Source organism: Anguilla rostrata, chromosome 19 (genome assembly GCF_018555375.3).
Source record: "Anguilla rostrata isolate EN2019 chromosome 19, ASM1855537v3, whole genome shotgun sequence".
In the NCBI taxonomy this organism is placed as follows: Eukaryota; Metazoa; Chordata; class Actinopteri; order Anguilliformes; family Anguillidae; genus Anguilla; species Anguilla rostrata.
In genome coordinates this window covers 2,996,355-3,057,302 of record NC_057951.1, presented here as the reverse complement: position 1 = coordinate 3,057,302, position 60,948 = coordinate 2,996,355, and the positions used below count along the sequence as shown (strand labels likewise).

The window sequence follows — 60,948 nt, the reverse complement described above, 5'->3', positions numbered from 1 at the left end:
GATGTTCAGGTTTTTAATGCCTTCAGGTTCTTGTAGGCCTATCATTAAATTACTCATTAAATGTCATTAAAAGCAAAAAAACTTAAGAGAAAAGGTTAATTGAGTACAAACAGCTGAATCTTTGTACTCAACAGACAATCAATTGAGTTTCCAACTTGATAAATCAATTTAGACTATTATCAACAATGTAGAATCCTGCAACATTTCTGGATGCCAACCGCAGTAAAACAAAACAGAAACAAAAACACTCTGGTACAATAGGTGGCGGCAAGCACCTTTAACGTTGGTAGTCCGCCAGTAAAATCAAAGAACTGCGTCACCAAGCGAATATTAAGGAATGGCACTCGAATCGAGATTACAGAAAGTTTCAGTTTCATTTCTTCAGTAATCAGAAAATTACAGGGAAGCGAGCAAGTGGAAGGGTAGCCAGCAGATCTCTGATGAAAATGTCTACTGCCAACCGTATCACCAGGACTATCTGTCAAAATGAAGGCTCTATGGAGTATGGACTGCTTGAACAAACTATCCGGCGAACTGTCACCACTTCTGACATTTCGTGTTTCTTGAGAGACACCTGCAAGTTTGTTATTATTGAAGGAAAAGAAAAATGCTCCGCGACCAGTGCCGTGAGCGCAAACAGCTTGATCATAGCAAAGACATCACTAAGGATTTGCAAAAAACAGCCCGGCGACTGTGTCAGCTGTGAAGATTTACATCTGTGCAAATATCTTGTGTGCGGCAGCTGCAAGTACGGGTATGTAGATGGCATGGGTATCGGTAGGCATATACGTGGTACACTCATAAACGTTTATCTGATGTGTATTCTAGAATATATATTGCCATTAAACTTTTTGTATTTTGTGTAACCAAAATCCCTGACAGGTCTTGCTGACAATGTCTGTTATTTTACTGTTGTATAATTGGTGAACCGGGTAATGTGTTAACAGACCCTAACACCAAACTGTCATCGCGATTAAACCTATCACAAAACAAACAATGGCCACGGGTGTGCCTACATTTTAGTCATGGGCTAGCTGTGGAATCCTCCCATGTATTTTTCACCTGGCTAAATTCACTTTTGCTGAAAAATGTTTGTAATTGATCGGGTCTAGGGGTGACGCTTAGTCCGGCTACCTTGACATTATTCTGTTTTAGATCTCAATCGATCATTTTTATGCTGCAAAATAAACAGATACTCTGTAGGTTATCCTGTTGAATGTTTCGCAACATAATAACATAGATGTATGAGTCACTTAGAACACTTGTGTAATGCAGGGTTGTCTTTAGTGTCAGAGTTCGCAGTTTAACCGTTTTCAGCAGGTGTCATTAACCAATTTTTCTTAAGTAGTTTCTTAATCATGGCATCATAATCTTGTAACTCACTCGATAAGGGTGTCTGCCAAATTTTGTCTTGCTCATATTTTTGTGTAGCAATTAAATGACAGATTTGTTGATGTGTTGCGACATTATTTCTTGTTTTTGGTCAGTAATATTTTTCCCCCCACAACCAAAGACGATGGAATATACGGCTCTGGTTTATATTCATTTACGGTCGTATTTACCTAGTTTACGTTAACCCTTTCAGGAACAAGTGCAAAAAATCCCACGACTTGGACTCGGCCAACAACAGAGCGGCCTGCGCCAGACACGGCCTGCAGGACCTGGGGGCTGCAGAGCTGTTCGCCCTGCTGCTGCAGAATGACCCGTCTCTACTGCCGGAGGTGAGAACCCCGGCCTGCCGCCCAAGCGGAGTCACAGCACACGCCCGGATACGTGCCTGTGTTCAGTCGTTTCTCTTGTTTGTTTTTGTTGTCGTCAATGAACACACCTCCGGGTAGGCTGACAAGAACATACTTATCGAGTGTAAGAACGCTTGAAATCCGTTCAGTTTGAAAGGTACTGTACGTTGATGTCACAGCTAGTGACCTCTTACCTTGGCAAGAAATACTTTGACACTACTAAATCCAGAAATAAAATATACGTACACTTGTACAGTAAAGCGTCCTGCCTTCTGTCATCCATTTTCTCGTAAAAAATATTTTTCACCCTCAAATACAGAACCATTGCTACTGGGAAGAGAAAACCTCGGAAACAACGTACATCAAAGTGCACTTAGTTTTTTAGTCCTCCCAAGAACATAAAAAGAACTTCTGATAAAATCTTGCGTTCTTGCCTCGTTGCGTTCTTAGGTTTGGAATGCTCTTGATCACGTGACCGCTTTACTTCGGCACCTGCTACACACTCCAGTTCCTGGAGATCTGCCATCCTGTAGGTTTTCATTTCAACACACCTGGCTCCCCTAATTGAAGTGAAAACCTACAGGATGATAGATCTCTAGCTGTTGAATGAGGTGTGCTTTGTTATGTTTGGAGTGAAAACCTACAGGACAGTAGACCTCCAGGAACAGGGCTGGTCACCGCCGCTCTAGATCGAACGCGATACGTATACAGTTTGGAGCATGGCTTGCTGCGCATGGCAGGTGCATTGTGGGAAGCGTTGACCTCCTTTTAATCGCCTTTTCAGGTGTGCTCGCATTACAACAAGGGCAACGGTGAGCATGGCTCCTGCAAGTTCGAGGAGAGCTGCAAGGGCCTGCACGTGTGCCAGCACTTCCTGCAGGGCGACTGCACGTTCGGGGACCAGTGCAAGCGGGCGCACGCCTTCGACGCCGCTGCCAGCGAGATCCTGAAGCGCCGGGGCGCCAGCCCGGAGAACGCCGGCGGCCTGTACAAGGCATACCGGAACATGTTCGCCATCGCCGGGCACGCGCACAGCCCTGCGGGTAGGGAACGCGCTCGCGGGACGGGATGGTCACCGTTTCGGATTAGGGTGTTGTTCGCCCTTATGAAAATATACGATATGTACAGAAAATATATCAAAATATATTATCAAGTTATTTCAAAGCTTTGCAATATCTGGGAAAATATACAAGCTTTCGTAAATGTATGTCAATTTACATATATATGAAATATATATGAATACACACACATATATATATATATATATACATTAATAAAAATATATTGCTAATTTAACGTGTATGTCCATTGAGCTGTAATGCATGGCAGTCGCGCTGGTTTAGCTTGTGTGTGTTCACGCTCCGCAGCAGGCCGCCCCAAGGCCGCCGCGGCTCCTGCGCCCGCCGCCGCCGCCGCCGCCGCCGCCGCTGCCGCCCCGCCGCCGCCGACAAGGGAGCGCTCCCGCCAGCCCTCCGTCCCCTCCGCCAGCGAGGCCGACAGCAGCGAGATCTGCCTGTTCTTCCTCCGCCGCCACTGCAGTTTCAAAGGTTCGTCTTTTCCCCTCCTTCCCTTCTTCGTCTCCTCTTCTTCCTCTTCCTCCTCTGCCCTCCCTGTTTCCTTCCGGACGGTTCCGCAGGGCGTGCCCTGCTCTCCTCTCAAGCCTTGCTCTCCTTTTTTAAGCTCTTAAACTCTCTGTATTGGATTATATGTTGACACCTTGCACAAAGGGAAATTTCTTGTACATCGTACTTGGCGAATAAATAATTCTGATTCTGATTTGTCCTGCAGAGAAGTGTATTCGGGTTCACTACCACCTGCCCTACAGATGGCAGATCTATCAGTGGGCTGGAACCACCTGGAAGGATCTGGTGGACATGGAGGATGTTGAGCAAGCCTACTGTAACCCTGCGAACAATGCAAGGTTTGCACCGAACGATTCACAAGCAGCTCTCCACCCAGTGGATCACACTGGCTGGCAGTGCGGTGATAGAAATGAGGGGGCGGGTGCCGTGTTTGAAGGTGGGTGCGGGGGACAGGCCGAGCGAATGCAGCCCTCTCTCACTCCCCATGTGGGCCTGTTCCCAGTAAGGGGATTTCTCAGGTGGATTTCCTCGCCATGACGAGCAGATCCTCCAAAGTGCGCCGCCTCTCCACCGTCTCCTCCGTCACCAAGCCCCCCAACTTCATCCTCACCACCGACTGGCTGTGGTACTGGAAGAGTGACAAGGGGAAGTGGTTCAAGTTTGGCTCTGAGGTCAGTTATCCCCTTTAAAAAAAAAAAAAAAAAAACGCCAGTGTTCCCATCGCTTTCAATTACCCGCAGTGATTGTGACATCAGCATTAGAAAGTTCAGTTATGAACATTATAATCACATATATGTGATTATACACCTTAAAGGGTTAATTGTCAAGGACAAATAAGGCAGTGCGTTTCCAGGAAGTTGTTGTCGACGCCTTATCTTTTTCCAAGGACGGGGGAGCTGCCGGTAAGCACGTCTGCAGCGCGTCTAAGCGCCTGCTCTCCGCGCTGCTCCCAAAAGCAGCCCGGCAGAACTATTTACTCGCGCCGCGTCGCGGGGGAATCGAGACCGGACGGCGGTAAACCTTTGGCCCCGTTTCCTGTAGGGCGATTCGAAAGCGAGGTCCTCCATCACATCCCTGACTCTAGAGAACGCTTACCTGGCCGACACCAAGGGGGAGATCTCCTTCACCGCTGGCAGTCAGCAGTACTTGCTCAGCTTCAAAGGTACAGTGCGGAACCCCCCCCCCCCCCCCGTGTCGGAATGGTTTATTCCTACGCTTTATTTCATTGGTGTCTTTTATTTATTTGTTTATTTTTTGCTTCCCCGTCTTTGCCCTGGGGTCCGTTTTACCCTGCGGCCCGTGCCGGTTCCAAGAACTCACCGCTCGGTTCTGTGCCCCTCGCAGACATGACTCAGCGAAACCTAAAATATAACACCAAGAGAGAGGTTCGAAGGCGGCCGTGGTTCCTTTCCATTGAAGACGTGGAGAAAAAGCTGAAGAGGTAAGTGTGTTACGAGATGACGATGATGATGAGGGTCATTTTAATCACTACCCGCTGTACTCTGCCAAGTTTGTGGACGGAGTGTAGCACAGTGGGTAAGGAACTAGACTTGTAACCGAAAGGTAGTTGGTTTGAATCCTGGGTAGGACACTGCCGTTGTACCATTGAGCAAGGTACTTAACTGAAATTGCTTCAGTATATATCCAGCTGTACAAATGGATACAATGTAAAATGCTATGTAAAAAAGTTGTGTAAGTCGCTTTGGATAAGAGCGTCTGCTAAATGCCTGTAATGTAATGTTTGCTACACTGTGCTGTATAATCCTGTGTGTATAAAGCCTACCTATGATTTTAACCAAAACCCAGATAGGCAGCCATCTTCTAGCACAGTGGTAACCAACCCTGTTCCTGGAAATGTACCTTCCTGTAAGGGATCCTTGTCATTCCAAACCCTAACAAAGCCACACCTCACTCAACAGCTAGAGATCTCAGTGACCTGCTAATTCGTAGAATTAGGTGTGTCGAATTATGTTTGGAATGAAAACCGACAGGATGGTTGATCTCCAGCAACAGGGTTGGGCAGCCCTGCTCTAGCAAAATAACCTGTGTAGGTACATGACAGATGTTTTGGGCAGATAGCCCTTTATTTGAGACACAGTGGATTGCATTGTTCTGTTCTTTAGGACCACTCTGTCATAACCAAAATGATAAGGGTTTCAACCAAGCAGGAGAGTAGAGGGAATGCAGCTCAATGCCGTACCGAGCTCTTCAGTTAAAATCACAATTGGTTGTTTCATCAGTAGTGTGAAAGCATGTCCCTGACTTCCTCCAATGAAGGCATGTCTTATTAAATAGGAAGCAAAGAACTCTGTGATCCAACCAATCAGAGGTGCTTCTGGGTTCCTGCCTGAAATAGCTAGGCTGTCCAACAGTCTATTAAATGTGTTGAAATGCAGTTGGCCTTACCATTTGCTCCATATGTTACTATTTGTCTATGCTGTATTTAATGATCTATTCTTTCTCTGGTAATGAAATTTGAATAGATTGTATTTCCACTTTGGTGGATTCATAGCAGTCTAGCACATTGAAGTATATAGCATTAGAGTATAAGAGCATATGAATAAATAAATAAAGATGAGAACAGGTTATTCTGCCCATCGGGGCTTTCCTTTTTCAAATAGACAATGCACGCGCGAACGAACGCACAAAAACATCCCCTAGGTTTCCCTGCATCACACGGAAAAGTTAAAGTAAAACTGAGGAGTTAGGAAAATACACTCACTGGTAAGTGACCCGATAAACGTGTGCTGAGAGTGGGCGCGGTTTTCTTTGAAGGAGAGTGGGCGTGGCCTGCCGAGATTGACTGCGTGTGTCCTGTCTGTCTGTCTATCTGTCTGTCTGTCTCAGCGGGACTCCAGAAGCTTCCGGCTCCTCTGCTGCCAGCGTTCCAAAGCACTGGGACCAGGAAGCCCTGCCTGAATTTCACTACAAGGTCATCCCAGCACCGCGCACGCTACGACAACACTCTCCTCTCCCCTGCTACCGTGGCGAGAGGGAGCGGCTGTTTGGTTTGCCAGGGATTTAGCCCAGTAAATCTGAATTAGGCATTGCATTCTACTGCTAATTATTAAGTATTAAGCTAAGAAAGGTTGGTACAAGCACAGCGACTGTACAATAATCAGCTGTAATTATTACCAATTGCTTAGCAGACAGCTTTGCGAATTGCAATTTACCATCCATCCAGAATGATAAATGTACAGGACAAAATGATCTTGTGTATAATGTGCTGTATAATGTAGGTGCTGAATGTGTTAGAGGACATTCTGATTGAGTAGCTTTCTACGTATCTACGCAGCGTTACCTGCAACATTATTCCAAAAAGGAAATCCAAATTCAAACCAGCAGGACAGCTAAAGTGGGTCAGGGGGACCATGGTGTAGTCCGGTGGTTCTTAAACTCTGTCCTGGTGGACCACTGTGTTTGCTGGTTTTCATTCCAACCTCAACTGCAATCCCAGAATTTGAACAAGCTGTTCATTTTTCTTAATGAGGTGCTTTTCGTGTTTTAGAGCTGGGGTCCCCAGTCTTATCCAGAAAGGGCCAGTACATAAAGGGTGCACACACCTGATTCTGCTAATCAATCACTAGAGTGGTTGCTAGGCACCTCAATTAGTAGAGTCAGGTGTGCGCGCCCACTGTTACTCTGCTCAGCGCCTTTGTGGTATTTCTCTGAGCGCTGTACAAACAACATCGATTTGATTTGATGATTACTCTGCCCAGGTCATGTAACCCATGGTAACCCTTTGGTGAATCCCCCTGCCCGCTGTGCCACAGTGCCGCCAGCGTCTGCGCCCGCAGAGCCTCGGTGCCCGCGATGCCACGCCGGGCGTGACTCCTGCCCTCTGTCCCTCTCCACAGCTCATTCTCCTGTTGGCCACATCCATGGAGTTCCAGGAGGTGGACCAGCAGTTCAAGCAGACCATGCCCAAGAGCACTGTGCACAGCATCCAGAGGATCCAGAACCCCTGCCTGTACAAGTTCTTCCAGTGGTGAGCACAGCGAGACATGCACACACACACTCACATGCACACAACACACTCAGCATTGTACTGCAAAACTTGTGAGGACTTCCGACTAATTTCCATTGACTACATTCATTCTGTAACCTCTAACTCTAACCCTAACCCCAACCACTACATGCCTAACCCTAACCCTAACCCTAGTCTTATCCTAATTCTAAGCCTAAAACAGCCTCTTGAAAAAGAGAGGACCAGCAAAATGTCCTCACTTTCCGTAATTTTCCTCATCTTTCTATCCTTGTGAGGACATTTGGTTCTCACGAAGATAGTAGTACAAGTCCACACACACACACACACACACACAGGCTCACACACGCACACACACACACACTCACTCACACACACACTCACTCACTCACACACACTCACACACACAGGCTCACACACACACACACTCACACACACACAGGCTCACACACACACTCACACTCACACTCACACATTCGCACACACACACACTCACACACACACACAGGCTCACACACTCACATACACTAACACACACACACACACTCACACACACACACAGGCTCACACACTCACACTCACACAGGTTCACAGACTCACACTCACTCACTCACACACACACACACACACTCCCTCCTTACCTCACGCTGGCTCCCTGTACGTGCGTGCTGGCAGGCAGGAGGAGAAGATGCGAAACAAGAATGGAGGCCGGCCTGTAGACCAGCGGCTCCTGTTCCACGGCACTAAGCAGTCCCTCATCGAGACCATCTGCGAGCAGAACTTTGACTGGAGGATCTGCGGCACCCACGGGACCGCCTATGGCAAAGGTAAACCAACCCCCCCCCCCCCCACCACCATGCTCACCATGGTAACCAGCACCGGGAGTTTTCAATAACGGGAAAGAAGGTTGGGTAGGTAGGAAGAGAATAAGCTGCTAGCAAACAACTTACGATACAAAAACAATGGAACATACTAGATTGAATAGCCATATGTGTTCCATTTCGTTGTTTTGTTTATAAGCGTTTTCAGTATGGTCTAGCTTAGACTTCAGTTAGCATGCCTGCACTCTGTAGACTATAACCTGTTTTTTGCTAGCCGATAGCATATTGCGTGCTAGCATGGAGGGGCCGGTCCTGTACCAGCCCCTAACTGCTCGAAAGACTCAGCGAATGCGAAGAATATGACCTGGCACATCCTGCTTCTGAGTACAAATATTCCAGCAGGTATTCAATGGAGCGCACCCCACCTAGCGCTAGAACACGCTCACGCGGCTAAGTGGCACACGATGGACGTGCGCTAACGTACGACGGCTAACGTGCCGTATGCATTTTAAACCTTTGTCCGCTGTGACCGTGCCAACCACTCGCCAGCATCCAGAACCATTCAGTGTGACCCACTGAAGATTTGGGGGGGGGGGGGGGTTGGGTTTCTGCTGTGAGGAATACTCTGATTGTGAATGTAACTAGATACTGGCTACATGGGCTAGCAGCCATGTTGTGGCATAAATCAGCTGTCAAAATGTCTTACTCAAATTATCGACATCATCCACCCCATCCGTGCTGCAAGATCACATTGAAGATGACATTCTTTTTGTAAGAGGATAATCGCCACTTGCTGCTCGCAATCTGAAAGTCTCTCTGCATGTACACCTGGCTGTGAAGGCCTGTAGGATCCTACGTTGTACCCGTCCGCCCAAGTTCCGCGAGTTTGGTGTTTTTTTTATTTTAATTTTTTTTAATTTCCCCCACCCTAGGAGGACCAAAAACTTTACAGACTTTACACAATATATATATATACATTCAACAAATTTGCACCCATGCATATATTCATATTCTCTCACATGCTTTAGAGTTACAAATGAAAATAAAAAGTAAAGAAAACGTAAAACATAAACAACTAAGACCAACCCTCCTGTGTTACAATTTTTTTCCCACGCGGCTGTATGCTGTGCAAGTTTGCCTACATTCGTGGCAATCTTCCCCTCCATCCCACAATGATGTTTGACCTGGTTCTTAAATCTGTGCAATCTCAAATCCTCTACATTTGATGCTTGAATTATAAATCTTTTGGCGAGTAATATAATTATCTTTTTTATTGTAGGACATTTGTCATCCAAATCGCCAATCAGATTATATTGTAAAGTTCCAAATCACGCATATCCTGAATATAGGAATGGCCAGTGCTGTATCTCCATCCAAAAGGATGCTATGACAGGACAGTACCAAAACAAATCCACCGATGATTCAACCTCCTCTTTGCAGAATCTACATAGGTCAGAGTGCTCCAGTCCCCATATCCTTAACATTTTTCTAGTAGGTAGAAATTTATTTAGTAATTTGTACTGAAACAATCTTGTGAATGTATCTAGTGTTGTTTTATATATTAAATTAAAAACACGCTTCCATGGGATAGGTGTATCCATATAATCTTCCCAGCTTTTGTGAAAGCTATATGAAAGAGCTGTTAAATTGCTAGAAGCCATGTTAAAATCATATAATTTTTTATTAATACTGTAATTTTTTTGGACCCACCTAAAATTTCTAATGTCTGGTCTACAGACAAGAATCCAGCCAGATCCCTTTTTAACAATTTTCTTCCATTTACAGGGAATGGAACTGATTAAAATTTTGCAGGGGACACACATTTCCATAAACCATAAACCAATCTATTGTAGGACATGATTCCTCCATCTACATCTAAAATATCTTTGAACAAAACTATACCTCTATTAACCATTGGCAGCCACACGAAAGGCCTCCCCTCCACCAAAACACTTGAATTCAGCCAAATTGCCTGCTGAAAAATTCCATCAACGTGTTCTGGTGTGTAAAATTGAAAATGTAACCATGATTGCATAGCTTCTTTTAGAAAAGTTGATGCATTAGGCAGTATTTCCTCTGTAATTAAAGGAAAGTGCAGGGGTTTTAACTGTAAAAATGGAAAAGGCTTGTTTTAAAAAATTGGATGAAAAGTACATAATAATCTATATGAGAACCATCTTCATGTTTATTATATATGTACTCCGCTTCACTTTTTCTGGTTTGTTATTACAAATGAATTTAAATATTTTTTGCTCATATAATTGAAAAAATGAATTATAAGGTGATGGAAGAGACATAAATAGATACTTGAATTGAAATACAATTAGTGAGTTTATCAGGGCAAATTTTCCATAAAGAGAAAGGAGTACGCCTTTCCACGGCTGTAATATTTTATCTATTTTACCGATTTTAGAGTTGAAATTTGCAGCTACTAGTTCTTTCATATCACTTGGAATATGAATACCAAGGATGTCCACCGGTCCATTTTATTGGAAGACTGCATTGTAGTTCAAATTTTGTACCTTTTAGGGAGGCAATTCTAAGTAAGTTGCATTTTTCATAATTTGGCTTTAAACCAGAGTAAATAGCGAAGTTATCCAAATCTTCTGTAAGAGCTTGAAGAGATGCTAACTGAGGAGATATTGGGACATTTGTATCATCTGCATACATTGAAATTTTTGATGTTAACCCTTTAATTTCTAAACCATCAATATTATTATTTCCTCTAATTTTTACGGCCAGCATTTCTATGGCCGTTGTAATTAAGTATGGGGCCAGTGGACCTCCTTGTTTCACACCTCCAGACAGTTTTATACCTTCAGAAAAATAACCATTGTTAATTATTTTACATACAGGATTATTATATAATACTTTGAGTCAGTTTCTTAAGGATTCACCAAAGTTTAAAAAATTGAGACATTTGTGTATAAAATCCAGTCTAACCTTATCAAAGGCCTTTTCAAAGTCAGCGATAAATATCAAACACGGTTTTTCATGTTTATCAAAGCATTCTATAATTTCGAGTAGTTGGGGAATGTTATCTCCGATGTATCTTCCCTGAAGGAAGCCAGTCTGATCATCAGTGAATGATGTCTGGTAAAACCTTTTTTTATACAATGCGCTGTACATTTAGCAAGAATCTTTGCATTACAACACTGAAGTGTCAATGGTCTCCAATTTTTTAGGTGTACGGGGTCTTTATATTGACCATTAGGGTCCTGTTTTAATAAAAGGGAGATTACACCTTCTCGTTGTGTATCTGAGAAGGAACCTTTTTCATATGGTTAATAATAACATGTAAGCAGTGGACCTCTAAGAGTGTCATCGAAGGTCTGATGTAGTTCAATTGGAATTCCATCTAGCCCCGGAGTTTTCCCAGGTTTAAACAAATTAATTGCCTTGAAAAGATCATCCTCTGAGATAATCCCTTCACAAGAAATTCTTTGTGATTGTGAAATTTTTTTAGAATACTTGTCAGGAAAGAATAAGGTACATTTTTCATCTGTAAGAGGCGTTGGGGCAGTGTCAAAGGAATATATTTTCGGGAAGTATTTATTTTCTTCCCTTAATATTAATCTTTAGGTGTTATCACTGGTACATTGTTATTAATAATTAATTTAGATTTTTTTTTAAGTATTCCAACGTTGAAGTTTTAGAAAGAAAGCTGTAGCTCTCTCGCCTTTTTCTAAGTAATAAGTAATTATTATTAGTTCTTTCTTGGTAGAGGCATTCCAATTCTTTTTGGTTTTCATCCAATTTATCGAGCGTCTCATTGGGTATATTGTTAGAACTATCTACAATCCTATTTAATACATCAATGTCTTTTCTCTGTTTAAAAATGATTATTTTTATTTTTTTTTGCAAAGAAAATTTAATTACATGGCTTTTAAAGGTACACTTAAAAGCATCCCATACTATATGAGGATTTGTTGAGTTAATATTGTAAGAAAAAAATTCTGTGATAAATTCATTTGTTTTGGTTATAAAATTAGAGTCATTTAACAGGTGTTGATTAAATTTCCAGTACCCAGGGCTACGTGGTATTTCAGTGAGCATTAAATGAATTGCAATTCATGGAGTCTGGTGTTGCTGAAGTCAGCAACAGTGTTTGTGTCAAAGTAAAAGTTCTTGTCTTTAACTATAGTGCAGATCTGTGTAAATATTTGTCTTGACGCAGTTAATATAGTTTAACTGGATTATGAATGATCCATGTTACACTTTCTCCTGGTCGTGTCTCAGCGGGATTTAAACGCGAAGACGGGCGCCGGTAACGAACGCTCGGTGTCTGTGTCTCGCAGGAAGTTACTTTGCCAGGGACGCCAAGTACTCGGACCGGTTCTCCAAGTCCAGCGGCCAGACGAAGACCATGTTCGCCGTGCAGGTCCTGGTCGGGGAGTACGCACAAGGGAAAAGCAGCTACCTCCGCCCACCCGAGAAAGCCAGCGGCCAGGACTTCGACAGCTGCGTCAACTCAATGAAAGACCCTACTATTTTCGTCGTCTTTGAGAAATACCAGATCTACCCGGAGTACATTATCGAGTACAGTACTTGATCCTGAAGTAAAGAGTCGCACCGTAGACCCGAAATTCAACTATGTAGAAAAGATAAGACGCGCTAATGTGCGCTAAATCAAAAATGGCTTTCGCAGTTTTACTGATATTTTGTGAGCTTGTATACAAGACTGTGTGTAACAATTCTTTAAAAAATGTTTTTGCTGCGAGTAATACAATATCTGGAAACTAATATTTGCGATTTAAACATATCTTTGTAGTGGGATAAACTGGTGTCAGGTCACTTTTGTATAATTTAAAACTTTGCTGTCTTCTGTGGTCTTTAACGGGCTTATGTTTTTAAATTTCAGACCTCACTGTTAATTTCATCCTCGCTGTAAGGGGATCTAAACCAATGTAGAATACCAGACAAACTGGGGTGTCTCGTGGCATAGCCCGTAGAGCGCTTTCCACATGCTCATTGGGAGCCGCGACGTCGGCAGTTCGAGTCCAACTGCCAACCTTTGTCGCACGTCTCTCCCTCTCAATTCAATTCAATTCAAAATGCTTTATTGGTATGACAAGATACTACTTATGTTGCCAAAGAACATACGCCATTGAACACATGAACATATACATGGACATACAGTTTACAGACATATAGGCTTACACAAATAGGCTCACTGGTTGTCCCTTTGTTTATGGCAAGCTGTGATGTAATTTGCCGCTAGTCTGATGCATTTTTGTGTTCTCCTAATAAATAGGGGAGCTTTTGGTGGCCATTTAGAGTTTCAAATTCAGGGCATATTTTTGCAAAATTCTGGTAGAAATTTTCCCTTATGTCCAGGTATTTTCCCCGTGAGAAAGTGTAGCTCTGTCTCCACCACTCCCTGACTGCCAAGGTTTTTCTCTGTTTGCTATCTGTCACTGTGGTCAGGTAGTCAACCATGGTGTACAGTCTGTTTAGGGCCAAATAGCAATCAAGTTTATTTTGGGTTTTTGTTATTTTTTTCCAATAGGTCAAATATTTTTATTTTTGTTTCATTATAATTGTGTTTGGTCGAATTCTGTGAGCTAGGAGGATGTCACTGTCCTGAGACTGACTATTATTAGTGGTGTTAGGATTTTCTTCAGTGAGTCCCAGGACCAGTTGATTGAGGGGACTCTTCTTTATATTCATCTATTGGCATTTCAGGGCTTTGTAATGATAACAGTGGGGGTCACTCATATTTTAAGGGTTTTCAAAATTTGATGGGTCTTTTCTGAATATTAATTAGTAGTGGATACTAATTAATACCCTCTCTCTCCTCCTAGTTCTTCCTGTCTCTCTACACTCTACTGTCTAATAAAGCTGGGAAAAAAAGAATACCAGACAAACTATTACTGTAAAATCCGTTCCGTGTTCCTTTTTACAATGGTGAGTTTAAAATAACAATTCAAAGTTAAAAAAAACAAAACAAAATGATGCTTTTTCATAAATTACGGTTCAGTGTACACAGACATCCCAGAGTAGAATATTACTACTGTACTGTAAATCAAAAATCTGTCTCAACTGACTTACCTGATCTGACTGTCATTGACACTGCTGTAGAGAGAGCACTTCTGGTGTTTTTTTGGATTGAATGCCTCAGATGTGAAATAAATGATTCTACTCCCCAATTTTTGTTGTGAAATTTTGGTGACTTTGGTGTTAATGTTCTGAAATGTTCAGATTGCAAAATCCAGAACCAGGTACTATAAATCCAAAGAACAAATTGTTTATGACCAACACAGTAAACAATTTTTTTATGGTCTGATACCAGTATCTTAGCTTCAGTGCAGGAATATGTTTGACTTTGTGAGCTGTTTATAAACCAATATAATGGAACTAGAATCAAGATGGCAACTGAATCAAAGTAAAGAGACCTTTCTGAGAACTGCATAGTAAAAATGAGTAATGAGTGGTGACTGTACCACTGTGAGCGCCCTCGTGTGGGCGACAGGGAGAATACACAATTTAAGCTCATGGCTGAGCTTTGATCAACCTGTTGGCATTCCAGCACCATCTGGTGAAAACACTGTTTTTATCCACTAGGGGGTGCAATTGCTTTGACTAATGAATGAGTCCATTCCTTTCAGTAAGTTTATCAGTCATTTTCTTTAATCAGAGGGTTCGGATAAAAAAAGACCCCAGTACACATTTACTAATGCACAAGGAGTTTTATATATATATATATATCACATATTTAATATAAGCTGTGTTTATTTTTTGACTATTACACATTTACATGCAGAGGACATTAAGGTCTTTAGTATAGTGACACTCCCAAGCCTTTTTATTTCCTGAAAATCCAAATGAACAGGAAGAGGGCTTTGGTGCTTCTAGAAAGGGTAAAGCCAAAAAAAAGTATTATGAAGGTGCTCTTTGGAAAAAATCGGGGGGAAAAAACGATAAAATAATGAATACAGCAAGTCCAAGGCACTCTTCTTAGAATAAAAATCTTTTGTGTGCCTTGGACTTGGTGTATTCACTTTCTTATTTCCTGTCTCCAGTTTCTAGATTAAATTAGAGTATAATTTTGTCACATTTGCCCTCAGATTTATCCTACAAAATACAACTTCATTACCCAAGACCGCTTGTAAATAAGAATATATTGAAGTGGTTGGATAGTCGTGTGTTATATTATCACCAACAAAAAAGTAAAACTATCATTTGCCTCTCTTCTGGTGGATGGTGAAGTGCCATATTTGATACTGTGTGAAAACAGATTATACACGGGATGGCTTCAACATCTGGTCCATCATGAATTTCAGCTGTTTGGCTAAAGAGAGGAGAGCAGGAGGTGACATCATGAAAAAGAGAAGTAACCCATGGGCACCCAGCACATGCTCCACAACCCAGCATGCACTCCACAACCCAGCATAGCTCCACAACCCAGCATGTACTCCACAACCCAGCACATGCTCCACAGCCCAGCATGTACTCTTAAACCCAGCACATGCTCCACAGCCCAGCATGTACTCCACAATCCAGCAAGCACTCCACAACCCAGCATGTACTCCACAACCCAGCACATGCTGCACAACCCAGTATGTGCTCCACAATTCAGCTTGCACTCCATAGCCCAGCTTGTCCTCCATAACCCAGCATGTAATCATTTACCCAACATGTGCTCCATAACTGCAGCTCTCACAAATATAACTATCCTCCCCTACACACCACCTCACGCAACTATGAATATCCTCCCCTACACACCACTTCACACAACTGTGACTATCCTCCCCTACACACCACCTCACACAACTGTGACTATCCTCTCCTACACACCACCTCACAACTGTGACTACCCTCCCCTACACACCACCTCAGCAGCGAGTGGCGAAGTTTGCTGCACGCCGCAACAGAATATGCAAAGTCGAAATGAGTTTCACGCTTAACACGCGACTACAGGAAGAACTCTCGCCCATCGCAGGAGTGCCATTTCATTTGAGAGTGCCGCAAAACCCAACACATAGGCTATAAGGAGCACCACCTTCGCCCGAGTAGACCACGTCTCCATATAATGAGCACCACCTTCGCCCAAGAGGACCATGTCTCCATATAAGGAGCACCTGTGTCTTGTTACGCTGCTTTATTTTATTGTTAAGGAGTATATTAAATGAGTAAATAGAGTGAAACCGCGAAACTAGTTAGGCTACGATTTGTCTCTCTCCAGCATAACTTGGACAATACTGCAACGTGAAAGGCGATTTTGCTACGATAGGCTAAGATATCCAAGCGAAGTCGAGCATTCCCGACAAGTCTGAAGCTTCAAGTTAGAAGTTATAATGTCGGTTGTATCCCACAAGTTCATTAGCCTGTAGTGTTTACTCAACTAACGTTACACCGGCTTGATAAGAGAAAAACTAGCAACGTAAAGAGCTTAGGACAGCTTCTTCACAGAAGTCCTGATTTCGATAAGTTTGTAGCCCATAAGCGTATTGCTTTAGGAATCAGTTGCTAAAACTGTGAAAGCAAATGGAAATCTCCACTAGAGTATGCAAGGCCGACACAAATGAGCAGGCTAGCTATAACTCAAATGAGTTAGCTGCTAGTGCCGTGGCTTGCTTGCTAACTTCTCTATTAGCCTAGGATAATTATATATTTTGCGAGCTATTTCCGAGAGGAAGACTGCTCCACCCAGGTTCGACTGCTCTTGGGCTATAGAGTTATCGGATAGCTAGTTTAGCAGCAGGTTAAAAAAAAGTTTTCTGAGTCTATACGGCGTCAATCCAGTTGCGGAGAACTTTGAGCTATAGGCTAAGTCAAACAAGCGAAGTCTGAAAAAGTGATGAACGAGGAGTTGGCTAGTTGATAGTTAACTGAGCACTCCTATCTGCAAAATAATGCAATTACCAAAACTTAACAGAACTTGCCGACAAAACACTTCTCGTAGGCTACATAAATCCAAAGGTTTCAAGCGTCTCTTCTCGGTTTTCCTTTCGATAACTCCGTTTTCACAAACGCCGTCCGCACTCGCTTTTTTCCTCTTACGCCATGACGATAGTGGGCTCACAAGGACCGGAGACGTCACCACCAACACATCCCGCCCTCGCTTCCTACAGGATTGCTTTGGAAAGATGGGAATTCTCTTTGGGCAACTGCAGTAGTAAAACGCCATCACGCGGTTTCAACTTTTCAGATTGTGTGCTTCCACTGGGATTATAGCCAGACTACATATTCGTTGAATTGGCCTTTTATAATTGTAGTACAAGCATATAGCCTACATTTAGTGCATTTCCGGCATTAATCTAGGTTAAACGAAAATCGAATTACCGAGCAACTGCTGTTGTTGACCATCTTTAGGCAATGGTATCCATTATTAAACATATAGAAAAAGATTTCGTGTGGGCGGTTCAATCCGTCATTTGAAGATTGGATGCAAATAGAATTATCGTTTCTGGTGTGTCATTTCAAAAATGTCTTTGTGCCATCGCTGTCTGATTTATGACTAATTTAACGGCTTCATATTACAACTCCATAATAATCCCCATAATTTAGGAAGAGATGTTGGGTAGGTGGCCAGGTACTTTTGCCCATGTAAAAATCTGTTCCAAAAGTAGGCTAATTTTTGCGTGTAAGGCTTTATTTTTATAAAAAGAATAAATAGTATGGTTCTAGGACCGTATTCCCGCTGGAATTGTTTGCCAGGTGACCAAAAAGAAAGAAGGTGGCCATACATAGGCTACATACATGCACACATACACTACTTCATTTCCCTAGCAGCATATATTCGCATTTAAAAACACACATTTATACGAAGAAACATACTATTCATTCAGGACAACTCACGCATTAAAATATTTACATGAATATGTAAATACATTTTTTTGGTTTGGCGCTGAATGGATCTGCTTCAGGTATTAGTGCACGCACTGGCATGTGCTATCCTATCTAACTGATACATCTCCCGTACTAAACAGGAGGAATTGCAGAAAGCCCCCCAGTATCTAGAAGCAGATCCAAACAACAGGTGATACTGGGGTGGTGGAGGGTGAGCGCTTTGGCGCTTTGTATGTGTGAGTAACTTGGCATTTTTTGACGCTGAAAATGTGTTTTTCTTCATAACTGTTTTCGTTGACCGTCGAAAGAAATATTTTCAAAATAATATTTGCCCAACAATGACAAAAACAAGTAAACTTTAATTTGACATCTGCGCATCAGGTTTATTGGCAGTCTGATCAATCAAATAAAGCAAATGCTATATAGTCAGTGAGCTCCATATTGTTTGGGACAAAGACATTTTTCCTTGATTCGGCTCTGGACTCCTCAAAGATTCACATGTGGTTAGAGTGCAGATTCTTGGCTTTTATGAAAGGGTATTTCTATGCATTTTGGTCTTACCACATAGCACTTTTTATACATGCCCCCCCCCTCATTTCAGGGCACCATAATTTTTGGGACAAATAGATTCACAGGTTCACAGGTGCGTCTGATGAGTCAGGTGTGTTCACTTGCTTCCTTAGTGCAAGTATAAGAGAGCTTTCATTATCTACATTTTGAGTCTAGGCTTTTGATTGCCTTTGGAGTCTGTTACTGGGGCTTGTCAACATAGGAATCAGACTTGTGCCAATGAAAGTCAAGGAACCCATTATGAGGTTGTGGAATTAGAAAAAGGAAAACACATAGGCCAAACCTTAAGCTTTCTAAAATTAAGCTCAGTTTTTTTTTTTAAATAAATGTGTAAAAATTCCTAAAAACCTGTTTTCGCTTTGTCATTATGGGGTATTGTGTGTAGATTAATGAGAATAAAAAAAATCCATTTTATAATAAGGCTGTAACATAACTAAATGTGGAAAAAGTGAAGGGGTCTGAATACTTTCCGAAGGCACTGTACATGTTGCCTTGTTTCTTCCGTTCTCCTAACTTTTCTTTGTGTCCTTAGGTGGAGCTAAGGAGTGAGGAAAGCACACAAGGAAGAGATGCAAGGAGTGAAAATAAGTGACCGGAATGAGCCTCATGTATCCTCTGTCTTCATGTGAACTGGAAATCGATCAAGATCCGTCATCTTCAAGGACATTGCCATCCATTAAACGGTCTTTGTAGGAGCCAGGAGCAAGGAGGTTAAAACAGAGAAATCCCATGATGACTCACGGTTTGATAACTCTGATTCCAAAGCCTGGAAAAGATTATAATATATTAGGCACATAAAAGCCTATATCACTTCTTAACAATGACTATAAAATCATGGCAGAAGTGTGAGGCTGGGTCACTTATACAGTACTTCTCGCATTCTGAAAAAAGACTTGCACCAAGGCTGCACTTGGGTATCCTGGCTAAAGCGTCCTGCAGGAGCCTCCTTGCTCCACACTGCTCCAAGGAGTATTTAACAGACTGGAATGTCCTTAAAGATGGTTGACTTTGATCGATTTCCAGGCCATGCGAGGACCGAGGAGACGAGTGCGGATAAAATAAGTGATTGGATGGAACCCAAGGAGTGAAAATAAGCCATTGGAATGAACCCACAGATACTGTTCAGGGTGGGTTTCATGTTCTTTGCGATCAACTTCCACATATTTTACCACGTACAGTTAAGGTCAGGGCAGTGCTTATTTCCATTCCACCTTGTCCATTTTAGATGTTGCAGACAGCAGTGTAATTGTCCAGCAATCTGTAAGATGATATTGATGTTTTATGGGGGACTGAGGCTATTATATTCAGCTCCGCAAAATCATGATCATGCCAACCTCCACCCAATGGCTTAATGATAATATTTCACCGGAATTTCCGAGGAGACACATGTACTATGGTCCTACACCCATTTAATTTCAGTTCTTTATTTAATAGCCATGTTTTGCAGTAAGAAGGTACTGGTATAATTTTTAATTAATTGACCTGGAAAGCGGCACAGTGGTGCAGTGGGTAGTACTGTCGCCTCACAGCAAGAAGGTCAATGTTCGAATCCGGCCTGAGCCTTTCTTGCATGTTCTCCCTGTGTCTGTGTGGGTTTCCGCTGGGTACTCCGGTTTCCTCCCGCAGTCCAAAAACATGCAGGTAGGCTAACTGGATCCCATAGGTATGAGCGTGTGGTGTGTGAATGGTGTGTGTACCCTGCGATAGATTGACGGCCTTGATAGATATGCCTGCCACTCACCCGAACCTCGCGACCGTGCCCCGGTACCCCGTGCACAGATGATGGATGGATGGAATTGTGGACCATCTTGTGAAACCAGAGGGGTCATGGTTGCAGACCACGTGGACACTGAAAGAGCTTTCAACAACAACTGCAGCCGGCCAAGGGGTCGAGCTGCAATACATCCATCACATGCAGGGTCCAGTCTGCGTCTGACACATACCATTTTCAGCCTGTTCGGAGTTCCGAAACAAAATGGCGAACTGGACGACTGATTCACTGCGCCCTAGTTTCTGTTTCTACCGGCCAAAATAAGGACAAGTGCTAGGCTTCATTTTCCTGCTTCACTCTCTCTAGCGCTTTTGGGTAATTACATTTGGTTCGCACCCTGGGCCCCCTCCAGCAAATTAAATCTCCTAATACCCAATCCCTCAAATGTGGTGCGCTACGGATGGGTGGTATTAGCCGCGATAAACCTGGGATCTGGTATATAATGTTGGTTTGTGCGCCGAATGGGCGAAAGGGGTGAATTTGATGGACTGGAAGATGGGGCAAGCTGCAATCTTGCCCTGCAGGAGCGGGGGTACCTACGTCATGGAGCTCTATGAGTGGTTTAGGTAAAATTCTTTTTTTCATTTTGTTCATCATTATAACCATGTAATACTACTATAGAGCATGATGAAAATGAACCAGTAAAATGTGTACGTGTTTGTGTACGTATGTATACGTGTATGTGTGTGTGCATGTATATTTAAAGGCTCCTTTGAGCTATACAGCAGAATTTTGACCTCAAAATGAATATATGTCTGTAAGTTCTGTTGTACATGGCATTTTGAGTCAGAGGTCACTTGGTAGGTTTATGTAATGGTAAACCCAAAACATTTCATTTTTGAGTGACTGCAAAGCCCATTTTTTGTCTCTCAGTTATGAAAGCCATATATATAATGCTGTTTTTGGAGAAAATAGAGGACCATTACAGCTTTGTCTTTAAAAATGTTTCTGAGAAGATAAATGTAAGAATGACTGTTCATAAAAACTAAGCAGAAAACAACACAATATCATGAAAAAGTGAGCATATCTCCCAACAAAACTTTAGCAGGAAATGTCATGCATGGGCTAATTTTTGATGCACTGAAGATCATTTAACAAGAATATCTGTGGTTTTCATAATTCATTTGTGCATCTAAACAGCTTATTGGCCATAACCAGGATTTTAGAACCATCATCTAGAACAGTATGTGCATGTATCCCTCCACTCTAGATGGCACTATCAGCCATCCCCAATATTCACCCTCTACGCTGGACAAAGGCATTGCCACTTGCAACTGTGAGCCGTTAGTTTCTCAGGCCGCTCCACGTCCAGCAGGTGGCAGTGTAGCATAATGGTTAGGCCACCGCTCATGCAGCTCGTAGCTGAGTGGTTTATTCCCGGAGGGAGCGCTACCCTTATCCTCTTGGGTACTCACCTTGAATTGTTTCTGTAAAATGTTCAGCTGCTCGGCATTGTAAGGATTAGACAAAGCCTAAGCTCAGGATTTAGAGGTTGCTAATTGATTATCTTAATTTAATCGCCCTTGATATCTGCCCTAGTTGTAAATACTATTCCTATTACATTTATAGCCAGGAAAAAAAGAAGATGGATTTAACCCTTTTTAGTTTTTTATTTGTTTAGAGCAGACAGGAAGATTCATATCTTTTCTATGTATGTTCTTTCAATGTCTTTAACAGTAGATAGTAGCCAGGGCAGTGCTGTGGTTCAGTGAATGGTGCTATTGCTTCACAGCAAGATGGTACCATGTAAGAATCCTGACCAAGGACCTTTCTGTGTGGTGTTTGCATGTTCTCCCCGGACACATCCCATTACTATTCACTCCTCTGCTCCTTTCCTCGGGCTTCCCTCGTATCCACCAACACTGGGACACAGGAGCAAGGGAAGACACAAAGTTTTGGTTTCTGGGGCACAAAGGAGAGGAGATGTTAGCCGAGGAGAGGAGGTGGCAGTGCAGGAGAGGAGGTGATAGCAGAGGAGAGAAGATGGTAGTGGAGGAAAGGAGGTGGCAGTGGAGAAGAGGAGGTGGTAGTGGAGGAAAGGAGGTGTCAGTGGAGGAGAGGAGGTGGTAGTGGAGGAAAGGAGGTGTCAGTGGAGGAGAGGAGGTGGTAGTGGAGGAGAGGAGGTGTCAGTGGAGGAAAGGAGGTGGTAGTGGAGGAAAGGAGGTGGCAATGGTGGAGAGGAGGTGGTAGTGAAGGAGAGGAGAATATTGGGACACATCTCCTGTGTATGCTTGCTTTTCCTCTGGGTAATTTGCTTTCCTCCCGCAGTCCAAACACACGCAGATTAGGCTAATTGGAAGGTCTAAATTGTTCTTGGGGTATGACTGTGTGAGTGAATGATGTGTGTCCCCTGCGATGGATTGGTGACCTGTACAGTGTGTATGCTTGCCTCTGACTGAGTGGTTTTGAGTACGGATATAAATGACAGCCATGTGATGGCAGTATAACATAATTGCGACTCTGAGGTTGGCGGTTGTGTTGACAGGCTGAGTGCTAATAATGGATCATTAAAGTACATATCCAGCCATATGCTACAGTATGTCATCCCATTACCACTGTTCCAGTCTCACCTGCTAACAAGCTGAGTGCTAATAATGGATCATTAATGTACATATCCAGCCGTATGTTACAGTATGCCCTCTCATTACCACTGTTCCAAACCCACCTGCCAAACACCTCACAGTCTCATGTAATATAAAGAGATGAGAATAGCAATTTTCCCCTCATCTTTTGTACAAATCTATACATATCCTCATTCTGAATATGGCCGTTTTAGGTCTCTGTTATCAGCAAGAGATTTGTTTTACTTCAAAAAGTCAATAATATACGAAGATACAAAGTATTAACAACAAGTTAACACAAAGTGAATTTTCCAACTTTTAACTGAATATTTTTCAGTTTTTTTTTTGTGTAATTATCAATGAATTAACTATATCACAGGATATTAACTTGGATGTTTAAAGATCATTTTGTCAATGATTTGTCAATGTAAAGATGCAAAACTCGAAACTTGAAAATCCTGAAGGCGGCGCCTGTCCTGTCCCTCTCCCGGCAGAAAGTTCATAAACGAGTGTCCGAGCGGACAGATCACGCTCCACGAGTTCCGCAGGCACTTCTGCGACGGGACGGTGGGCACGGAGTCCGCTGAGTACGCCGAGCAGATATTTCGGACCCTGGACAACAACGGGGTGGGTAGGTGAGCCAAGAGGGGAGGTGTCATTACGAGGTTGCACCAAAATGATGCTTTCAGGTGTAAGGTTGACCTAATCTAATGTGCAAACAGCCTTTCCTTTTGATGCATTTAGTGATGTAAGTGTGAGCTCATAACTGTTTTTCTCCCTACGTAAAGTGCTTTACTGTGGTCTAAACTGTGAGTGAGTTCTGGTGCACAAAACTATAGGCAATTACCTAACTGAGGAAAGGAGGTGGCAGTGGAGAAGAGGAGGTGGTAGTGGAGGAGAGAAGATGTAGTGGAGGAAAGGAGGTGATAGCAGAGGAGAGAAGATGGTAGTGGAGGAGAGGAGGTGGTAGTGGAGGAAAGAAGATGGTAGTGGAGGAAAGGAGGTGATAGCAGAGGAGAGAAGATGGTAGTGGAGGAAAGGAGGTGATAGCAGAGAGAGAGTATGAGAGAGGTAGTGATGAAGGAGAGAGTGAGGGAGTGATAGCAGAGGAGAGAAGATGGTAGTGGAGGAGAGGAGGGGATAGCAGAGGAGAGAAGATGGTAGTGGAGGAGAGGAGGGATAGCAGAGGAGAGAAGATGGTAGTGGAGGAAAGGAGGTGATAGCAGAGGAGAGAAGATGGTAGTGGAGGAGAGGAGGTGATAGCAGAGGAGAGAAGATGGTAGTGAAGGAAAGGAGGTGGCGGTGGAGGAGAGGAGGTGGTAGTGGAGAAGAGGAGGTGGTGGTGGAGAGGAGGTGTATACCAAAAACCTGCTACAGTATTGGGTACATAACATTTAGGTATTTAGCACACATTCTTACCCAAAGCAACTCACACATCTTACATTATTAAAACACAATTTATACAGCTGGATATTCACTGAGGAGATTTAGAAAACTGCCTGAGCCCAGCGGTACCGCTGACAATGCCGTACCAGGAATCAAGCCACCAATCTGGGCGCTAGGTTACGGGCTGAGATGTAGGCTGCTTTGCACGTATAAAATGTGCAAAAAAAAGATCTGACTGATGCACCTTGCATATGAAACGCACGCACGGAAACGCGGCGTGTGTTTTTGGCGGCCGGCGAGCGAGGCGGCCGCAGCTAAGGGACCTCCGCTCTCTTCTCAGGACGGGGTGGTGGACTTCCGGGAGTACGTGACGGCCATCAGCATGCTGGTGGAGGGCTCCCCGATGGAAAAGCTGCGCTGGTCCTTCAAGCTGTACGACAAAGATAAAGACGGCACCATAACCCGGGCGGAGATGCTGGAGATCATGCAGGTAGCGTCCCCGACACCCTGACACCCCCCCCCCCCCCCCTTATGAAATATCCGCTGTTCCGTTGGGCCTAGAAATGGCGGCCCCAGGAAGACCGGGGAACCGATGGCATGCCTGTTGAAACGTGACGTCATCTATGTTGGAAAACCGCTGGTTCAGAAAACTGTAACAAACGGTGATAGTAGTAAAAGGCTAAATTGTGAACTTGCTCAGTGAAACTGAAAATCTTGGGTTAATCGCAAAATGTTCTTCCTGCTTCCTACGAAAGTATGGTGCGACTGGATGCACTACGAAAGGTCAGCTTCAAACCAGGTCAAAGTTCAAACGATTTGAGGATCGTAACTTGGCATTCTTTTGAGCTGTGTGCTACGCTAGGCTTGCCGTTGCTGCTAAGGCAGGCATCGATGCTCCCTCTATAGGAGTGTACTTGTTTGACGCCGTGTTGAGCATTTTGATGATGTGAAAGCAGCTTAAGAGTGAAAACCTGCTGCCCATCTGGTCCTGAGCAACGTGGCACGAGTAGCGACAGAGTGCGCTTAGGCCGTGCTCGAAACCGCACGCTACATGCTAGTAGTTAGCGCAAAATTTTACTATGGCGTAAAATGAGCATGTAGCGTGCGGCTGTTAGCAGCCCTAATCTTGTTCACCGCAAAACGGTGGCTCCTGGTGAGTAACTGCGGTGTGATTTGATGCAGGCGGTGTACAAGATGAGCGTGGCGGCCTCCATCACCCAGCCCAACCCCCTCACAGCGGAGGAATGCACGAACAGGATATTCGTCCGCCTGGACAAAGACAAAAATGGTGTGAACAAAGGACACTGACGGCACAGCCAGGGATTCACTTTCAAATGCTTTTAGCACGATTCATTTTATGGTCTATGTAAGATTGTCTGCTAAATTAGGGTGATGGATGCTTGGATAGGTCCTAGCAACCTCACAGAAGTTAACATATTGGCTTTTTATTGACAGCCTACCAAGCTAATAAAAGTAGACCGATTTAAAAATAGCTGAGGATTGTCTATTGTGAAATTACATATATACTGTAATTCTGCAATCTCAAGTATTTGAACAGTGACACAATTTTTGATGTTTTGGGTCTGTATTCCGGCACATTTGATTTTAATTTAAACAATGAATATGAGAATAAAATGCAGACTGTCAGGTTTAATTTTAGGATATTTACATCCATATTAGTTGTAGGAATTGATGCCATTTTAATACAGTTTCCCAGTTTTAGGGGATCAAAAGTAATTGGACAAATTAACATAATCTCAAATAAAGTGGCCATGTTGAGTACTTAGTTGCAAATCATTTGCATTCAATGACCACCTGAAGTCTGTGACCCATAGACATAACCAGATGTTGGGTATCTTCCCTGCTAATGCTCTGCCAGGCCTGTACAGCAGATATCTTCAGCTACTGTTTTTTAGGGGTGGTTTGCTTGCAGTCTTGTCTTCAGCAAGTGAAATGCATGTTCACTTGAATTTAGGTTGGATGATTGACTTGGCCTGGGAAGAACATTCCACTTTTTTGCCCCTGAAAAACTCCACAGTTGCTTTAGCAGTGCATTTAGGGTCATTGTCCTGCTGCAAGGTGAAACACCATCCAATGAGTTTTGAGGCATGTAGTCGGATCTGAGCAGACTTATATTGTTCCATAACTTTGGTACAGGTTAATATGAGTTTCATTTGTCCATAAGATTTTGTTCCAGAACATGTTTTGTTTTTTAACATGTTTAGTAGCAAGGTCAAACTTGAACATTCTGTTCTTCAGGCTTACCAATGGTTTGCATATTGAACCCTCTGAGATTATGTGGGTGAAGTCTTCTCTTTATTTTACTCTTTACATTCAGAAGAGTGTTCTTGATTAGTTTGTCAGTTGCCAAGGGGTTGTTCTTCACAATTTTAAGTATTCTTCAATCATCCACTGCAGTGGTCTTCCATGGTCTACCAGGCTGCTTGCTATTGCTAAGATCACCAGTGTTCTTGCTTTCTAACAATGCATAAAACTGTTGATTTTGACAGACCCAACATTGGGTATGTCTCTGATTGATTTATCCTGATTTCTCAGCCTGGTGGCCTGCTTTGGTGGCATTAACACTTCTTTGGTCCTCAAGTAGAGAGACAGCAGCAACAGACTCCAAAAGTAAACGCTGCATCTAGAATCAACTCTGGACCTTTTGTCAGCTTGTGCATGAACTAATGATGCAATGACATACAGCTGGCAAGGACACAGCAAAGCAGCCGATTGCCCAGTTACTTTTGGTGCCCTAAAATGCGGGACTATGTATAAAAATGGCTGTAATTCCTACAAAGTTCACCCAGTATGGATGTAAATGACCTCAAAATACAGTTGACAGTCTGCACATAAATGAACATTCCTCATTTTATTTCTTATCCAAGGTACTGGAGAACCAAGGTACATACTTGTCTACATACTTATGTACTACACTGTATGTATGCATATGCACACATAGGAAGTTGATTTTTGTGTGTTTCCAACCTCCATTCAGCCGTCATCACGTTGGATGAGTTCATCGAGGGCGCGCTGGACGACGAGTGGATCAGAGAGATGTTGGAGTGTGATCTCCACACTGTGAAAGTGGAGAGGCCCCTGAAGAGCCCGGGGCCCCCCTAGCACTCTATCTGCTCCTGTAGCTCGGGGCCCCCCTAGCACCCTATCTGCCCCTGTAGCCCGGGGCCCCTCTACTGCCCTATCTGCTCCTGTAGCCCAGACACCTCTACTGCCCTATCTGCCCCTGCAGCCCGGGGCCCCTCTACTGCCCTATCTGCCCCTGTAGCCCGGGGCCCCTCTACTGCCCTATCTGCTCCTGTAGCTCGGGGCCCCTCTAGCACCCTATCTGCTCCTGTAGCTCGGGGCCCCTCTAGCACCCTATCTGCCCCTGTAGCCCAGGCCCCTCTAGTCCCATATCTGCTCCTGTAGCCCAATCCCCCCTACTGCCCTATCTGCTCCTGTAGCTCGGGGCCCCTCTAGCACCCTATCTGCTCCTGTCGCCCGGGGCCCCTCTACTGCCCTATCTGCTCCTGTAGCTCGGGGACCCTCTAGTGCCCCATCTGCCCCTGTAGCCCAGGCCCCTGTAGTGCCCCATCTGCTCCTGTAGCCCAGGGCCCTCTAGTGCCCTATCTGCTCCTGTAGCTCGGGGCCCCTCTAGTGCCCTATCTGCCCCTGTAGCCCAATCCCCCCTACTGCCCTATCTGCTCCTGTAGCCCAGGCCCCTCTAGTGCCCTATCTGCTCCTGTAGCCCAGGGCCCCTCTACTGCCCTATCTGCTCCTGTAGCCCAATCCCCTCTAGTGCCCTATCTGCTCCTGTAGCCCAGGGCCCCTCTACTGCCCTATCTGCTCCTGTAGCCCAATCCCCTCTAGTGCCCTATCTGCTCCTGTAGCTCAGGGCCCTTCTAGCGGATGTACAGTATGCTATTATTGTAAATCACTCTGCATAAGAACACATGCTAAATTAACCCCTTCATGCAGACGCTAAATCTGGCACCTTCCCCCATTTATGTAGTTTTTATGTGTATTTATGGCCTATTTACGGCTTTATAACTTCATGTGAGAATCATAGAGAAAATGGCTTAAGTGAAGCATGACATCTGTACCATTTGTAATACTAACTTACATCATGTATACTTTTAGTTGTTCTCTTTTAGTTTGAAATGAAATGCTAAGAAATCACATATATAAAGCAGGTACGTAAAACTCCACATGATGTCAGATGTGTAATTCACCATTTCTTAGCCATAGGAAGCTTCAAAGTGTTCGGCCAGCAAAGCCTGGAGATAAGACATGGCAGGAACTGAGGGTTACTATCTGAGGTGTGAATGTGTGTGTCTGCCACGCGTGAGTGTGTGTGTGTGCCTGCGTGTGAGTGTGTGTGTGTGTCAGAGGGGGTGTCCATGCCCCTGCCCTCTCATCTTTTCCACTAGTTCAAATATGCAGCTTTCTTTTAGTTTCCAGTTAGTTTTTGAGGGAAGGAAGAAGTCTTGTAACAAGAGTCTTGCATCTTGGTCTAGGATTCTACATTTCATCTCTAGTTCCTTTGGAATATTCTGCTGTCTTTTGTTTTTTGCCTTTTGGATTACTTTGGGACAAAAGCTGTGGTTTGGCATCTTCTCTCATTCATTTCTTGTGTGACTGTCCATGTCTGTAACCTGTGCTAATTGTATTAAGGTAGATGAACCTCGTCTTTAGATTAGACGTGAATATTTGTAACTTAATAAATTTCTTAGTTTCAATCTGGTTGTGAGTCGTACATTTTGATAAAGGTTGATCCAAACTGTTTGCACCTCCTATCAGCGAATTCGGTGATTTGATTGACAATTCATGTATTTGATAATAATAAAGTAAGTGAGGTGTTTTAACGGTTGATACACTTGGTTGGTGTTCAGTATTCAGTGCCGGACATCAAACGAGGGTGCTAACAGTTAAAACTGCTGGGTTTGGAAAATTAAATATATTACAAATTAATCCTCACCTTGCTGACAATGTTCTTGCCCAGAAAAGTATTTCAAATCTGAGGGTGATACGCAGAACTACTAAAGATCTACAAAGCAAAAATTAAGCAGTGTTCTCTGGTGTCCCTTAGTGTCTCCAAATCTATTCTAAATATCTACATTTTGCATTGCTGGAGCTCATAACATGATCCTATATTTCAGTACCGTTTTGACTAATGAAACTCACTTTTGAGTTAATTTTTAAATGGGAATGACCATCTTTTACCAGTATAGGGTCTAAGATGTCTAGGGGTCCAAAAACCTCAACAAAAATGAAATAAAAAAGCTTTTTGTCCATTATAAAACATACAAATTTGCCCCCTTATGAATGTTAAAGATGAAACATTGATATCAGATTTAAAAATAATGCAAAAACATTATCACACAATGTAGTACAGTACCTAAATGTGTAATCATGAACTCTTGTATGTTTTTTGTACTCTACACTATGTAATGTTTTCTTGTATATGGATGGGGCAACATTATAACAATATTCAACTGTCCACCACATTGTGGAAATGTTCCAGCTTTCACGTCCTATTCTCCATGAAACACAAATTCTACAGAACTACAGTTGAGGCCAAACGTTTACATACACCTAAAGACATTCAAACTCAATTTTTCACAACCCCACACATTTCATGTTAACATACATTTCCTGTGTTAAGTCAGTTAGGGTACTTACATTATTTCCATATGAGGTCATTTCAAAATAATAGCTAAGAGACAGATTTATTTCAGCTTTTATGTACTACATCAGATTTTCAGTGGGTCAAAAGTTTACATACACTTTGTTAGTATTTGGTGGCATTGCCTTTTAATTGCTTAACTTAATCAAACACTTGGGGTAAGCTTCCACAAGCTTCTCACAATACTTTGCTGGAATTTTTGCTCATTCCTCCTGACAGAACCGGTGTAACTCAGGGTTTGTGGGCCTCCTTGCTCGGACACACTTTTTCAGTTCAGCCCGCACATTTCTATGGGATTCTTTCTATGGGATTTTTATATTTGCATACAATTGTTTGTACAGATGCTTGTGTTACTCTCAGTTGTACCAAATTGCTACTAAGGAGGAACCGGACTTGTGGAGGTCTCATAGCGTGGCTATGAGAACTGTGTGTAAGGGTGGCTATGATCACTGTGTGTAACAGTGGCTATGATAACTGTGTGTCAGAGTGGCTATGATCACTGTGTGTAACTGTGGCTATGAGAACAGTGGCTAGTAGAACTGTGTGTAAGAGTGGCTATGATCACTGTGTGTAACAGTGGCTATGAGAACTGTGTGTAAGAGTGGCTATGATCACTGTGTGTAACAGTGGCTAGTAGAACTGTGAGTAAGAGTGGCTATGATCACTGTGTGTAGCAGTGGCTATGAGAACAGTGTGTAACAGTGGCTAGTAGAACTGTGAGTAAGAGTGGCTATGATCACTGTGTTTAACAGTGGCTATGAGAACAGTGTGTAACAGTGGCTATGAGAACTGTGAGTAAGAGTGGCTATGATAACTGTGAGTAAGAGTGGCTATGATAACTGTGTGTAAGAGTGGCTATGACCACTGTGTGTAACAGTGGCTATGATAACTGTGTCAGAGTGGCTAGCAGAACAGCATGTAAGAGTGGCTATGATCACTGTGTGTAACAGTGGCTATGGGAACTGTGTGTAACAGTGGCTATGAGAACAGTGTGTAACAGTGGCTAGTAGAACTGTGTGTAAGAGTGGCTATGATCACTGTGTTTAACAGTGGCTATGAGAACTGTGTGTAACAGTGGCTAGTAGAACTGTGTGTAAGAGTGGCTATGATAACTGTGTGTAACAGTAGGAGCAGCGTGTGGCAAAGGTCCTGTTTATCTCAGGACGATGTGTGTTGACTCAGAAGGGTTGCTCTGGGAGCTGTGCCGGACATGGAGCAACACATGGTCAATGATAAACCAACTGTTTTTAAACCCCTGTCAAACTACATGGGAAACCTCACTTAATTCACACTTCTCTTGCAAAGAAAAAAATATTATTTTAATATATTCATATAATCTGCCTGCCTACCTACCTGTCTACTGTCTGTCTCCTTAAAACGTCATACAGTTACAGTTACATACAATTACAGTTACAATAATACAATTATTGAATACTCACAACACAATTGTTAAGCAATCCAGAGTGGTACAATGAAAACGATATATACCAGTGGCATTAGCATTCAGCTAGTGCTCTCTCCTTCACGAGGGGACCTTCATTATCCAATAGGGGGAAAATTAGACAGCTAGATTAAGAGAGCCAGGTTGGGAGTTTTAGCCAAGACCCCTCATGTCATCATCATGGGGACTTTAACAAGCATGATCAGTCACACTGCCTCACCAGTAACTCTCCCCTTCTTCAGAAGGTTTCTGATTGGAGATTCCCGAGTGTCATTCCTCGAAATTGCATTCCTCTTCCAGAATTAGGAAACGTTTATAAGAGAAAGTTGGACAACTGAGTGAAGGTTGGAGGTTAGGGTAGGGTTGGGAAGGGTAGTGCTGGTTTGGGCTTGTTAGTGGGTCTTGTACCCCTTATATGATGTACCCTGTTTTCTCACTGAGTGCCAATGCAGGTTAGGTTTTCTGTACAATCTCCGTCAGCTTCATTTTCAATTTGACCTGAATGTTGTAGTTTTTCAAAGCAAACTGCGTTGTTGTGTCAAGTTCCATCGCAGTTCAGTTCAGAGAATGAAGCAAAATTCAATTCACAAATTCAAAAATTTCTGTGCAAATTTTCTCATTTTCACTCTAATTTGAAAATCTTGAATTGTATTTGTCAGCGCTCGCCGTCTCAAGCTCTGCTATCGAGCTCTGCAGACAAGAATAATCTCTCCTCCAAGGTGCACAGTCACTGTTTCTGGTCCCGCTGCAGTCTTCAGGTCCGGCTTGCACAGACACGAGTGTGAGGAAGGCACTTCATGCGCAGGTCGGCTTGCGGGCACCCGACTGAACAGCAGGGGTCGCTGGGGCATAGCGAGAGGCTCTCAGCCTGAAACCCAGCCAATCCTGGGCAGTGCTATCATGCATCTCCCTGTGGGACAGTGCTCCACAGTTGGCACTGGCACAGTCTGGAGGCCATGCCAGGCCACAGAGCCCGGCCAAGCACTAGAACAAAGCCTTAACAGGAATAACAGCCCTTGTGAATTAAATAACTTTTAAAATTTATCTTAAAATAATTAATCTCAGTGGTGACATTAAAAATGTGCAGAAACCATTAGAGGTCTGGAGGTTTCGGGACCATAAGTACCTTCCCTCTTGAGCCTTCACACATATTGAAAAATATTAGAATGTTTTACTAATTATGCAGATTTTACTAAAATTATGACTGTACTGAAATAACAAAATTCATTTGAAACTTGAGCATTCACATGTTATGGTGACCGGTTTTCCATTTTATTTTTTCTGATTTGGCATTTCGTTTTGGGAACACAGTCTTACTAGACATGTTCAGTATACATCTGACCCACCAATATACAGCTAAACCTGAAGCATCTAGCACATGAAATCTTCAGCATTCTACCATGGACAAAACAAATGCAGTGCATGTTTGTTTTGTACTATAAGAGTTATCATTGTAACAGTTGTGGTGGGTTTTGTGTGAGTACACGACCCGTGATATAGTCAACTCCATCTTGTTCCTAATACTGTGAGTAACATGTTATTAACTTATGGTTCATGTGAACCCTATATCCCCAACATCTGCCTTATTTGGGGAACACTTGTTGAGGATGAATCAAGTCTCAATTTAAATAACGGTCGAATCCACATTTGAAAACGGGCCTCTTCTTCTGCCTCTTATCTCTTAGCTTGGGACGGTGTCCTCCATCGCGTCTGCTTACCTCGCTCCGCGTCAAACCGCAGCGGTTCCTGCCCTGACAGGCCAGCGATTTACGGAGGGGAGATGTGAACGGGATCTCACGCCTTTGCTTGCTCGGAGACTTTCCTGGTCTCTCTGGAGAGTTCGGGGGTTTGGGAGGACGAGAGGGGTGGGCGGGGGTGTGCGGGGAGTAGATGTTAGTTTCCCAATTTGGGATGTGAGAGCTGTGTCCGGCCTTGGTGCTCTCCGGGGAGAGGAACGGGGCGGCTTAATCAGTAACATCCCCTCACAACCCCCCAACCCCCCCCTCCCCCCCCCCCCAACCCCTCAACCCAGAAGCTCCGGCGGCAGCCCTGCCCGAAACGAGCCGGGACTCCGGGGGCTGAGCGGCGGCCGCGGGACGCAGCGGAGCGGAGAGCGGACGAAACAGCGGACGAAACGGCAGACGAAGCGGCAGACGAAGCGGCAGACGAACGGCGGACGAACTTCCAGCTTCACCCGAGGAGCGGGGGGAGCAGGGGAGCGCTGCAAGAACAGGTAGCGGGACAGATCTGACCGCCCGTGCTCACGTTTGAGGGCTACCTCAAACGCGTGTGAGTGAATCAGGACTCTGCTTGCGCGTGTTTCGTGTGTAATGCAGGGCTCTCGCCTCTTCGTTCATTCGCTCCTCTTGCACAAGCCGCCGCCATTTTGTGGGTTCGTGGTTCTACGTCTATTCGGGAGGTCATCTCATATTTTGCGTCAGGTTGCTCTTTAGTGAATTTTAGCCCACGGCAGGGTCTTTCCAATGGTTCGACTCAGCGATTCGATTCCTGAGTTTTGATTTTTGAGTGCGGATTTTCAGAGGTCCCTTGCAGGCCTCTGACTATAAATGCACGGCACTTTTCAGCTCGGTGAATTGGCCAGGTGAAGCCCTTGTCGCGGCCTGGGGTCGCCGACGGATGCGAAGCCCTGCTGCGCGATCATATTTGTTTTATTGTGATGCCTGACGAGTGGTAGGGAAGAACGGGGCTCTTATCACGGAAGGACTGTTTGCTGCCTGACCGTGGGACGGTGCTACAGTATCTTGCCTATGAGTGTGATTCTCAGCCCCCGGGTCCAGAGTCCAGCTGTCTAACCACCGTGCCACAGTCTGCCTCAGCGCTCGACTGCAGTCTTAGCCATTACGACCGCATTCCTTCCTTATCACGCTGTGAGATGTGTGAGATGAAGTTAATACACTGCAATTGTTCATTATGTTTCACATTACATCTCTCGGATGTAAAATTATAGCAGCCTGTGTCTATTGAATGCTCTCCGTGGGTTTTGTGCGTGAATTATGATCGGTCCTAAAAATGCAGTTGAAACCACATAAACTATATTTCTTCATTCCCTAAGTTTCACTTAGGGGTGTAGAGTTTGCCACAACGAACAGATCTCTTATTTTGACTGTCTATTAATACCAAATGGTTTTTCAGGGAGGCAATGAAACTGACTTTGGCTCCCTGCACCACCTACATTTCCAAAATTAAGTAGGACAAATCTAGAGCATATTCAATAAAAAATCTGACCTGCTCAGCCAATCAAAGTGGCTGACAGGACCAAAGGCTTCTCAAGATTGATTGAATCACCAAGAAATTACCACTGGGGTTAACTCTTGAGGGATGTCAACTTAGCATGTCACTTGTTGAGAACCAGCAATTTAAAGGGTTAATGCAGTGGAGGGGCTGCTGGGTGGCTCATCCTGCTAAAGCACCATTCCAATGTGTGGATGGGCCCCATGGACTGGTATCTGTTAAGGCTCTGTTCCAGTGTGAGAATGGGTCCCATGGTCTGGTATCTGTTAAGGCTCTGTTCCAGTGTGTGGATAGGCCCCACAGTCTGGTATCTGTTAAGGCTCTGCTCCAGTGTGTGGATGGGCTCCATGGTCTGATATCTGTTAAGGCTCTGTTCCAGTGCGTGGATGGGCCCCATGGACTGGTATCTGTTAAGATGCTGTTCCGGTGTGTGGATGGGCCCCATGGTCTGATATCTGTTAAAGCTCTGTTCCAGTGTGTGGATGGGCCCCATGGACTGGTATCTGTTAAGATGCTGTTCTAGTGTGTGATTGGGCCCCATGGTCTGGTATCTGTTAAGATGCTGCTCCAGTGTGTGGATGGGTCCCATGGTCTGGTATCTCATAAGCCTGGACCCCACAGTCTGCTGTTGAACCCTAAACATGTTGTTGATGACTGTGGCCTGTTCACATATACCTATGGGCTGATATAAGTGCTGTTAAAGTTGATTCAATCCTGGTGGTCTATTTAACACTGTTAGAGTTGATTTAACTTTGTTAAGAGTCAATTGAACAGCAGGGACTTTGCGATGTGCGTATTCCCTCCAGTCGAAAGAAAGCAGAACCTGTTCTCCCAGAGTGGATATACACATGTCACGTTCCCCACTTCATGGGATGGGCATTCACACAGGGCCAGGAGAGAACGGACCTGGGCTGAACAGAGGCTGGGGGAACCAGAGGGTGTAGTTGCATTTTCCGCTGACTGACCACTGACTGCCCCCCATGTCTGAGAAACAGGTGTGTTCTGGAAGTAGATCTAACAGCTTTTAGCCAGCCAGGCACTGACACTGCGAGCCCAGACCATAATATGCACCCAGTGCCTTAACCTGGCAACCCACCCAGCTCCCATAAGTTAAACTGTTAAAAACTAAAACCAACACAAAACAAACTAATGCTTTAGCTGTGTGTTACCTGCGTATAACTATTGTAGTACATTACAAAATTTCCGGGGTTGAGGAACTACCTCTGATACAATAAATATGGTCATCCAGTGCCACATTTTGTATCTTCAATATAAATTAAGTATTTTTATTAATTAGTCCTATAAATTAGGGGTAATGAAGGAATTTTCCTCCAGACTGAACACCCTATGTCGTAATGACATTTCTTGTAGTTTTTAAATAATTATGATATATTAGATTATGATATTGACTTAATTTAATGAATTATAATTATGAGGGAAAGTCAAAATATGGAGAGAAATCTCATTAATTTATCTTGAGAGAGCATCTTAAAACAACATTATTTCTCATAATCTAAAGAACTCATTATGAGATTGCGCTTCTTCTCTCCATTCCTTCTCCCAAAGAGTCCTGTGACATTAACCTGTATGCTTTATAAAGTACATCTGCATTACATCACAGGCATTTGGTGGGTGCTAAGTGACTTATACAACATTTTACATAGAATTTATTGTATCCGTTTATACAGCAGGACATATTGAAGCATGCAGGTTAAGCTCAAGGGTACAACAGCAGTGTCCTACCCAGGAATTGAACCTGTGACCTTACGGTTACAAGTCCTGCTCCTTGCCCATTGTACTACATTACATTACATTACAGGCATTTAGCAGACGCTCTTATCCAGAGCGACTTACACAACTTTTACATAGCATTTTATATTGTATCCATTTATACAGCTGGATATACACTGAAGCAATTCCGGTTAAATACCTTGCTCAAGGGTATAACGGCAGTGTCCTTACCCGGGAATCGAACCTGCGACCTTTTGGTTACAAGCCCAGTTCCTTACCCACTGTGCTACACTCCGTACTACACTGAAGAGTGCCAAAGATGCTTTGGAGGAAAATGTCTGACAGTTCTCTGGGTTGTCTTTCCATTACTTTCATCTTTCAGATGAACCGTTCTGTTATTGGGGCAGTGTGGGCGCGTTTACAATTTCACATGAGTTTGTTGGGATGAAGAATACTTGCACACACAAAGAGAGCAGGCTCGTGCATTAAGGACTTTCATCACTCAAAAGAAAGAAATATAGCACACACAGGCTGTAAGCTGGAGAGAGAGAGAGAGAAAGAGAGAGAGAGCACTGGCTTACTTACAAAAGAAAATGTCACTTGAAATGTACATTTGTACTGAGAAATGTATTAAACAATAAGTGGAAATATTTGGCATAATATACCAACTATTACTATTTTAGTCTCAATGTCATACATTTATATTGACATATAGTAGCACAATGAGGAATATATGACACATGTTCAAATTTAAGTGTGTTATTAAATGTTGTTACAGTATATTTGAGTATATGGGAATATATGTTTGTGGCATGCGGTGGGTTTGGATTGTAAGACATGTTCTCGGCCCTTGCCTGCAGGTCTCTTCCTCTGCGCTGTTCCTGATTGGAGGAGACTGAATGAACGAGTGGATCGTTCCCGACGTGGGCGTGGCGGGACAGCTGCAGATCCCCGACAGCGATGGCTTCCCTTTGTCCGAGAGCTCGTACTTTGGTAAGGTTCTGTGGGGGCGGGCGGGTGAATAGGCCTTCATTATCAAACACTTCCACACAAGCCTTCATTATCAAACACTTCCTCACAGGCCTTCATTATCAAACACTTCCACACGCAGGCCTTCATTATCAACACTTCCTCACAGGCCTACATTATCAAAAACACTTCCACACAAGCGTTCATTATCAAACACTTCCTCACAAGCCTTCATTATCAAACACTTCCACACAAGCCTTCATTATCAACAGTGACTGAGTCCGATGGGGCAGGAGTCCCTATGATGGAGCTCCATGCAGTGACTGAGTCTGGTAGAGCAGGAGTCCCTTTGATGGAGCTCCATGCAGTGACTGAGGCTGATGGGCAGGAGTCCCTATGATGGAGCTCCATGCAGTGACTGAGTCTGATGGGGCAGGAGTCCCTATGATGGAGCTCCATGCAGTGACTGAGGCTGATGGGCAGGAGTCCCTATGATGGAGCTCCATGCAGTGACTGAGTCTGATGGGGCAGGAGTCCCTATGATGGAGCTCCATGCAGTGACTGAGTCTGATGCGTTAAAAAGAGACAGATTTTAACATCATTAGCATGTTCTTTTCCTTCCTGTGGTCATTTTTACATCGTAATCTTTATTGTTTACTGATACCATATACAGATAGTGGCCAAAAGGGTAGATAGGCTAACATGAAAGATCTTGTGCATTGGGCCTCCATGTCCCCCCAGAGCGGATAGTACCCACCGTGGTGTAGAAACCACCAGTCCTGGGACTATCAAGTAGTACAGAAACCGATCATATACAAGCACCATCAGCAGTACAGAAACTGATCATATGCAAACCACCATTGATAGCGCAGAAACCGTTCGTATACGAAGCGCCACCAGTAGCAAAGAAAGTGGCAATATATAAGTTAATAAGTAATTGAAGCAACCTTTGGTCTTCTTGGCTCAGCTGGGTTTGGTGCCGAGGCGCTCCAGAGAAAGTCAGTAGGTAAGCCAGGTAACAGGTGAGCTTCCTCCACGTTAGCGAAGAGAATGTGCAATGGAGAGCTCGGCGGCTTAAAGGAGCTCCAGATGGAGTGAGTGATCTACCGGCGAGCGGGGGGGGGCTGAGATGACCGTGGTACAGGAGCGCCCGTCGGGAGGTCAGTCACGTTTGGGTTTGCCTCATCTCTGCTTCGTGTCTGCCGAGGTTTCGGTCAGCCGTCACCGCTGAAACTCAAGACTGTCCGGAGGGGAGCTTTATATTTCAGACGGGTTTCATTTTGCTTCGCGTTGTCGGTGAGGAACGCCTGTGAGCACCTCTTCACGCAGCTTCACGCCTTCAAGCTTCAAAAAAAAAAAGCTGGTCGCAGCTTTCGGCCGGTGGGTGGCTCTTCGGATGCTCGCTTCAGAACCTTCGCCTGAAACCGGTCGGTTCTGTTCTTGTCCCCGTTTGAGATAATAGCGCAATGGCATGCGGTTTATGATCCTTGAGGTTTGAAGGAAAATCTTCGATTCGAAATGTGTTCTTTGTCGTGGCGTAGCTGGCAGGAACCCGTGGTTAATTATTAGACTTTATTTGACAGGAATGTTGAGTAGACACTTTCATTCAAGGTTGAGCGAGTGGCCTTTCTCAGATTGACAGCTTCTGCTACAGACTAAATTGCCCACGCTCACTTTGTTCTCTCTTGAACACAATTTGATCAAAGGCTCTTCGGTCAGGACCACTTTATGGGTGCAGGGAAATGTGCTCGAACCACAGAAAGAATGGATGGTAAATGAAAGTGACAAAGACCATGCGCTCTTTCTTTTACTCTGATTGCATAAGGAATTACATAAATGGGTGAGACTGTTTTACCATGATTTTCATTGGTAATAGTTATTGATGATGCCTATATTTGAATATATGCACGTTAAAAGGAATTACATCCAAACACCTTAATTTGGCAAGGTATCTTTCTGAGTAATTGGTATAACCTGTATTTCAGGTGTCAAACCAAGTCTTTGATCTGCATCTGCAAAAGACAATTTGACATAGCTCATCCTTGTCATATCTGTAGGTGAACAGAACAGGGGTGTCTTCTGACTTGGAGTACGCTGGGAAATGGTGTTTGTTGTTTTCTGTGTATAAGTCAGAATTACGATGTTCAGGACTTTGTTAAAAAGTGACCTATTTTATTTCACCTCAACTCCAGGCTTCGCTAAATTTTATGAATCCAATTTGTAATTTGGGGAAATGTGAGGCATAAAGTGTTGAAAATTTTATTTATTTATTTATTTTGGGTCAAAATATAATTTTTCACACATGAAAGCTGAGCTGGATGAAATTAGCCGTAAGGTGGGGACCAACACATTAAATAAGGATTTCGAGCTGGAGTTCCCCTTGGAACATGGAACACTAGATGTCAGTTACTCTGAATGAATCACATTAAACAGCCATGTACAAAAATAACTGCAGCGTTTGTCATAATAACACACATTATAATAAAAACTATTATCAATATAATATATCTTCAGTAACTAAATTCAGTGTGATCCACTTATGCTAATTTTAACAGCAATTTTACTGAATTATTATAATAGCACTTTGCTGTTGGTGCTGAATGGAGCATGTTGCTGCAGGTTTACAACAGGTTTTTGTGCAAGTTCTTTATAGCTGATGAAATATTACAGCAATCACCCTTTTCTGTAATCCAGAATACAGTAAGGTACTCCTGAGGCTACTGTCATCACAGGAGAGGATGCATGCGCACGCAGCGACAGGCAGTGAGAGTTTGTATCTTATTTATCTATTTATTTATTTATTTAATCTTTTAGTTTCAGTGGATGTAGTGATGATTGGAACCTTGAGTACTTTTATTATGATTGTCTACTGTCTGTGCTGTTTCTAAATTGTGTGTCAAGATGGATGCCTCGTCTACTGCAAACCAAATTTACCTACGGGTACAAATGAAGTAACCTGAACCTGAACCTGAACCTGAACCAGAACCTGAACCTGACCTGATGGTGAAGGCATCCTTAGAGCAGTGGTTACAGTGCCTCTGTTGTTGCATATTTGTCTCACTGGATGGGATCAGATCTTTTGACAACCTGCAATATTAGACAAGGGGAACCTGAGTAAAGACATTTAAAATTATTACTTCATTTATTTCATGAAAAAAATTATCAAACACCCATATCAACCATAGGAAAGATTATATGCAGAATGATGAAAGCTATTGTAATTCAAACCAGTGTAACTTTGCTGTTAAATCAGTTACGTTAACTTGTTGGCTGATTGTTGCCAAAAGACACAGATAGCCATTCTTGACCTGTCTCTGATTTTCAAAAATAATTTTATGGAGCGAGGACTTGAGTATTATGCATGTAATTCCACAGAAACACACGAGAGAGAGAGAGGAAGTAGCACGGATAGGCTCGCTTTCACACACAAGCAGGCTGTTTCCCCCACTTCCTGAGCCCTTCCCCAGCGCTTGTCTGGACTCTTGCCAAGGCCATTCTGTCCACCCCCCCCCTCCCTCATTTATTATCTTTCTGTCTGTGACAGATTTGCTGGCTGATCAGAGTAGCCCACTGCTGCAGGACCAGGAGGACCTGCCCTTCGCCAGCTATCCCACAATGCAGTACTCCCCCATGGAGGCACCCATGGCCCCTCCGGCCTTCCTCTCCGGTCAGAGCTATTACCCAGCATGCAGCGAGGACTGGTACTCCGCCCCTGGGCCGTATGAACTGAGAAAAGCACCCACAGAGGGCGGCTACGACACGGACGTCCAGGCCGCCCCGGCACCCGTGAGCAAGAGGCCCAGGCAGGGCTCCCATCCCGGCAGGGTGAAAGGGGACGAGCTGTGCGTGGTGTGCGGAGACAAGGCATCGGGCTACCACTACAACGCTCTGACCTGCGAGGGCTGCAAAGGTACTCAGATATTTACTTATTTATGTATTTATTTCGTTTTCATTTACATTTTATTCGTTTATTTATCTCACGTTTATATTTTATTTATGTATTTATTTTTTTATTTATACTTTGTCTATTTATTTAATTATTTAAATAAATTACACTTCATTTATTTTTGCACAAATGATGGCCAAACATGTGTTTAAGCATCTCCACTCCTATTACCACATCTATTCGGAATGGCCTTTCGTCTGCAGCTGCAGCTGCATTCTGTGCTGCGAATCCCACTGAGGTCTCGGGAAAGTGCAGACATCTTAAACACGTGCTGGCGCCAGATGCTTCTTTTCACACCGCAGACCGCAGCTAAGCTGGTGTAGAGTGGAGTCGGAGGAAGACCTGTCTTATGCAGCTTTCTCTGGCGGTCCGTAGGTAGCCAACCAGACGGGGTCATTAGACAGCAGTGAAAGAGAAACCCTAACCGACCCATCCCATACCCTGTGCAACACATTCGGCAATTGCACGTCACCCGATAAAGCTAACACAGCCACATTCGGCAGTGCTGCGGTCCTGATATCCAGGGTATGAGGCTTATCCATGCACCACGTATTGGGCCTTAATCGAATGAGCTGCCCAGTAGCCAGACATTCGCCCCTTTCTCTGGGAATCTGCTAGCGTGCAGCTACAGCACTGGCACAAATTATGGAAACACTGTGAAGTGTAGTACTCTTATTGTGGTTAAAGAAGAAGTTTAGTACTCTTACTCTGGTTAAAGAAGGAGTTTAGTACTCTTACTCTGGTTAAAGAAGTTTAGTACTCTTACTCTGGTTAAAGAAGAAGTTTAATACTCTTACTCCGGTTAAAGAAGAAGTTTAGTATTCTTACTGTGGTTAAAGAAGGAGTTTAGTACTCTTACTCCGGTTAAAGAAGAAGTGCAGTACTCTTATTGTGGTTAAAGAAGAAGTTTAGTATTCTTACTGTGGTTAAAGAAGGAGTTTAGTACTCTTAAAACGTTTATCTGTGCCCTTTCTTCTGTTATTGTTTCTCTGAGACATTTTCATCTGTAAAAATATATTTGAAGCAGTTATCTTCTTCACTTCATTTCTATTTATTTTATTCTCTTCTTTATTTGCTGGATCCGAGTGTCATTCAGACCAGTAAACCTTACATTACAGCATAAAAAAGAAACAGGTACCATCCAAACCTCAGCATACTACTTCCAAAAAGGCGATATAAATATTTATATATCTAAGTACAGTTTAAATTCCTGGGTTTATCACATACAGTATACAGTGAATCATGACAATGAACTAGTTGTTGGTGATGGCAGACCTAAAATACAAAAGGTCATAGTTCAACCAGTAGAGTAGGGCAAAAGCCAAGTTCATAAACCATTAAAAATAGCACTTAAGTGTGCACAATACAAGGAATGAGAAGAAACCTGGAACAAAGGCTATGAATCAGTCACAAAGCAATATGTGCAGCGCGTTAGGAGGGAAGATAACGATCTCGTAAAACTGAAAAGGGCTGGGTCCACGGTCACATGACTTGAGGTTTTTCGGTGAGCTGACCTTGAAGCAAAGATCTGCCGAAGATCAAATTAAAATATCAGCAAGCTTCCCACTTCTGTCTGAGAGTACATCCTGGGCGGTGAGTATGAAATATGTACACAACTATTAGGACATCAATTCAGCAAGCGCAGTTTATTTACTTTAGGAAAAATATTAAATAATATAAAATGTAATTAATAAAATGTTTAAAACAATGTTTTTGTGCGTTTGGTTTTTTGCCTTGTTTTCTTAATTGTACTGCGGTTGCTATGACACAATGGAAAGAATGCCTCAGCAACTTAAGCTATGTGTGAAAAATAAACAAGACTATTTGTGGAGCACATTTCCTTGCAGTTTTCTTGCACTGTTCTGGAAGTGTCTCTGTTGTCCATTTTGGTCACAGTGAAGTATTTTATTTCATAATGAATTTTCCTTTAAACAGATTTTAACACAAATCCAGTTTGGCTTGTTGCCATTTTCTTTGTCTTTGAACTCTTCTTTTCTCACAAATAGTTAGGTTCAATACCTTCAGCAATTAGATAATCATCCCTCAATATAAAGTGAGTCCATTTAATAACAGTTAGCACCCGGTCTGGAAATGTCTGTGTTTCTCAGTTGGAGCGCGTATGAGTCTTTCCTTCGTAAAGATGTTGCTGCTGGCTCCTCCCCTCTCAGGCTTTTTCAGGAGGAGCATCACGAAGAACGCCGTGTACAAGTGCAAGAGCGGCGGGGGCTGTGAGATGGACATGTACATGCGCAGGAAGTGCCAGGAGTGCAGGCTCAGGAAGTGCAAGGAAATGGGCATGCTGGCAGAGTGTGAGTATCCAATCAGAATGCTGGCAGAGTGTGAGTATCCAATCAGAACGCTGGTAGAGTGTGAGTATCCAATCAGAATGCTGGCAGAGTGTGTTTATCCAATCAGAACGCTGGCAGAGTGTGAGTATCCAATCAGAATGCTGGTAGAGTGTGAGTATCCAATCAGAATGCTGGTAGAGGGTGAGTATCCAATAAGAACGTTGGCAGAGTGTGAATATCCAGTCAGAACGCTAGCAGAGTGTGAGTATCCAATCAGAACGCTGGCAGAGTGTGTTTATCCAATCAGAACGCTGGCGGAGTATGAGTATCCAATCAGAACGCTGGCAGTGTGTGAGTATTCAATCAGAATGCTGGTAGAGGGTGAGTATCCAATCAGAATGCTGGCAGAGTGTGTTTATCCAATCAGAACGCTGGCAGAGTGTGAGTATCCAATCAGAATGCTGGTAGAGTGTGAGTATCCAATCAGAATGCTGGCAGAGAGTGAGTATCCAATCAGAATGCTGGCAGAGTGTGAGTATTCTATCAGAATGTTGCAATTATAGCAAAGAGTAAATTAAGGTTTAAGAATAACACATATATTATAGACAATTTACAATGTTTTGCCATCAAAGAAAAGGAGCCAAAACTTTCACATTTAAGTTGGTGAGTCAGCCAGCTGGTTAGTCTATAAAAATAGGTGTATAGTTGAAAACTCAATTGTAATTGGTCAACGGGGTGTTGAATAATTTTCCATAAATATGCAGGGAGAGACAGCATGATGAATGTTTCTGGTGAGAGTGGCCTTTGCAAATTTATGCACATTCCAAATTAATAAGCGAGTCCATTCAATGGTATTCAAATGGAATATTGGGCCTCAGAATAGCATCACACCATCTATTCCGAATGTACCTTCACACCGCTACACAGCCCGGAGTGGTTTATATGTTATTGTGTTATATATATAACAATGTTATATATATTATTGCATTGTTTATGGAGACTAGGGACTTGGGATTGTGGTAGTGGATTTTTTTTTTCTTGTTTGTTTTTTTGGGGGGAGGGGGAGAGTCTTTAAGCGGTAGTCATCAACTCAGTATTAACTGTTTCCCAGGTGTAAATTTTCCACAGCTTGTGTCACAATAGCATCAGTCTGTGATTTTACTGCAGTCTTTCTAACATCAGAGCACCAGCTCACGTCTACCGGTCTGGGGGCTGGGAAGCTTGCGGTCTAGAGCTCTTCTCTTTTCTGCGATGCTTTTCTCCTGCCGTCACCTCATTCGTTCCCCGCCGTGACTACAGGAAGAAGGCTATCTCACTTCCTGGTTACCTGTGGCGTTACTAAAACAGGGCAGTCACGGGCTCCGATGGTCCCCTCTCGCTGGTGCCAGACTGGGACTGGGCCAGTCTGCCTGTATACACATGGAACTGGGCCAGTCTGCGTGTGCACACACCGCTGGTTTACGCACGTCTAGTCTGGCACTGAAGAGCTGACACGTCACAGTGCTGTATTTTGCACTGTGGAGGCCTTCACGTCGGACACATCACTGGTTCACAGGTTCGTCGCAACTGGCCAAACAGAAGGATAGCTCAAGGTCACATGGGTGTAACACCCGTGCCAATGCAGTTATCAGGTACGCTCGCACCTCTGTAGGGTAGAGTTGACCTTCCCGAAGTGTAAATGATGATGTCGATTATTCTGGGCAGAAACCGATACAGGAACGCTGGGAAGAGGTGGATCTTCACGGCCCCGGTTACTCTGTGGTGTCGCGTGTGTGCGCGTTAATGAGTAACAGGGTGCGCGGTAGGCAGCGGGGAAAAGCCGGCGCTGGGAGCGGAGGCCGTCCCGCCGCTGGGCCGCCGCGTCACCGTCTGATTGCGCCCTGGCTAGCGATGCGTCACCGTCTGATCGCGCCCTGGCGTGGCGCCGCGTCACTGTCTGATTGCGCCCTGGCGTGGCGCCGCGTCACTGTCTGATCGCATCCTGGTGTGGCGATGCTCCAGCGTCCTCGCGCTGCCGGTGTAAACACTCCTGTTTATTTGCCCAGCTGGGTCAGGTCTGAGAACCGAGTTCTCTGTACGGTCCCAGTCAATCCAAGTTTGTGGCTGCGAATGTAAGGGGTTGTGCGTCAGAAGTGGGAGATGCAGAGGGCCAGTTTTTGTGTGACGTAGACCAGGGCACAGCAGTTAACATCTCAGGATCTATAATGACCATAGTTAGCAAAGTCCAGGGATCTATAATGACCAAAGTGAGCAAAGTCCAGGGATCTATTATGACCAAAGTGAGCAAAGGCCAGGGATCTATAATGACCAAAGTGAGCTTGGGCCAGGGATCTATAATGACCAAAGTGAGCAAAGGCCAGGGATCTATAATGACCAAAGTGAGCTTGGGCCTGGGATCTATAATGACCAAAGTGAGCAAAGGTCGGGGATCAATAATGACCAAAGTGAGTGAGGATTGGGGATCTATAATGACCAAAGTGAGTGAGGATTCAGCATCAATAGAGCCTTCCCAGGCACGTACAAAACAAGCCCACAGCTGCTTCTCTTCAGCAAGTGTACAAGTTGGCATGTCTGGGTAGCTTGGGCAGTTTCACAGGAGAAGTGCTCCAGGTGGCCAATGGCTTGTGTGTTTGATGACAGTAGCGCATGTCCGTGGTACACGGGGACCAGTCCACAGGAGCCTGCTCGCTCAGCTTCTGCCAGAGGAGCGGAGCGGAATCCTGCGACAGTGCTGTGGGTGTGGCTTTTCACCACAGTGCTTGTAAATCTGAAATGGGGTGATGCAATATTGCCTAACTCGGTATTCCCGCTGACAACGACATGAAGACTCCAGTGCTGCAGCTCATTAAAACACAAACTGGTGTTGCAGACTTCCAGACATTAGAGTATTCAAAAATTCACTTTAAATGACTGAGATGACTTTCGCGAGATTTCAAACTTGCTGTAGTGAGTCATTTAGCACTCAAAGTTGAAACTGCATCGTTTTTACTGATCATAACGCTCTAGCTTAATTGTCTCTTTTGACTGAGGGACATAAAATCAATGGCTGCGTTTCAAATGACAAAAATGCAGCGTTGAAAAGCAGTACATCAGGGCAGGAAGGCAAGGAGGCACGTCTCATTCGGAAGTTAGCATAAAATGATGCCTGCTAAGGCGACTTCATTCAGACAATTCTGCTTTCACCTGAGACGCAACCAGTGTCACTGGCTCCCTCTCCTCACAGGCATTCGTGTGACTGTTAAGTCTATAGTGCTAGGTTTTCCACCTTTGTTTTTTGTAAAGCATAAATATGCTTTAAATTGCTGGCCCAATTTCAGTGAAATTTGGTTGACTGCAAGTACAGATTTACAGCATGTGTAGTCTAAATCTGTGAATTTATCACAAATTATTAAAATTTGTGGGATATAATCTGAAAGCTGTTTTCAATTATGAATGTTGTTTTTCAGTGTTTTGGTATGATGTGGTGTTCCAACTCACAGTGTGGGATGAATTGTTCTAGAATTTTCTTCAACACACACCTTGGCTCATAAGTGAAAGTCGTACCTGCAGGTCTGTTGACGGAGATCCAGTGCAAGTCCAAGCGGCTTCGGAAGAACACCAAAGCATTTCCAGAAGAGTCCGTGGATGAGGAAGCAGAAGGGGCTGATGGAGGAGATGCTAAACAGGTCACCTCCACCACTCACCTCACAAAGGTACCTCCTCCCTTTCTGTCACCTCCACCACTCACCTCACAAAAGTACCTCCCTTTCTGTCACCTCCACCAATCACCTCACAAAGGTACCTCCTCCCTTTCTGTCACCTCCACCTCTCACCTCATAAAGGTACCTCCCTTTCTGTCACCTCCACCAATCACCTCACAAAGGTACCTCCTCCCTTTCTGTCACCTCCACCAAGGTACCTCCCTTTCTGTCACCTCTACCAATCACCTCACAAAGGTACCTCCTCCCTTTCTGTCACCTCCACCAATCACCTCACAAAGGTACCTCCCTTTCTGTCACCTCTACCAATCACCACACAAAGGTACCTCCCTTTCTGTCACCTCCACCTCTCACCTCACAAAGGTACCTCCCTTTCTGTCACCTCCACCAATCACCTCACAAAGGTACCGCCTCCCTTTCTGTCACCTCCACCAATCACCTCACAAAGGTACCTCCTCCCTTTCTGTCACCTCCACCACTCACCTCACAAAGGTACCTCCCTTTCTGTCACCTCCACCAATCACCTCAAAAGGTACCTCCCTTTCTGTCATCTCCACCACTCACCTCAAAAAGGTACCTCCTCCCTTTCTGTCACCTCCACCACTCACCACACAAAGGTACCTCCCTTTATGTCACCTCCACCAATCACCTCACAAAGGTACCTCCTCCCTTTCTGTCACCTCCACCAATCACCTCACAAAGGTACCTCCCTTTCTGTCATCTCCACCACTCACCTCACAAAGGTACCTCCCTTTCTGTCACCTCCACCAATCACCTCATAAAGGTACCTCCCTTTCTGTCACCTCCACCAATCACCTCATAAAGGTACCTCCCTTTCTGTCATCTCCACCACTCACCTCACAAAGGTACCTCCTCCCTTTCTGTCACCTCCACCAATCACCTCATAAAGGTACCTCCCTTTCTGTCATCTCCACCACTCACCTCACAAAGGTATCTCCCTTTCTGTCACCTCCACCTCTCACCTCAAAAAGGTACCTCCCTTTCTGTCATCTCCACCACTCACCTCACAAAGGTACCTCCCTTTCTGTCACCTCCACCACTCACCTCACAAAGGTACCTCCCTTTCTGTCACCTCCACCTCTCACCTCAAAAAGGTACCTCCCTTTCTGTCACCTCCACCACTCACCACACAAAGGTACCTCCCTTTCTGTCACCTCCACCAATCACCTCACAAAGGTACCTCCTCCCTTTCTGTCACCTCCACCAATCACCTCACAAAGGTACCTCCTCCCTTTCTGTCACCTCCACCTCTCACCTCACAAAGGTACCTCCTCCCTTTCTGTCACCTCCACCAATCACCCTACAAAGGTACCTCCTCCCTTTCTGTCACCTCCACCAATCACCTCACAAAGGTACCTCCCTTTCTGTCATCTCCACCAATCACCTCAAAAGGTACCTCCCTTTCTGTCATCTCCACCACTCACCTCAAAAAGGTACCTCCTCCCTTTCTGTCACCTTCAAAACTCACCTCATAAAGGTCATTAACAAATGTGTTCAAACAAAAGGACACAATAATGCATAATGGATGAAAGCAGGCCATCTAAGCTCCTCATTTTAACAGAGGAGAACTTTGGGTGTCTGTACTCTCCTGAATCGGCAGCAAAGTACATAGCATGGCAATGACAGTGTTGGGGAACCTACTCTGGAACCACAGCTGTACAAACTACCAATTACTTTACACTGAAAGCAATGGAACTGCAAGTCGATACCCTAGAGAGATGTAACTTGTGATCCTATAATTACTCAAAAATTGTGGTTCAGACTACTTTGTAAAAAATTCTTATCATCGTGTTCCCCCAGACATGATGCACCTTCTTTTTGCAAATGGGGAGAAGCAGAAATGTGTGGCAACTGGCAGTTTGCCATTGCCAATTATAGCGGGGCAGAGTGCTTGTCACCAATCAGGATTAGGGGGAAAAGGTGGTGTTTAATATAAAAGGTTTGGAAAAAATATTGTAGGCCCAAAAGAAGTTGGTAGTTCCAAATTTGAATGCAGTTGAACAAACAGCAAAGTGCTGCGAAATATAATGGAACTACTAGTTTAAATGCTCCTCAACTCTGACAGACTATTGGCCATTCCAAACTGGGGGGGAACTGCGCTACATTGGGTGCTAACGTCACCAGATCTTCCTCCTTCCATTTCCATGACATCAAAACTCAGCCTTCTCTTTTACTCCAGTACTCCGATCCATTACTTCCGTCCTTCCCAGCTGGGTTACCAAAACTCCGTTCTCACTGGCATCCCAGTCAGATCGATCAGCAAACTCCAATGAATCCAAAATGCAGCAGCAAGGATTCCGAGCCACGCGAAATCATACGATCACATCTCTCCAATTCTGTACACACTGCGTTGGCTGCCAGTAAAATAGCGGATATAATTTGAAACCCTTCTGCTAACCCTCCATGGTTCAGCTTTTTAACAACTCCCCCTCACCCACCCCCCATTCCACTCTTGGTGATATAGGGGCGATATAGCTCAGGAGGTAAGACCGATTGTCTGGCAGTCGGAGGGTTGCCGGTTCAAACCCCGCACTGGGCATGTCGAAGTGTCCTTGAGCAAGACACCTAACCCCTAACCTCTAACTGCTCTGGCAAATGAGAGGCATCAATTGTAAAGCGCTTTGGATAAAAGCGCTATATAAATGCAGTCCATTTACCATGGTGTGCAGGCTTTCTCCTGTACAGCTCCCAAACTCGGGAGCTCACTCCTTCCCCTGTCCATAATGCGCCAATTCTCTCCATTTTTAAGAAACATCTAAAAACAGACCTCTTCATACTAGCATTGCATTATTATTACAATACACTGGGGCGGCGCTGTGGTGCGGTGGGTAGTGCTGTTGCCTCACAGCAAGAAGGCTCCCGACCTGGGCCTTTCTGTGTGGAGTCTGCTGTGTCCGTGTCCGCGTGGGTTTCCTTCGGGTCCTCCGAGACTCTAAATTACCCTTAGGTATGAGTGCATTGAATTGAAAGTGTTCGTGAATGGTATGTGTGCCCTGCGATAGATTGGCGACTGATCCAGGGTGTATTCCTGCCTCTCGCCCAATGCATGCTGGGATAGGCTCCAGCACCCCCTGCGACCCTGCCCAGAAATAAGCGGGTATAGATGGATGGATTGATAATAATAATAATAATCATCATCATCATCATAATCATAATAATAAATGACAAGGTTGAAAATTTTCACGAGACATATGTTTAGCCTCTGGTTTCATAAATTGTTTCTTTTGTTTCAGGAAAAAGTTGAATTCAGTCAAGACCAGCTCACCCTCTTGAACTACATTTTAGAAGCTTACAACAAGCATCGCATTCCCCAAGACATGGCCAAACAACTTGTGAGTTGTCTTCTGTATGTCACGGTATGAAATCCCAGCTGCGGTGATTGGAGAAAATGCGATTTTTACCTTGTTTTTTTTTTTTTTTTCCAGCTTCAAGAGAAGTTCAGCGAAGAAGAAAATTTCCTCTTACTGACGGAGATGGCCACCAGCCACGTGCAGGTTCTGGTGGAGTTCACCAAGAACATTCCAGGCATGTCCTAGCACGGCATGCTCTCCCAAATCGAGTGCGGAAGCTGTGAAGGGGGGGGGAATAGCATACATGTTTCTAGCTAGCTTTCTAGCTAACTAATTAACTGGCTTATCTACCACCAACTGCGTGTAGGATTCCAGGCCTTGGACCACGAGGACCAGATAGCGCTGCTGAAAGGCTCGGCGGTGGAAGCCATGTTCCTACGATCGGCACAGGTGTTCACCAGGAAGCGGCCCCATGGGCACACGGACGTTTTGGAAGACAGAATACGGAAGAGCGGTACGGTCAATACTGCCGCAGAGATGATTAATATTCCTATACTCAACCGCATTCGCTTGAGCTATGCATCAGTTTCTATACGAAATCATTAGAGATTCAGTTCAGGCAAAACCCCCTGAGCTACAAATAACTTTGAGCTATATTTAATTTTTAAAAGTTCATTTGAATTTGGCCTGAGACCTGGATTCTGTAAAGAGGATGAAATTAAAACAAGTTTTTCTGGGATTTTGAGGCACCTGACCTGAAGGAGCAGCTGTACATTAACGGTTATTAAGGCTGAGCACTAGGGAGTGAATGTGTCAGAAGGATGGGCAAATGGCTGATCGATCATTGATTCTGTGACTGTGTTGCATTGAAAATCTGGGTACTGCGTTTGTGTTTCAGGAATATCGGAGGAGTACATCACTCCCATGTTTAATTTCTACAAGAGCATTGGAGAGCTGCAGATGATGCAAGAGGAGCATGCCTTGCTGACCGCCATCACTATCCTGTCACCAGGTAGCCCCACCCCTTTCTCTTAAATAAACAGGTGTACGCGGCACCAGGACCGGTCTGTTTCGGGATTTCACACCATCTTCTGCATGACTGGGTCATAACCAGGGCTCCTACTGCCCGATTCAGTCTCAAGGGAGCCTGTATTGGAAATCACAGTAGAGAATTACAACACAGCAGAGCAGAACAATGAAGTCCTGCCTCCCCCTCAGAGGCTGGTAGTAACACAGAGAAGTTCTGTGGTTGTGGTGTTCATGAGATCCAGTCGTTTGCAGGACCACTGGAATTCGTCCCAGTGATTAGGGCCTAAACCCTAAACGTGTGTCTCTCCCCCCCCCCGTGCAGATCGGGCGTACGTGCGGGACCAGGCGGCGGTGGAGCGGCTGCAGGAGGCGGTGCTGGAGGTCCTGAGGAAGTTCTGCAGGCTGCGGCACCCGCGCGAGCCGCAGCACTTCGCCCGCCTCCTGGGCCGGCTGACCGAGCTGCGCACGCTCAACCACCACCACGCCGAGATGCTGCTCTCCTGGCGCACCAGCGACCACAAGTTCACCCCCCTGCTCTGCGAGATCTGGGACGTGCAGTGAAGGTCCCCACCCCCTCCCGTTTTCTAAAAACGCCTCGGCCCCCCCCCATCCTGAAAAAAAAGATCTTGTGCTCTTTTGACTGACCAATTGTGAAACAAAGTGCGGAGCTTGGCGAAGGCCTCTCCCAGGTTTAGCCGCCAGACTCACTGACGTTCCATCTGTCTTGTGGTCTCTTGCCCTGACGATCGATGACAAAAAACTAGACGCTAAGGAAAGACCTTTACGCTTCTGGGAGAGGACAGAGAGAGAGAGTTAATTATCAAAAGCCACTTGATGATTCTACCCTTCAAGGATCCGGTTGACTAGCTGAGAAGTGAACATATTTTGTCTGAAATGAAGTCTCATATGTAGGCTCGAAATACTTACCAAAGCAGCGTGTGTCATTCAGAGATGCCCTGCGGTGCTTTCTGGGAGAGTCTTGTAGTCGTTCAAGGGGAAGGGGAATGGTTAGAACTACAATTATACACAGTTGATTCAACGGTGTATTTCAGAGCATCAGTCAGGGAAGAAAGCTAAAGGATCAACTCTCATCACCGTGCCATGACCTACAACCTTCCTTCCCTGGAAGCTTTCTCCATTGATTAGAGGTGACTAATTGATAATTTTAAAAAATGTCTAATTTTGACAGAAGTGTGAGAAGTTTGGATTTCTTCTTGCTACTGCACGGAACTGTAGTTCTGATGGAGATTTGATGTGAGCAAAAGTCCTTTCTGTGTCCTGTCACAGGCCTTGGAGTGGGTTGGGGAATGAGATAAATTTTTCACTTGAAGAAATAAAACAAATTTCTAATCAAACACTTTTCTTTTCATTTGTTCATATTGTTACGCTCAGAGCTTCTCTGATCTTTTAGGATTGAAATATGCAAGTATTCAAATGTGCACCAAGGCAGACTGGTTCTTGAAGCTGAGAAGCTTAAGTTGTGCAGGGAATTTCAGTGTAATCACCCGGACTGCACGTCTCTACAAAGAAAGGCTTAAGCCAACAGTATAACTGGATAAGAATGAGAGTATAAATATAAATGATCTCAAGGTCTAAGGTGTCTGTTGGTCTTGACATCGACCATTCTTTCCCAATTCAGATAACAAGGACTTTGCATGATTGCTAAATGCCGAAAATCTAGTACGGTGCTGCCACACCACCCTCAGTTACCACCAGCATGTACAAACTCCCTCCCGTAGGATACCTGTTCAATTCCACTGCACCATATCGCCCCCTGCTGGTCGCCATCCACCAGCTCTGCTCGATTATATACAAACGCCTTCTTTAAAACCTGTTTGTGGTTGTGAAAGCGGTGTGGTTGGTGAAGATGGTACAGTTTGAGAAGGTGGTGTACTTGCTGAAGGTGGTGTGGTTAAGAAGATTGTGTCATTGAGAAGGTGGTGCACTTGGTGAGGTTTAGATGGTGGTGGAGTTGGTGAAAGTGGTGCAGTTTTAGAAGGTGGAGTGGTTGGTACAGATTCTTCCTTCATTACTGATAAAGTATCTGCATGGTCTGTGGGTTGCACAGATATTAATACTGAGTAGGAGGGGGCTTTGGGCTGCCCAGAACCATAAAGAATCCTCTTTTGTTGTTAACAATAAAACCAAATTGGAATTTGTCGTTCTATTGAATTTTTTGCAACAAATTGCCAGGAAACAAACTTTGAAACCATGTCTCATGATTTGTCCAATTGTACAATCAGCCAAAGCTTGTTCCATCTGAGCTATGGGATTAAAACTTTTATTTTGTATGTGCGACTCTGTTTGATAATGGGATTCAAATTGAGACCATAATTCTTTTATTTCCATTTTAAAATACAGGAAAAACTACATGTACATTTACATCTAAGCTGATAACATGTTAAAGGCACAGCGGAGGACCATGGTATACATCTATCATCAGGTTAACTTACAAAATAGGAATTCATATTTTTGCAAATGTTTTGGAAAGCTGCTGATGCTTTTCAATTTATTAATTTTTTCATACACTGAAACTGCATTTTGCGAAGCCTGAATAGTTTTCGTATATTAAGCTTTATCTCCAAATTTGTACATTTAATTCCTGGAAAATAATTTAGTTGCCCTATTTTGTACTTTTTCCAGGGGCTTCTGCATCTGTGAAGGACACAATCATCTGATTTAACAAAGCCATTGAATAAGATCTATAAAAATGTATATAGGGATATTATATATTCCTTTGATTTATACTCACCGCTTCCCACTTACTTCATTGTTTTAAAAAGCAACAGAGCAAATTACCCTTCATTTGTAAAGAAAGTATGAATGAGTTAAATCACAAATAACAGGGGAAATAACATATAGCATTTAACACAACATTTTTTCCACTCTTTTTTAAATTTCAAGTATCTGTATATCTTTCTCACTAACAAATCAGAATGGTATCTGTTACATTATGGTACATTGGTGCATTTGTGCGTGGGTGCGTGTGTTCATTTTGTATAGACTATGAAACACTGCATGTTGAAACTGTCTTCCTCCAAAGGGGGGGGGGGGAGGGGGGGGTAATAAAAATGAAAGACCCCCCTCCACAGTGGAATAAGCAGGCAGTGTTAGGGACGCACCTGGAGCCTCCCTCCGGCCGGCCGCGCTGGTGTTGACCGCTCACCGTGTGTGCAGTGGCTTCTACCCCTACATGAGCCTGGCTCAACCATCACATAGGAATAAAAAGCCATAGGACACAGCGGGAGACAGGGCGGGGTTCGTGTGGCGCGTCAACCTGTCCCCTACCAGGGACAGCGGTGGGCGGGACGGAGTCGGGAGAGACGGGTGTGATTGGGAGCTGGGGAGCGGAAAGGAGGGGGGAAACGAGAAAGCAGGAAATGTGCAGGAGCATCGAGCAGAGCCCCTCACTGGAGAGAGCCCAGAGGAGGGCTGGAGAAAGCAGGAAGAGTACAGGAGCATCGGGCATTGGGCAGAGCCCCTCACTGGAGAGAGCCCAGAGGAGGGCTGGAGAAAGCAGGAAGAGTACAGGAGCATCGGGCATTGGGCAGAGCCCCTCACTGGAGACAGCCCAGAGGAGGGCTGGAGAAAGCAGAGTTCCAAATGGCCTTCAATCCAAATGAGCTTTCATCCCAGAGATCTGCGGTTGATTTTATTGGTTAAAGTGAATTCGATGAGCTCTGTGTGTGATTTTATTGGTTAAAGTGAAGTCGATGAGGTCTGTGGGTGATTTTATTGGTTAAAGTGAAGTCAATGAGGTCTGTGGCTGATCTTATTGGTTAAAGTGAAGTCGATGAGCTCTGTGTGTGATTTTATTGGTTAAAGTGGAATTGATGAGGTCTACGGGTGATTTTATTGGTTAAAGTGAAGTCGATGAGGTCTGTGGGTGATTTTAATGGTTAAAGTGAAGTCAATGAAGTCTGTGGCTGATTTTATTGGTTAAAGTGAAGTCCATGAGGTGCATGGGTTATTTTATTGGTTAAATTGGAATTGATGAGGTCTACGGGTGATTTTATTGGTTAAAGTGAAGTCGATGAGGTCTGTGGGTGATTTTATTGGTTAAAGTGAAGTCGATGAGCTCTGTGTGTGATTTTATTGGTTAAAGTGGAATTGATGAGGTCTACGGGTGATTTTATTGGTTAAAGTGAAGTCGATGAGGTCTGTGGGTGATTTTAATGGTTAAAGTGAAGTCAATGAGGTCTGTGGCTGATTTTATTGGTTAAAGTGAAGTCCATGAGGTGCATGGGTTATTTTATTGGTTAAATTGGAATTGATGAGGTCTACGGGTGATTTTATTGGTTAAAGTGAAGTCGATGAGGTCTGTGGGTGATTTTATTGGTTAAAGTGAAGCCGATGAGCTCTGTGTGTGATTTTATTGGTTAAAGTGGAATTGATGAGGTCTACGGGTGATTTTATTGGTTAAAGTGAAGTCGATGGGGTCTGTGGGTGATTTTATTGGTTAAAGCGAAGTCGATGAGGTGCATGGGTGATTTTATTGATTAAAGTGGAATTGATGAGGTCTATGGGTGATTTTATTGGTTAAAGTGGAATTGATGAGGTCTACGGGTGATTTTATTGGTTAAAGTGGAATTGATGAGGTCTACAGGTGATTTTATTGGTTAAAGTGAAGTGATGAGGTCTGTGGGTGATTTTATTGGTTAAAGTGAAGTCAATCAGGTCCGGGGTGATTTTATAGGTACAAATTGAGTCATGGGGGCAGGACCGACTGAGCTCCACTGAGAGTATCCTCCTGATAAGCACTAATCGCGACCTCTCCAGCCCCCAATGAATATAAATAGGCAAACGGAGCCCAGAGAGACAGGAGGTACTCTGGGCCCAGTGTTATCCCAGAGAGACAGGAGATACTCTGGGCCCAGTGGTAGCCCAGAGAGACAGGAGATACTCTGGGCCCAGTGTTAGCCCAGAGAGACAGGAGATACTCTGGGCCCAGTGTTAGCCCAGAGAGACAGGAGGTACTCTGGGCCCAGTGTTAGCCCAGAGAGACAGGAGGTACTCTGGGGCCACAGCTAGCCCAGAGGGACAGGAGGTACTCTGGGCCCAGTGTTATCCCAGAGAGACAGGAGGTACTCTGGGCCCAGTGTTAGCCCAGAGAGACAGGAGGTACTCTGGGCCCAGTGTTAGCCCAGAGAGACAGGAGGTACTCTGGGGCCACAGCTAGCCCAGAGGGACAGGAGGTACTCTGGGCCCAGTGTTATCCCAGAGAGACAGGAGGTACTCTGGGCCCAGTGTTAGCCCAGAGAGACAGGAGGTACTCTGGGCCCAGTGTTATCCCAGAGAGACAGGAGGTACCCTGGGCCCAGTGTTATCCCAGAGAGACAGGAGGTACTCTGGGCCCAGTGTTATCCCAGAGAGACAGGAGGTACCCTGGGCCCAGTGTTAGCCCAGAGAGACAGGAGGTACCCTGGGCCCAGTGTTAACCCAGAGAGACAGGAGGTACTCTGGGCCCAGTGTTAGCCCAGAGAGACAGGAGGTACCCTGGGCCCAGTGTTAACCCAGAGAGACAGTTTTTTTGCCTTATTCAGACAGGTAAAAAGCAGAGAGGGTGACAGAGAAGAGACCACAGCAGAGAGAGAACCATGGCAGGGATTGAACTGCTGCCACTCCAGTAGGAGCTGCATCTGTGAGTGCACACTGCTGCACATGTGTTTTAGACACACACATCTGTGAGTGCTCACTGCTGCACGTGTGTTTTAGACACACACATCTGTGAGTGCTCACTGCTGCACGTGTGTTTTAGACACACACATCTGTGAGTGCTCACTGCTGCACATGTGTTTTAGACACACACGCCTGCGAGTGCACACTGCTGCACGTGTTTTAGACACACACGCCTGTGAGTGCTTTAGACAGACACCCCTGTGAGTGCTCACTGCTGCACGTGTGTTTTAGACACACACCCCTATGAATGCTCACTACTGTGTGTTTTAGACACACACGCCTGTGAGTGCACACTACTGTGTGTGTTTTAGACACACACACCTGTGAGTGCACACTGCTGCATGTGTTTTAGACACACACCCCTATGAATGCTCACTGCTGTAAGTGTTTTAGACACACACGCCTGTGAGTGTTTTAGACAGACACCCCTGTGAGTGCTCACTGCTGTGTGTGTTTTAGACACACGCCTGTGAGCGCTCACTGCTGCACATGTGTTGTAGAAACACACCCTTGTGAATGCTCACTGCTGTGTGTGTTTTAGACACACACGCCTGTGAGTGTTTTAGACAGACACCCCTGTGAGTGCTCACTGCTGTGTGTGTTTTAGACACACGCCTGTGAGCGCTCACTGCTGCACGTGTGTTGTAGAAACACACCCCTGTGAATGCTCGCTGTTGTGTGTGTTTTAGAAACACACCCCTGTGAATGCTCACTGCTGTGTGTGTGTTGTAGAAACACACCCCTGTGAATGCTCACTGCTGTGTGTGTTTTAGAAACACACCCCTGTGAATGCTCACTGCTGCATGTGTGTTGTAGAAACACACCTGTGAGTGCTCACTTCCCCTGTGTGACGGCTGATGAGGAGTGAATTGTGCACTGGAGGCTCTGCTTTCTATGGAAATGAGCTTATGCAAATTTAATAACACAATTTCGGCGTATATGTAATTTGACACGTCTAGCAACCGAGCGGTTGAAAAAAGCGCCCCCCCCGCCCCCGCCACCATCGCCCGGCTTGCTGGCGGCCGTGGGCGTGCTCGGCCTGGGCGAGCGAAGGAAGCTCTCCGCGGACAAACCCAGACGGCTGAAAGACCCCTGCTCAGGGTGAGAAACGAGCCCTGTACCCATGGGAACAGGGGAGGGGCTTGTGGGGCTCGTGGCCGCCGTTTCACGCGTCGTTCCGCCAGAAGCTGAAGGGTTACGAAGATGGGCAGCTGAAGCGGGAGAAGCAGACGGCTCCAGGGCCTGGCATCCACTCTGCACTTTACTCTGTGAATGATCTTCTGCAGTGGAAGCACTCAAACGTGTCTGCGAAGGCATTACTGTTTCATTTCATTTTACCTTTCGTTTAACTAGCGAGGTCAACAGAGAGCTCAGCTTTCTTTTGCAATAACGATTTCAGGAATAAAGGGGAGATGTGGAAACTGTCATTTGGTCCCACCTCTTCTGTGACTGTCCAATGAGAGCTGCCCACAGGGTTGAGCCCCTCCCATAGATCCACTCACTGCAGCCAAGACTGCTTATCGGGAAAACTTGCTAAATATGGACAGCCACCTGTCATTAAGAAGTGACATACACAAGAATAAAACTTGGAATGTTCGCATCTATTGGGATATCTTACCTCTCACTTACGAGTGTGATGGATTAATAAAAACATCCCCATTCCTTCCTGCTCGTCCCCAGACTCCCGCCTCGCAGGACGGATGTGTCCAGAAGGAGGCACCAGGTGGTGCTGGTAATGGGTGGAGACTTCACTGCTGTCAGACAGGGCGCTGTGCTGACATTCCAGCTGTTATATACATATCTCTTTGAGAGAGAAAGAGAGAGAGAGACAGACAGAAAGAGAGAGAGAGAGAGAGAGAGAGACAGACTTTTGATGTTCCTTTATTGAAATGCAAACACTTTCTACAATTACCTTAAAACCTACCCCAACCCCCCTATTTACAAACCCAAAACCCACCCCTGCCCACCCTTCCCTTCTAAAAAGAAAAAGGAAAACCCACTACTATACCTACCCACCACAGTTCACCTGAACAATAGGAAAATTAATCAGGAACTTTGATGCATCTACAGTTAAATGCAAAAGTCCTGGGACAGTGGCACACATTTTGTTTTGGCCCTGTACTCCAGCACATCGGACCCAAAATAAAACCACCATCTAAACGCCACCCAGCGTAAATGGCTCCGGAACTTTCTCCCTCTCCCTTCCCCAGCTGATGTGGGGAGAGCATTCTGTTTCAAAATGGCTGCTGCTCATCTATTGGTGGTGGTCATGGTAACTGCTTTTAAATCCAATAATCAAATAATCTGTGTTTCATGCACAAAATTAATACTGCCAACTTCAAAATGGGCAAAGAAATGTCATTTTAAAATGAACAAGACAAAGACAGATAAATAATTTTTTTCCAAATGGGAACATAATAAAATTCCCTTCAGTGTGAAGCATGTCATTTTCAAACACTGGAGGTCTGACGCTGCTTGTCCGTTCAGCCTGGGTACTCCAAGTTCACCGCTGATTAGCAGGCCACACACACCATCTATTGGCTACAGCATTAATGGCTCGTAGCCTCTGCTATAAACTCGCTCTCCAAATGAAACCAAAACAAATACTCCAGTAGTGGACAACAACGTTCAAGATAAAATTATAATGTATTACTAAAAAAAAAAAAAAGTATAACTTAAAAATGCTTGATGTCAGCTTAAGGTCTTTGTGGCCTCATTTTGAAAACATGCTTTCAAAGTTGGAGAGATACCACCTATCTCAAGTTTCTAAATGCAATCACAATCTGTGGCCTTCACAGAGCGGGTTCAGATTTAAAGGCAATCTCCTGCCGCTACAGCTTCAGTTAAACAAAGGCGCAAAACCAGCTCTCCGCGGTGTCTGTCCGCGTCTACTTAATTGGCAGAAAGGCGTTGCATTATTACGAAGCCGGCAACCCGTTCGGCTCAAGAAGGCCATTATCCCTGCCTCTAATCTGTCGCCACACCGCAGATCCTCCTCGTCCGACAGGGCTAAATTACCCATCATGCACCGGCTCACGCACGGAGAGCTCGCCCCGCAAAGCAATTTCGTGGATATTAACTAATGAAACGGTTCGTCTGCGACACAAAGCCGGAGGAATAATTTCAGAATCGATAGAGGCGGTTACCCGGGGTCATAAATACTGTGATTAGTTCACACAATTAGAGGGTTAAAAGAAACTCGGTGCCCAAATGTCGAAAACAAGCTAACCAAACACCCACGTCGCTCCCGTCAGAGAAAAATGAGAAAGTGAGAAATAGACAAGAGGACATCACACTCCGAAACACTGTATGCTTCTGTCTTGGTCCATTAATTTACATCTGGAAACAAACCCGAAAAACGACTTTTGCAAAAGGTCAAACTAGTTTGTGGCTCATTTAGTCAACGCAGTTAGAAGCATGCAAGTAGGGATGGGCCAATAATCGATATAACCATATATCTTGGGTAAAAAATTAAAAAAAAACATGGACGGTTATTAAATTGCTACAAATTTATATTACAGCCATTACTGAAATAACCTGCTGTGACACCTTAGCATTGGCCAACAGCCTATAAAACTGAAGAAGAAGAGTAATAACAGGCTGCAGACACAGGGGGAGCGCTTCCTATTCACTCAGGCACAGTGACAAAAGAAGGTTTCGATTTTTTCAGTGGGTCAAACGTTTACATTTACTTCAACAAGCTGCACATT

General features: G+C 44.5%; 3 protein-coding genes across 4 annotated transcripts; all 3 read left to right on the top strand.

Annotated features, from left to right (window-relative positions):
• The first annotated feature begins 243 nt into the window (after window positions 1–243).
• On the top strand, window positions 244–14,277 carry LOC135245666 (protein mono-ADP-ribosyltransferase PARP12-like). Its single transcript, XM_064318877.1, has 12 exons — window positions 244–754; window positions 1,586–1,721; window positions 2,524–2,782; window positions 3,107–3,286; window positions 3,528–3,660; window positions 3,825–3,993; window positions 4,364–4,484; window positions 4,667–4,763; window positions 6,170–6,254; window positions 7,180–7,310; window positions 7,983–8,134; window positions 12,427–14,277. The coding sequence occupies exons 1-12, from the start codon at window positions 441–443 to the stop codon at window positions 12,678–12,680; spliced, it is 2,031 nt and encodes a 676-aa protein (XP_064174947.1). The 5' UTR covers window positions 244–440; the 3' UTR covers window positions 12,681–14,277.
• Window positions 14,278–20,608: 6,331 nt separating this feature from the next.
• Window positions 20,609–29,101, top strand: si:ch211-245j22.3 (uncharacterized protein LOC563798 homolog). Its single transcript, XM_064319129.1, has 5 exons — window positions 20,609–20,827; window positions 23,317–23,449; window positions 24,549–24,698; window positions 25,391–25,496; window positions 27,207–29,101. Exons 1-5 carry the CDS (start codon window positions 20,745–20,747, stop codon window positions 27,329–27,331), a joined length of 597 nt encoding a protein of 198 aa, XP_064175199.1. The 5' UTR covers window positions 20,609–20,744; the 3' UTR covers window positions 27,332–29,101.
• A 4,341-nt stretch (window positions 29,102–33,442) lies between these two features.
• nr1h4 (nuclear receptor subfamily 1, group H, member 4) lies at window positions 33,443–52,914 on the top strand. Of its 2 annotated transcripts, XM_064319076.1 has the most exons (10): window positions 33,443–33,568; window positions 37,179–37,311; window positions 40,832–41,197; window positions 43,402–43,542; window positions 47,071–47,213; window positions 50,474–50,572; window positions 50,666–50,765; window positions 50,898–51,044; window positions 51,429–51,542; window positions 51,882–52,914. In XM_064319076.1, the coding sequence occupies exons 2-10, from the start codon at window positions 37,218–37,220 to the stop codon at window positions 52,118–52,120; spliced, it is 1,443 nt and encodes a 480-aa protein (XP_064175146.1). In that variant the 5' UTR covers window positions 33,443–33,568; window positions 37,179–37,217; the 3' UTR covers window positions 52,121–52,914. The 2 variants fall into 2 exon arrangements, with proteins under 2 accessions (XP_064175146.1, XP_064175147.1); XM_064319077.1 differs by lacking the exons at window positions 33,443–33,568; window positions 37,179–37,311 and adding an exon at window positions 38,306–38,447.
• Window positions 52,915–60,948: the final 8,034 nt, after the last annotated feature.

Coding starts and splice junctions, on each gene's coding strand:
- si:ch211-245j22.3 (XM_064319129.1), top strand. CDS start 20,745: ATGGACTGGAAGATGGGGCAAGCTGCAATCTTGCCCTGCAGGAGCGGG. Junction 23,450..24,548: donor GGACCCTGGACAACAACGGG/GTGGGTAGGTGA, acceptor CTCTCTTCTCAG/GACGGGGTGGTGGACTTCCG. Junction 25,497..27,206: donor CCTGGACAAAGACAAAAATG/GTGTGAACAAAG, acceptor ACCTCCATTCAG/CCGTCATCACGTTGGATGAG.
- LOC135245666 (XM_064318877.1), top strand. CDS start 441: ATGAAAATGTCTACTGCCAACCGTATCACCAGGACTATCTGTCAAAAT. Junction 2,783..3,106: donor GCACGCGCACAGCCCTGCGG/GTAGGGAACGCG, acceptor CACGCTCCGCAG/CAGGCCGCCCCAAGGCCGCC. Junction 8,135..12,426: donor CGGGACCGCCTATGGCAAAG/GTAAACCAACCC, acceptor TGTGTCTCGCAG/GAAGTTACTTTGCCAGGGAC.
- nr1h4 (XM_064319076.1), top strand. CDS start 37,218: ATGAACGAGTGGATCGTTCCCGACGTGGGCGTGGCGGGACAGCTGCAG. Junction 43,543..47,070: donor AATGGGCATGCTGGCAGAGT/GTGAGTATCCAA, acceptor TCGTACCTGCAG/GTCTGTTGACGGAGATCCAG. Junction 50,766..50,897: donor GTTCACCAAGAACATTCCAG/GCATGTCCTAGC, acceptor AACTGCGTGTAG/GATTCCAGGCCTTGGACCAC.